Source organism: Phyllobates terribilis, unplaced genomic scaffold, assembly GCF_046119375.1.
Source record: "Phyllobates terribilis strain yellow unplaced genomic scaffold, ASM4611937v1 Scaffold_5__5_contigs__length_657084704, whole genome shotgun sequence".
In the NCBI taxonomy this organism is placed as follows: domain Eukaryota; kingdom Metazoa; phylum Chordata; class Amphibia; order Anura; family Dendrobatidae; genus Phyllobates; species Phyllobates terribilis.
Genome location: NW_027362765.1, coordinates 418,113,702 through 418,185,790, shown reverse-complemented (window position 1 = coordinate 418,185,790; position 72,089 = coordinate 418,113,702). Strand labels below are relative to the sequence as shown.

The 72,089-nt window shown below is 47.7% G+C and overlaps 1 protein-coding gene and 1 pseudogene across 1 annotated transcript in view; both read right to left on the bottom strand.

The window, feature by feature from the left end:
• The window catches only part of GSTO1 (glutathione S-transferase omega 1), a 10,336-nt gene extending 4,387 nt beyond the window's left edge, over positions 1-5,949 (bottom strand). The window contains exons 1-4 of the mRNA XM_073685199.1: positions 5,747-5,949; positions 2,935-3,043; positions 1,532-1,754; positions 1,121-1,222 (exon numbers count right to left, since the gene is read on the bottom strand). Coding sequence (XP_073541300.1) covers positions 1,121-1,222; positions 1,532-1,754; positions 2,935-3,043; positions 5,747-5,777 — 465 coding nt within the window. The 5' untranslated portion in view covers positions 5,778-5,949. The remainder of the gene's footprint in view (positions 1-1,120; positions 1,223-1,531; positions 1,755-2,934; positions 3,044-5,746) is intronic.
• Positions 5,950-40,270: 34,321 nt separating this feature from the next.
• LOC141273410 (glutathione S-transferase omega-1-like) lies at positions 40,271-50,411 on the bottom strand (annotated as a pseudogene).
• Between the last annotated feature and the right edge of the window lie 21,678 nt (positions 50,412-72,089).

The following is a 72,089-nucleotide window of genomic DNA, read 5'->3' as shown; positions in this document are numbered from 1 at the left end:
TTTTACAATTCTGTCAATTTATGAGGTAATAGCTCTTGAACACTTCAATGGATTTCACTGATTCTGAGATAGTTTTTGTGACATATTGTACTTCATGATAATGGTCAAATTTCTTCGATTGCTTTATTTATTTATTTTTTTTTTCCCCCCCTCCATAAATAAACAAAAGTTAAACTTCCACAAAAATGTTACTTCAGACCCAATGTTTGTTGTTGTTTTCGCAAGGGTAACATGGAGGGGGAGGGAACTAACTTTTTCAACAAAAATGATTTTAGCCCCAAGTTTTATTTTCACAAGGGTAAGAGGAGGAAATGAACCCCAAAAACTTGTGCAATTCCTCCCGAGTACGCCGATACCCCATATGTGGGGATAAAAATACAGTGTTTGGGCGCACGGCAGAGTTCGGAAGGGAAGGAGCACTGACTTTTTGAACCCAAAATTGCATGGAATTGAGAGCGGATGCCATGTCGTGTTTAGAGAGCCCCTGATGTGCCTAAACACTGGAAACTCCACCCACAAGTGACCCCATTTTAGAAACTAAACCCCCTCAAGGATTCTAATTAGGGGTATAGTGAACCCAGCGGTATGACACAGAAATTGATAACATTAGATCATCATATTGAATAAGTGGTCATTATTCTTGAGCGCAAGTGCTCTGTATTTGAGTTTGCATCGGGTACGCACCATGTATCGCAGATGCCCAAGTCCCTGCCCCGCATGTTTCACGGTCGAGCAAGGCAGGCAACCCCCACTAGGTTTTTTTTGGCTGTATAACAGACATGAAACATATGGGCGGAGACTCGAGCACCCACAATACTCCATGCATACACGAGCCCCCTATGCAAACTCAAGTAGCGAGCACTTATGCTCAACACTAGTTGCCATACAGGTTTTTTTTATTTTTGAAAATAGCACAACCCTAGCACTATCGTTTATTTGTTACGCTGTTCCTCGTGCGGTATAAGTGATTAGATGACTTTATTCTTCAGGTTGGTGCGATTACAGCAATACCAGATCCATATCGGGGTTTTTTTAATATATGATTGACAGCTGTCCCAAAAAAAAAAAAAAAAAACCCACACACACACATTCTAGATCTTAATTTGCACAAACTTCTTACCTCTTCAAGTTTTTTATATTTCTCAAAAAATTGAGTCTTTAATTCACTTGTGTCTTGATTGTCCTTCTTGGCAAACAAAATCTTGTACAGTGCAGTGGTAACCTAAAGTCAAGCACAAAACCACGTTACTTGTCTCGTTAACTTTTTATTTAGGAAATGCCTATCTTCACCCTCACTTAATTTTGCACAACATCCTTGACCTTTGAGTTTTCATCTGAATCCCATTTTTCAGGAAATCAGATAGGATACCCAAAGGAATTGTGGATGCAGATCCATTTTTCAGCGATTTAGAGGGAACCCTTCAGTGTAAGGCAAACAGATGAAAAAAAAAAAAAAAGGGAGGGTTCTCTTCCAAACAATGACTCAAGAGAACATTAAATTGATTTTACATTCCCAACAAAGAGTTCCTACCGCAGAGAATTGTTCCAGGAGAATCTTCTGTTGGGCTTTTTCATAGGGATCGGCTGGGGTCAGCTTATTCTCAGGAAAGGCGTCATCCAGGTAATCACAAACAATTGGAGATTCGTAGATTATTTTACCATCAGAGGTTTCAAGCGATGGCACCAGTCCTGTAGGACTTTTCTCGAAAAACCAATCCGGCTTGTTCTTTAGGTTAATGTTGACAACTTCGTGTCTGAATAGAAGAAATCCAGTCAGTTCAGGCGAAACGTGACTTGTGTCTACAAAGTGACTGTTACAACTAAACAAAATAGTATACTGAGAACCTAGACACGCAACTTAACCCCTTACAACCGGTGACATACAATTCGCACGTCTAGCCTGAATGTGGAGAGAAGTATACTTGGTCATGCCGGTCAATGGAGTAACTACAGTGAAAGGCCTGGATAACCCCTTTAAAGCTCCTGAGACCCAATTGAAAATCTGTAATCAGGTTCTCACTAATGGGGCAGATGATCCACTGTCCAATTCTGACTGCAGCCCCTATGATTATGGCCTACAAAAACATGATATATCAATATTACTGATGAGCGAGCATGCTCGCCACTCGCCCGAGCATCTCAGTACTCAAGATGCTCGGAGCTCGTCAAGTACTTGCGCGATGCTCGGGCAGGAGCTCTGGTCCCCGTCCTGCATGTTTGGCGCTATTTAGAGCACCAATCATGCAGGGATTGTCTGCCACTCCCTGTAATGCCGCAGCCATGGTGGGGTTGTGGCATTACAGTGATTGCCCAAATCAATGGGAACAGTGCTCACAGTGAAACATGAAAAGCCGGCAATTCAGCAGCGGCATATACCGGTACCCGACAATTTAGAATAGAAAGAATAGAGCCGGGGGGGGGGGGGGGGCAGAAAAATGCTCGAGTTTCCCATAGACTTACATTGGGCTCGTTGCTCGGGTTGAGCACCCGAGTATTCCAATGTGCTTGATCCGAGCATTTTAGTGCTTGCTCATCACTAATCAATATCTTAAAAGTTACATTATAGTGCTATTGCCACATAAAAGACATGTTTTGGATAGTTCTATGAATTGGATAACTTGCCAATTGCTGGGGGAGTCTAACGGTTGGGATTCCCCCCATATTGATTCCAAGGTCTGGGTTTTGATACACTTAGAATGTCGCTCTGTAGCTCTGGTCTGAATGGAGCTGAAGTATGGCATGCTTGGCCCCTGCTCACTCATTGTCTATGAAGAAGCCAAGAGCTGCAACCAATCTCAGTGGTAAAAAGAACAATCCCCTATCCATAACTTTTTTTTTTTGGGGGGGGGAAACACTAACTTACAAAAACTTTAGAAAGAAGAAAAATGTGAACAGGTCAAATCTCCAGAAATGGTATACAAATCTGGTTCCTACTTAATTCCTTTGGCGATCAAGACAAGACGTGCTCTCTGGGCAAAAGGACAGAATCTCATGCTGTAAAGTCGAATTATCCCTTCTGGTACCGGTCCTGGGGTGGCGCTGCCTGAAAAAAAAAAAAAAAAAAAAGATAATGGATATTTTCATTTAGTGTACAGATGTCTGTAAGGCAAAAAAAGGTGCAGATGAGGTTAATGAAAACTTGGCCAGCTGTGGAGAAGAGGTTAAACTAGTGACCCATAGATATAGATTTGTGCCACGTCATGGTCATAGCCTCTCCACCGCACTAATTTTTTTTAATTTTTTTTTTTTTGCAGCTACTGTTGTGATTTTACAAAAACGCCATCAGTTTTGTAAAAAAATGGCTGAAATTACTCCGACATAACCCTAACATTAGTTCGCATTTATATGATAAAAAAAAAAAAAAAAAAAAAAAAAAGGTGTAGCACAAGACGAGAGCTACAGGATGTTAGTGATACAGTTTGGGACGAGGTCATATGAAGTACATATTCCAAAATATGGTCAATATAGTAAAGTTATAATATCTGGGTGCATGCACCACATTTCACTTCCCCTGCTGGCTCACTAATGTGCACACTTGTGAGCAGGTCGGGCAAAAATTAAGGATGCACACGCTGTGGTCACACCATGGGTCATTGGTTCCATTGTCAATTTTGACTGTACCGTGCGAATATATTCTTACATATGGCAGGAAAGGAGCCCCAGACTACCCGTCACTTGTTAAGACAACAAGGGGTTAAGGCTTTCGTAGACCCTTCCTCACTATACAGTCCTTTTAACTTCTTCCCACGCATTTCGCCAAGTTGCAGGTGGGATTTTTAGGTTGCAACTGCTTACAAGCAGCAAGTGTCAAGGAAACTTACCTCTGGTCTCAAAGAAGCCGCTGACCTGACATCTCAATCCCTAGAGACTTTCCCTTGTTTATTACGCCAATTAACCTAGATCCACATCTCAGTGATAATCTAAATTCTTCACTTATGAACAAGGTTACACTTCCGAAATGTAACAGCGCCAACTTGGTCATCTAAGCTTTGCTTCTACTCCATTTGGAAGCTGTAAAAACTCACTGCAGAATATTGTTTCTTAGCACAAAGGATATAGTCACACAGAGCAAGTTTGCTATGGATTTTCCAGACAGAAAAGTCTACGGTATATCACTTTTTCAAGATTGTGACTTTTGCGTTAGTGGTTTTTAAGCAGTCAGATGTCTCTAAGCCCATTAATGGTGACCTTGTGAGTTGGAGCTTTGCACCTCTGAAATGCACAGATAGGGTGCCAGGCATCCCGCCTAATCGAATAGTAGGGGCGTGTAATAGGATGCTGGCTAGGCACCATGCCGTGAGTGTGTGAACTGCACCCTATTGCAAGTTTCATCTGTGTGCAGCTTTAGCGCTAGGCAGTCACTCCTCCAGTGAGAGAGTGAGAGCGACTGTTCATCAGCATTCTGCACCTGTGTTACCTCCTTCTAACAAAAGGGGGCTGGCTGCATCCTGGTGTGCATTTTTCTTGAAACCTTGGCTGGCGAGTACCATTGCCTTTTGCAATTTTCTAATTTGACTTTGGAATTTAAAAAAATTCTGTTTTATTGTTCTGGCTATGCTGTCTGTTTTCTGATTTTTAACATGGACAGCCCATTGGTCTGAAAAAGCCTTAAAGGAGTTGTCCAGCCTGCAGTCACTGACTACAGACTTGTGAATGCTCACATCGCACGCACTGTGAGGATTCTCTGACGCCGGCACAGTGACCATAAGTATGCAAATTCCATATATGCAGTCACATGCTGACTAGACATGCACAGCCTCACTTGATGTAAGTGTATTGAGTGTGGCCGGATAGTCTAGTCGGGATGTGGCTGGACACATGCAATTGACACTGGACAATGCGCACTCTGTTAGGATTTCTGCATTGACAAGAAACTTCCTGCTTCTAAGAACTAGGCCACATTCACACTTTCAGTATTTGTAAGTGGAAACCAGGAGTTGGAGAAAACCGCTAGCGTGGTGACGTGTTTCTATTATGCTTTTCCGTACATGCTCGGTGGGCCCCATCAGGCCAAACATCCAAACCTCCCTCCCTGCAAAATGGGGATTCGGACGCATGAGCAAACGAGGCCATAGAGTATAATGGTGCCGTCAGAGGGCGATACATGCCTAGTGGAGGTGGACACCCAGACGTAGTCCGCCTCCAGTAGGAGTACACTCCCAAAAACGATGCACGACAGAGCGAAATTCACCCGGACAGCACCATTATAGTCTATGGCCCTTTCAGCACTTACGTCTGAACCCAGTTTTGAGGGGGGTTCAGAGCTCGACCCCAACGGGGCCACTGAACAGATGCATAAATGCAATGTGAAAGCACCCTTACAAATACTGAAAGTGGCCACAGCTGGGTGGAAAAGCAAAATGAGCAGTTGTATTTACACAGTACTATATGATCTAATAATTGCAATGTTCTGTGGTGGAGTGCTTCTTTAAGTAGCAGGCATAACTTGGATGAAAGACAGCTGCAAATCCATATAACAAGGTACAATGCTAGCATACAACACCAGCTCTGCTACATCTGGTTCTTGTGCATCCGTTCTGGTACTGTCCGCTTTATGAAAGTATACGTAACATTTCAACTATTGCGAAAATCCATTTAAAAACTTTTCATCTCAGCCATTACAGTGTATATGTCCGTATTCAGAAGTAAATACAGTATGTTTTTATTAGAACGCACATATATTTGTATAACCTGTTTCTCTAATACAAGGTGAAAGCGGACGGTCTCAATGTGTTCCTTTACTTACCCTTAGCCAAACTCCTCTGTGATCCGCTCATGGCTGCAGCCTTAGTGGAGGGACCTGTATAACAAGCAGAGAGCACATATGTGTGTTATATGGGGTGCAGCTGTATATAAGGCCTGACATTCCAGAAGGAGGCTTGGATACAAGAGCTGCCCCTCCTTGCTGTCTATAGCTGCGCCTCTACCAACCCCCACCCCTTCCCTCGTAGCTAATGATCAGCCCAAACCGTACACCGCGCCTCCATCTGTATACTGGTTATTCCATAAGAGCCATGTGTGTGTAATTACACTCCTATTCAATATCACTAGGCAATGACTTTGCAAACTTCGGCTCAAATGTAAAGCAATGTGAATAGTTAATGTGCACACACAATGAGGATTGAGCCTGGGCTATACTGTGACTTTTTGTAGCACTACTGTTTGGTTTAAACTATTAGGCTATGTTCACACATTGCGTTTTTGCTGCGTTTTTTTTGGGCAGTAAAAGCCTGCTCTCTCGGTATTAAAAAAGCAACCTCAAAAAAAGCAGGTTTTGATGAGTTTTTGCTGCGTTTTTGTCTGGGTACATTTGTCTCTTGTGCATGCTGATAAAGACTAAGGTGTGTGCATGAGATTTCATGGACTTTGCTGGTAATGTAAGGCTATGTTCACACACGTGTTTTTTTCTGCAGCTAAATCTGCTGACAACTTTTCTCTGGCGGGAAAACAGCTGCGTCAAAAATGCAGGTTTTCCTGCATTTTTTCAGCGTTTTTCTCACTGTCCTTCTGTCTCTATTCATGCATGTACATAAAGTTCTGTGGGAAAAAAAAAATCTCATTCTGTTTTTGGCATAGTGGGGGAGGTGAATTGTTCAGGAACAGTTTAGACACTGGAAATGCATTGATTTTGTATGACACTATTTGCTTTCACACTATGGGGTCTGCCATTCAGTTGCTTGGGCATTGTTCAATTTCACACCTCACTGGGCCACAAGTATTGTTCAATCTCACAGGTAGGTCAGCCAGTGTGTACACATCACTAATTTATTTAAACTCTCTCAATACAAACAACCATCTCAGTGACCAAGACAAGATGGTTAATCGCAAAATAGAACCCATATTTTGCCATCAAAAACGCAGAAAAAAAATTTAGTTGCATTTTTCAGCATTTTTTTCATCACCCATTAATTCCTATGGGTGAAAAAACTCTGAAAGAAGCGACATGCTCTATTTTCCAAAAACGCAAGCAAGGCAGAAAATACACAGCAAACAAAAAGCAACATGTGTGAACAGAAAATTCTAGTTTCTCATACACTTTGCTGTTACTGCAAAATTTGCATAAAAATCTGCTGCAAAATACGCAGCAAAACCCAACGTATGTGAACATACCCCAAGGCTATGTTCACACACATTGTGTTTTTTTCTGCTGCTAACTTTTCTCTGGCAGGAAAACAGCTGCTTAAAAAACGCACGTATTTGCTGCGTATTTGTTGCGTTTTTTGCTGCGTATTTGCTGTGCATTTTTGACTACCCATTACTTCCTATGGGTGAAAAAACGCAGCAAAAACGCAGGTGCGTATGTCTGCTGCAGAAACGCTGAAAGAAGTGACATGCTCTATTTTCCAAATACGCAAGCAAGGCAGAAAATACACAGCAAACAAAAAGCAACATGTGTGAACAGAGAATTCTGGTTTCTCATAAATTTTGAACATAGCAGATTTTTATGCAAATTTTCAGCTGAAAATTTTCAGCAAAACCCAACGTGTGTGAACATAGCCTAAGGCTATGTTCACACGCGTTGTGTTTTGCAGCGTATTTTGCTGCAGATTTTCATGCAAATTTTCAGCTGCGTCTTGCAGAACCAGCAAAGTGTATGAGAAACCAGTATTCTCTGATCACACATCCTTCTTTTTTTTTTTTTTGCTGCGTATTTTGTGAAGCATGTGACTTCTTTCAGCGTTTTTGCATCAGAATACGCACCTGCGTATTTGCAGCGTTTTTTCACCCATTGGAAGTAATGGGTGGTTAAAAAAACGCAACAAAAAACTCGCCAAAACCTGCGTTTTTAACGCAGCTGTTTTCCTGCCAGAGAAAAGTGGGCAACAGAAAAAAAACACGTGTCTGAAAATGGCCTAAGAAGCAGCTGAAAATTTGCATAAAAACCGCTGCGAAAACCCAACATGTAAATGTGGCCTTAAGTGGCAGCTCCAGTCCACCCAATAGCAAGCTACTCAATGCATTGCTTTGGACTGCAGCTGTAGCTAAAAACTTTAAATCAATCATTAGCATTACAAAAAGTCGCAGTGTAGCCCAGGCCTTACTCTGAAATCATTAGAATAGTTAGCTAAATGGAGAAGCCATAGTCCTCTTAGCTTAATTTTTATCCAAGATCTGGGCATCGTGGAGATAAAACATACAATCGTTATTGCACTGTATTGTGATAATGCGTTCTCATGTGTATTATATAGTAATATTAACCCATGGAAGGTTATATGTGCTTTCATTCTCCTGCAAAAACTGATCATATACCGTGTTAGGGCTCTTTCACTCGTCAGTGTGTCCATGACCGTGTACGGCCAACCCGGGTTCCATAGTTCCGTAATACCCCCCCCCATCTTACCGACCTCAAGTAGCTTAACAAATAAAAACACTGCACCTGTAATTTCTTTGGATAAATTTGGCCACAGCGGCCATTTTATTAACAAACAACATTAACATATAAACATTATTATTCAAATAAATAAATAAGAAGGGAGGGTTCTTGGAGTTAAAAATTAGATCTGGCATAACTAAACCGAAATCGAACCACCGTATTACCCTCAGCCGTCCATCACCAGCTCGAGGGCACCAAAAGCTCCCAGGGTAAAACCCCGTCCAGAGCCCCAAAAACCAAATGCCAGATCACCCCGCTTAATCAAGCCACTGCCTGTAAATTTCCAATAACTTTCCCACCGACACTTCTGTGCCAACTCCAAGAACCCCACCCCCCGCCAAGCCACTGCGACATACCTTCTTACACAACTTTACATAACACTTTTAATATAACCCATTATAATGCATAACATCAAATGCCCCTTTAATTCTTTCACGATAAACAACCACCCTTTTACCATTAATCACAAAATATACCAAAGGAAAACAAAAAAGAGAGGGTGGGTGGGTGGGAACTTCTCTCAATGGCTTCTTCCCTGGACTGCCCGTTTTCCCGCACTTTTCCCTATTATACCTCTTCCCCCCCTTTACCCCACCCCCATCCAAATGCCAGCCCCTCCAAACCTATACCCAATCCCGACCATTGGGATTTAAAAATTGCACCCTCCTGGCCAATCCCGGTCATGTGGGGCTTCCTTCTAGGTTCCCATGCCTCCAGCCCCCTTCTTGACCGTGTACGGCCAACCCGGGTTCCATAGTTCCGTAATACCCCCCCCCATCTTACCGACCTCAAGTAGCTTAACAAATAAAAACACTGCACCTGTAATTTCTTTGGATAAATTTGGCCACAGCGGCCATTTTATTAACAAACAACATTAACATATAAACATTATTATTCAAATAAATAAATAAGAAGGGAGGGTTCTTGGAGTTAAAAATTAGATCTGGCATAACTAAACCGAAATCGAACCACCGTATTACCCTCAGCCGTCCATCACCAGCTCGAGGGCACCAAAAGCTCCCAGGGTAAAACCCCGTCCAGAGCCCCAAAAACCAAATGCCAGATCACCCCGCTTAATCAAGCCACTGCCTGTAAATTTCCAATAACTTTCCCACCGACACTTCTGTGCCAACTCCAAGAACCCCACCCCCCGCCACAAACGAACAGCCCTGACCACCTCAGGCTCGTGAGCGCCCCAACACTGCCAAAGCCCTCTCAATCCCCTCCTGTATAGATAATGCCCATAAATCAATCCCAATATCGTTCAGGTGCACCCCATCTTTTGCCCAAAAATCACCAACCCCTGCCTCGAGATCAAGATGCCGAACACTTACACCCCCATTTCTACCAACAAAAGCTGCTATGGCTCTATTCAACTTTACTCGTGCCCTATTAATGCCCTTCACTGATCTGGCCTCCCTCCAATTTTTTCTCGGCACAATGTCAGACCAAACCGTCAACACCCCAGGAAAAGATGTCCATAACCTTAAAAAAAAATCAATTCGAATATCCCTCATCAATTCCCTAACTGGCCGAACCCCCAAATCATTCCCCCCCATATGCACCACCAAAATGTCCGGCGCCCGGTCCAAACGAGCCGCCTTATGGAATTCAGGAAGCACCCTTCTCCATACCATCCCTCTAAAACCCAGCCACCGGACCACCACTTGCTCTCTGCTAAAACCCAATTGCCTACCGTTTGGCCTCACATCCGCCCGCAGCGCCCCCCAATGAACGAAAGAGTGTCCAAGAATCCAGACTAATAACGGGACGTCACCTGCAATAAGACAACCAAAGAATTGTATTCACTTCTGACCAGATAAAACATAAGCCTGCACACCTAATGCCGTACATAGGACAGATAACGATCTGAACTCCACCTCCCGATGCGTTTTATCACATCCTTTCCTAAACCCAAACCGTCCGCTTCTGACGCCGCACCGATTCTGAAAGAATGCGACCCGTACACCTCAGGACTAAGGCCCAACTCCCGGATCCCTTTTTTAAATACTGCAATAAATTGAAAACGTGACAGAAACTCTCCGTTTTTATGACACAATAATGGGCCCTTACGTCCCGACCAAACCTGCCAGTAAGCCATTAAACATCTCCTAGGACACATAAACGATCCATCAACTTCCCCCAATACCACTAGCTTGCCTCTGCCCAATTGATCCATCTTCGCCCTCCTAATCCAAAATTCGATGCCCCCTTTCCGACCACTCACATCCTCGGCAAACAAACCCCCAACCTTATTCCTACTTGGTGCCACCAACTCACCTAATCTTAGTGCGCCAAAGAACGCCAATGAAAAAGCCAACCTAAACAGAGTGGCTTCAAAAACTGAACAACAAATCTTATCCAACACTAAACCCAACCGCTCTAAAATACTAAAAGTCACCGGTCTTCGTTTATCTAACACCTTACCGCCTCTCCTAAAGCCCCTAAGTGCTTGCTTCACTAAAAACGATTTTGTAACATCTTTTAACCCCTGCAATTTAAAAGCGAATGCCAATCCTGCTACAAATTTACTAACTTTTGACACAGACCATCCAATCTCTGCTGCCCTTCCCACAAGAAACAACACCGCCATCTCTCTATCTCCTTCACCTTCCACCACACCCCACTCCAGAATCCAACTTTGCCATACTCGCCACGATGCCTCGTATGATGCCCAGGTCTGCCTCGTAATGGACTCCCTTATTAACCGTCCGGCTCCTCCATAACCAGTTGCCACAAATGCGAAGGGCATTCTTGACCCACGTCCCCTGCCTCTGGTGCTAGCGCCCGAAAACGGTCCCACTGAAAACGAGATAAGGCATCTGCTATAGAATTTTGTACACCTGGAACATGGACCGCTGTAATCCAAGCGTTCAGCTTAAGACAACAAAGTACTAGTTCCCTCAGTAACCTAATCACAGGCGGGGATGAGGCCGACAAGCTGTTGATGACAGACACCACTCCCATGTTATCGCAATGAAACCGAATTCTCCTGTTGGCAAAACACTCCCCCCAAATAGTAACCGCAACAACAATAGGGAACAATTCCAAAAACGCCAGGTTCCTCGTAAGTCCCCTCTCCGTCCACCCAATCGGCCATGCCCCAACACTCCACCGCCCTTTCCAGTAGGCCCCGTATCCAGCACCTCCCGCAGCATCTGTAAAAATCTCACAATCAAAACTGCTTACAAACTCCTGCTGGATTAATGACCTGCCATTATAGCTTTCCAAAAACAACTTCCAAACCCTCAGATCCTCCTTGTGTTCCTTATTTAGGCGGATAAAATGATGAGCCCCACGCACTCCTGCTGTGGCGCCTGACAACCTGCGACAAAATATTCTGCCCATTGGCATAATCCTGCATGCAAAATTTAAGCGCCCCAACAGCGATTGTAGCTCCCTCAGGGTCACCTTGCGCAACCTCCTGACTCTATCGACCTCCTGCTTGAGCAGACACAATTTATCTTCAGGTAACCGGCACTCCATCCTTTCTGTATCAATTACAATGCCCAAAAAACTTAGGATTGTGCAAGGGCCTTCTGTCTTTTCTTTTGCCAATGGTACACCAAAATGCTCCGCTACCCACACCATAGTACCTAACAAATTCCTACACAATAACGATTGCGGAGGGCCTATAAACAAAAAATCATCCAAATAATGAATGACTGAATTAACTGATGCCAGGTCCATCACCACCCATTCCAAAAAGGTACTAAACGTTTCAAACAAAGAACACGAAATTGCACAACCCATTGGCAAACCTCTATCCATGTAATATGCCCCATTCCAAAAACAACCTAACAACGGGATGCTATCCGCGTGAACTGGCAGCAACCGAAAAGCCGACTCGATATCCGTCTTGGCTAGCAACGATCCTGACCCATAACGCTGTACCCATCGCACCGCCGCATCAAATGATGTATATTCAACTGAACATAATTCCTGTGCAATGCCATCATTCACCGAGAGCCCCTTCGGGTACGACAAATGCTGAATCAAACGAAACTTATTCAGCTCTTTTTTTGGGCACAACCCCCAGTGGCGAGATAATCACCCTGCTGCTAGGTAATACCCGAAACGGTCCCGCCATCCTGCCCAATTCCACCTCCTTAGCCAACTTCACGCTAACCACATCCGGATGAAGGGAAGCCGACGTCAAATTTTTTAGTGAAAAGGGGACCTCGTGCTCAGGAGGAGGGATTCTAAAACCTTCCAAAAACCCATCCGAAATGACCTTAGCCTTCGACTGATCAGGATACCTACTTAGAAAGGGGGCCATCGCGTGAACCCTCACCGGAGTCACCCCTTTGACCGGTACCCACTGTCGGCTTTCCCTTACCCTTCTTAAAGCATTTTGATGCTCCGTGTGAGCTTCCATTACAATGGGAGCACACGTGTTTGAATTTACAGGAGGTCCCGTACTTGCATTGGCCGTCATTAAATTGCCAGCAAGTTCCCACTTCCTTCTTAGTGCTTTGTGCCCCTTGGTTACCTCCCCCTTGTCCTGCTGGTTGGTTACCACTACTGCTGCTCCCGTGAAAGGACTGCCCATACCTCACTGGGGCCATAACCTTCAGCCACAACCCAATGTCCTTTTGATCCCATCTGATCTCAGGGCGGACTGCCTTCCTCTGACGAAATTGCTCGTCATAACGTAACCATGTCTGACCCCCGTAAGTCCTATGAGCCTCCCCAATAGCATCAAGGTAGCAAAACAAACCCGAACAATTATCAGGAGCTTTTTCTCCAATAACGCTAGCCATTATTGCAAAAGCTTGCAACCAATTGACAAACGTCTGTGGAATCAACCTCCACCTACGCTTCTCTTCTTCCTCTTTTTTACTGTCTTCCTTTTTTCCCTTATCCAGGTTAAACTTTTCCAACGGAAGAAGGGAAAAAATTTCGACATACTCGTCCCGCCAAATTTTTTCTTTAACCTCTTTTTTTTAAATGCGCCCCCAATGGCCCCTCAAAGCACACGTATACCTCCCCTTTCGCCCTATCATCCAGTTTTATACTATCCGCATTATCCTTTTCTGTCTGCACACACACCGACACCCCAGAAGGTGTCCCAGCTGTACACCCCGCCGACCTGGCCGACTCGCTCCCCACCTGCAACAACGCCGGTTGACTAGGTAGCCAAGCCCCCGCCGGTGACAACCCCCTTTGAATGGCCCCCCCGCCGTCTATTCTCGCCAAAATGCGCGACATGCTAACCAACAAATCCCTAAACCCGCTTACATCTGACCCACTACCTCCCCTAACATTTTCCCCGCTGGGCCCAGACACCTGCCTATCGCCTACCCCATCCGCTACAGACCCCGCGGGCGACAAACCATACATAGACGCATACTCACGAAGCTGCGCAGGTGCTGTGTCCCCGCCAGCCGTACTCCCCGAGTCCTGATGAGTCCTTGGTTCGTCTTGTTCTTCTCCATAATCCAGTCCGACCGACCCCTGCTGCTCAAGGCCCGCGCCCCTGGCCTCCTCGTCACCAGGGGGGACCCGAGCCCGTGCCGACCTCCCCGCCGTTCGTCCTCCACTCCTCACTGCCGACCGTGCACATCCGCGATTTTTAGACCCGGACTCACCAGCCCGATCCGTGTTGGTCCGTGGATAACTGCCAGGCAAATCCGTGCTGCTGCCCGCCGCTCCATCCCTCTGCCTGGAGAAACTTGAGCCAGGCAGCAGGTCCTGGAATTGTTGCTGCCTGCCCGTGTAGCTCCGCTGCTGTCTGCGCCCTCTGGTCTGTCTGGCAGGCACCCCGACAGGAACGTCACCAGGTGTGCCTGCCGCGCTGGTGTTCCCTCCGTTCCCCGCTGCAGGATTGCCGCCCTTTTTTCTTTTAAATAACCGGCGTCTTGAATCGCCGCTAGATCTTGGAGCGGGGGGCGTGTCACTGCGCCCGCCGCTCATTGGCTGTGCGTCCCTCTCGTCTGTCTCCGGGGCCGGAAGTGACGTAGTCCCCATTTCCGGTGAGGCCCCGCCCCCCGGATGACGCGTCTGCGGCCCGGGCCTTGCTTCCGGCGTGGCCTGGGCTCTAGTACTGCGGCGCGCCGACGGGGGAGGCTGCACCACGACGGACCGGGGAACTTCAGTCGCGGACCGCGACCCGTTGCAGGGGGAGCCCGCAGACCGGCTGGGCGGATTCCTGCCGCGGCGGGCACGCCGGCAGGGGATTCCGCCGGCATGCTCCCCGGACACAGGGTCCCCTGAGGGGCTCCGCAGCCTGCGCCTGCTGCCCGTACCAACCATCTCCGGGGAAAGCCTCTCGGGGGGCCGCGTCCTCCTGGCACTTCTTCCCAAACCCGACGGGGATTCTTCCTCCCCGGCATTCCCCAGAAGTCCGGCCAGCTGGGCCTCAAGCCACCCTCCTTGCCTGGATCTGGCAGTCTCCCTCAGCCTGGCGATAAGGGACTCCACAGACTCCATAATAGCGAGAAGAGTGTCCCAGCAATTAAAAAGGTAAAATAATTTTTTTTTTTTTTTTTTTTTTTTATCAGTGCTCCAGAACTTCTCTCAATGGCTTCTTCCCTGGACTGCCCGTTTTCCCGCACTTTTCCCTATTATACCTCTTCCCCCCCTTTACCCCACCCCCATCCAAATGCCAGCCCCTCCAAACCTATACCCAATCCCGACCATTGGGATTTAAAAATTGCACCCTCCTGGCCAATCCCGGTCATGTGGGGCTTCCTTCTAGGTTCCCATGCCTCCAGCCCCCTTCTGTACGTGTGGTTACAGTTCCCATGGACCGTGTGGGTCTGCGCACATGTCAGTGTGTTTCCACGGACCGTGTGTCCATGTGATCCACACGTAGACATGTCTGGCTTTGGCCGGCAGCACGGATCACACAGAACCATTCACGTCAATGGGTCTCTGTAAACATGTACCACACACTGATGCCATCAGTGTGACAAGTACCGGCGCCTGGGAATCAGCAGTACAGTTAGCGCTGTTCCCAAGCGCCGGGTGCTGAACGCTGCCCTCAACATAGTCACCTGCCGGCACAGGGATCAGCACCAGCAGGGGATAATGATGAGAGTTGTAGTGTCTGCTCCCGGTTTCTCCACCTGTAAAAATAAGAATAAAATAAAAAAAATCCATATACTCACCTGTCCTAAGTGTCCTCTGCATGGAAATGTGAAAAGCACCATCGATTATAATGGGTACGTGTTTATCCGTGAAAAAAAAGACACAACATGTACGTGTGAATGAGACCTTAGCATGCAGTTAGGCAGCGGGGAGCCGGCTGTCAATCAGCATGACATCAGCAGTCAACAGAGCAGAAGAGAAGGCCGCTGCTCTGCCGACGTGACGTCAGTGGAAGCCGCTGAATTGCCGACAGGAGCGGTCTGTGACTGTTCTGTGCTGGCAGATATCAGCGTCGGGCACAACAGGCAGGTAGATGGCAACTACCTGCCTGTTAGTGGTTAGGCAGATTGTTAAAAAATATATAGTCCTGGATAACCCCTTTAAGTTTTGCACACACCCTCCAATATTCACCTTCAGGCCACGGCCCCACTATCAGTATTTGGTCAGTATTCGGTCAGTATTTTTTCTCAGGAGTGGAAGCCAAAACCAGATGAAGAATAATCAGAGAAAGGCTGTGTGCCCACGATGCGTTTTTTTAAGTGTTTCCACAGCGGCAAAAACGCTGCAGAAACGCTTAAAAAACGCTTGGTGATAGGCCTGCCATGTTCCCCAATGATAATCCGCATGTGCTGTGCACATGCTGCAGAAATTTCCGCTGCGGATTATCATTGCGGAAAAAAACGCAGCACTATCAATTATTTTGCGGAAGTGCTGCGTTTTCGCCGCCATTGACTTGCATTAGACCGCATGGATTACGCAGCACTAGATAAGCACATGTGGAATGCACGAGTTCAATGTGCAGATGGTACCCGGGTCTAGAGGTGAGAAGACTCTCCTCCGGACCTGGGTACCATTGAAACTGTTAAAAAAAAAAAAAAAAAAGAAGAAAATAAAAATTAAATATATACTTACCTTCTGGGGGCCCCCGCTCTCCTTCTCTTCACTTGCCGGCATACGCGATGTATTGAAGGACCTGTGCTGACGTCATAGTCATGTGACGGGTCACGCGACGCTGACGTCGGCAGGTCCTTCAGTGTACCTCGATCTGCTGTCAGCCAGGACGGTGAAGCAAGACTCTGGGGGCCATCAGAAGGTAAGTATATATTTATTTTTTTATTTTTTGACATTCTCTCGGGTTACACTATATAAATCCATGCCGGTTGCATGGATTTATATAGTGTGACCAAGTTGTCAAGCACTTTTCCAAGTGATGCTAAAATCGTTTGGAAAGCGCTTGTCAACCCGCATGCGGAAATGCAAGTGAAGAACGCTTCACTTCCGCATGTCCCTGGCAGGAAAAACACATGTACAATCCGCATGTACAATCCACATGCATTTTTTCTGCCAGGGAGATGCAGAAACGTTCAGGAAAAATCTGGAGCATTTCTGCATCGTGGCCACATAGCCAAAAGGTATAATAGAAACAAGTCACCAATTCTGCATTTATCACCCACTCCTGGTTTTGGCTCCCACTCCTGAGAAAAAATACTGACCAAATACTGATAGTGGAGCCGTGACCTCAGCCTTTTCCTTTTAATTGGTAACTATTAGTGTTTCAGATAAACTAAACAGGGCCTCATATATAAAAAAAAAAAAAAAAAAAAACTCTATTGCCCCTATCAACCAATCACAGCACAGCTTTCATTTTACCAGCACAGTTTAAGAAAATAAAAGCTCTATTGTGATTGGTTGCTAGGGGCAACAAAGACTGTTTTGAGGCCCACTGTTTCATGTGACTGTATAACATCCTTATAGATTGTAAACTTACAAGCAGGACCCCCACTCCTCTGTATATGTCCCCCTCAATTGTAAAGTGCTGCAGAATACGTTGGCGCAATATAAATAAAATTTAATTTAATTAATTTAATAAAAATTATTACCTAGCTATTTTATTTAGACAATTATTATTTTCTGTCCATTAATCTTAACATGTTGGCAGTTCCAGATGAAATAATCCTTATAAAGTGAAGGATATATTAACGTTTTGCACCTGATGAACTTGTTGCATCTGACGCGCCCCCTGGGACATATTCCTTTTTGAGGGGAATACCCGGCACCGGATCAGATGGGGGGGGGGGTTTGTAGTCTCCGAGCGGCTGTGACCCGGCCCGTGCCCAGGGCGTCAAGCTCAGTGTTATGTGGCAGTCCTACAGATGTTATTAAGAGTTCTTTTGTGTCGACTACGCCACCCGTTGTGATGCGGTCACTGTGGCCGCCGCTGCAGCAGGGTCCGCTGAGGCTGATGGTGGGTGCGCAGCTTGGTGGGATAACCCCCAACGGGAGGGGTATAGCCTCAGAGGGGACAGGCGCAGCGGATGGGGGTTGTGGTGGTGTAGTGCAGACGGCAGTGAAGACAGAGTCGGGTTGTGCAGTTAAGGGTGTTTACTTACTGCAGATGTTGTACTGGTCACTCCAGCTGCTAGTGACCACCCGAGCCGTGCTGCGTCCACCAGGTCCTGGATCCAGCCAACCCCCAAACAAGTCCGGAGCGTGGCCCTGAGCTCTCTTTCTGTCCCGTTCTCTGGCCGTCCCCACCAGTAATCCACCTAGGTCCAGCTCCCTCGGGCCTTCTGTTGGGACACCCTTGGCCCTGGGTTCCCTGACCCTTCATGTGGTGTGCCTTCGGGGTGGATGTGATGGGTGACCGTGGCAGACGCTGCCCACGGTCTCCGGTCTCTGGCTGGGGAATGTTTTTACCCCCACCAGCTTGGGTTCCGGTACCCTGATGCCGACTCTTCACCCGGTGCTTTGAGTTGGGATCTCAGAGTCCTTCTCTTCTGTGCTCTGGGTCTCTCTCTTTTCTCCTCTCTCACTCTGGGTCTTTGTCTTTCTTCTCTCCTCTGCTCCTGACTTGTTCTCTGCAGCTGACTGACTCTCTGCATCTGATCCTCTGCATCTGACCCTGATCTTAGTTGGTGCCCACCTTATATACACCCTCTATGTGTGAGCTCAGGTGACCAGCACCCAATGAGCTCCTATCTTTACCCAGGCTGCTCCCCCTATCTGCCCCTACACTACATGGGATGTACCACCCCCCCTCCCACTCCAGCCAGGAACAGACTCGGTCGTACCTGCACATTTCTAAGTGGGAGTACCGTCGGCCTGTTCCCTGGAAATGGGATGTGTGTAGTGCATGCAGCCTACCGAGCTCAGTTCCACACTCCATCCTTACCCGGGAGTGGAATATCACACCTCTGGGTTGAGGTGCAATACTCCTGTAGCAGCCGAATCCTCAGGGTGCTACATTCCCCCCTGGTAAATCACAGCACGTCCTCGGGCTGTAAGACATAAATAACACCAAAACATACAAAAATTTTTTTTTTTTCATATAAACATAATAAAACATATAAAACATTATATATATAAAACTTTTCATATAAACATTCTCGTCGTCTCTTGTTTCAGGTTCCTCCTCCGGACACTGTGCAACGTGTGTCCGGGAAAAGTGCGACAGTCTTTTCTTGAAAAATGGTTTTCCTATAAAACCGGTAGGGGGCGCTTTAGGACGCGCAACTATATACAAAAGGGAAGGTGGCCGCTCTCAGTCCTCGGCCAGTAGAGGGAAGGGAATGGCTGCTCACAGTCCTCAGCCTGTGGGATTAAGGGGTTAACGGGTAAGCAGTTCACTCAGCTGGTCCCAACGGTGACTATATATATATATATCAACAGTTTCTTTGGTACCCGGTCGGGTAACTATTTACATCACTTCTCTGCCGCACTCAACGGCGTCTTCCTCCTGCTCTTTGCTTACAGTTGGTTGTTACTTCAGACCCGTCCGGGTCCTCTTGCTCCTCCTCCTCGCACCGCAACTCCTCCTCCGTCAGGCGGTGTACGTGGAGGGCATAAGGTCCCTTGGCACACTTGTGCCGGGTAAAGGTGACCTCATCTCCGATGTAGAGGTCACGACCTCTGTGCCCCTCCGGCAGATGGGACTCCACGTCTCTGCGCGTGACAAAGACGTCGCCGGGGGTGTTGTTGTCTCGAATGAAGCCCCACCCATGCTGCTGGTTGAACTTGATTACAGTCCCGGTGGTACGGGGACTGTGCGCTGCACGGGGGTCCCTCCTGGTCCGGCTCTTTTGCTCGGCGCTCCTTATTTGGGCCTGTTGTTCCCGGACCCGCCTCTCTCTCCGCTCCCTCGCAAACTCCTCGAGCTGTTGGCGGCAGCACTCCGCACGCTCTGCTGCAGCTGCCCTAGTTTCCTGAGTGAACCCCATTAGATCTTCTCCGGTGGGGTCCCACTCAAACTGTGCTTCCGCTAGCGGGGGCGAGATCCTTATTACGGGCTTCGGAGCCGGAATCAGGGGTGCACACATGGCCCCAACCCTCCTCTGGTGCTCCAGTTCGTAATACTTCTGGGGCCAGATGATAGGCTGCCCGTCCGGCCACGTGTGCTGGGCAAACAAGTCCTCTCCCAGACGCGGCACCCTTGGTTTTACGGGTGCGGGCGCGGTGGTGGTGGCGCCCGGGTTGCCCAGGCCTTGCGGCCAGGCCTGGGGCACCTGGAAGGTGAAGGGCACCGTTAGGACGGCGGCGCCCTGGGCTACCTGGCCTTGCGGCCAGGCCGGAGGCTCCGCGGAGGTAGGGGGCGCTGTTGGTGATGCGACGCCCGGGGGTACTAGGCCTTGCGACCAGGCTGGTGGTACTTCCTGCTTGGTCACGCTCGGGGTCGAGGCGTGTGACGTCACAGGGGTCGCGGCGGCGGCTTCCGGTTGGGGCCTAGTCTGCGTCGGTGACATGGCGTTTTCGGGCACAGCAGGGGGACTTTCGGGCTCTGCGACGGGGAGCTGGGGCAGGTAAGCGGTGTCCTGGTTTGGGGTATAGACGTCCCCTTTACCTGCCTCCATGCGTTCGGCTCCCTCCTCGGCGCCGTCTCCGGCCTTGGGTCCTCCCGCGCCATCCTCAGAGGCGGTCTCCTTCCTCATCTCGGCTGGCGTGCTCCGGGTCTTGGTTTCAGCTTGCGTCTTGGTTTCAGCTTGCTGGGCCATCTCCCGGCTCCATTCCGCCAATATCTCGCGCTGTACCCGGGCCATCCTCCGTGCGAGGCCCTCCAGGGCAGTCTGCGCACACTCCCGGTCTCGGGGGAGCTGTGCAAGGACCTCCACTAGGCCTAGTGGGGTCGTGGTGTCCAGCAGGCTCCTGACCAACGGGTCGGTGCTGCTCTGCTCTTCTTCCAGCAGGCTCCTGGCCAGCGGGCCGGTGCTGCTCTGCTCTCTGGACATCTCCGGGTGAGCTTCTCTGCTACTCCTCTCCAGACTTCTTGTCTCCGGGTGCGCTCGCTCCAGACTCCTCCAGGCGGCACCCATCTTTGTTCTCTCCTTTCGTCTCCTCCCACTTCGAGGGCGGTCCCGGGGCAACTCGGTGACTGTCAGCTCCAGGGGTAGTTCTTTCACGCTGACAGACACCTCCAGCATCACAGTCTCCGTTGGTGGGGGCGGTTTCCACTTTTGGCGCCATTTTCTGTCCCGGCCCACGATGGGAGGCGGCCTCTCGCCCTCCTTTGGCACGCCCATAATGGCGTCCGCTGCTCTTCCAAGGCGGGAAATCTGCGGTTTTGGCGGGAAGCGTCGCCCAGTGGCGGGAAACTCTGCAGATGGCGGGAACAAGTTGGAAATGGCGGACAATCGGCGGGAAACGACTGGTGATGGAGTCCGATGGCGTGGACCCTCCGGAACCGGCGGGAGACTTCTTTCTGAGGTAAACTTGCACTTTTCTTCAGGCACGCAGTACCCGGGTGTTGCGGGCACGTAATCCTGCCGACTACGCCAAAGTTGACGCGCCCCCTGGGACATATTCCTTTTTGAGGGGAATACCCGGCACCGGATCAGATGGGGGGGGGGTTTGTAGTCTCCGAGCGGCTGTGACCCGGCCCGTGCCCAGGGCGTCAAGCTCAGTGTTATGTGGCAGTCCTACAGATGTTATTAAGAGTTCTTTTGTGTCGACTACGCCACCCGTTGTGATGCGGTCACTGTGGCCGCCGCTGCAGCAGGGTCCGCTGAGGCTGATGGTGGGTGCGCAGCTTGGTGGGATAACCCCCAACGGGAGGGGTATAGCCTCAGAGGGGACAGGCGCAGCGGATGGGGGTTGTGGTGGTGTAGTGCAGACGGCAGTGAAGACAGAGTCGGGTTGTGCAGTTAAGGGTGTTTACTTACTGCAGATGTTGTACTGGTCACTCCAGCTGCTAGTGACCACCCGAGCCGTGCTGCGTCCACCAGGTCCTGGATCCAGCCAACCCCCAAACAAGTCCGGAGCGTGGCCCTGAGCTCTCTTTCTGTCCCGTTCTCTGGCCGTCCCCACCAGTAATCCACCTAGGTCCAGCTCCCTCGGGCCTTCTGTTGGGACACCCTTGGCCCTGGGTTCCCTGACCCTTCATGTGGTGTGCCTTCGGGGTGGATGTGATGGGTGACCGTGGCAGACGCTGCCCACGGTCTCCGGTCTCTGGCTGGGGAATGTTTTTACCCCCACCAGCTTGGGTTCCGGTACCCTGATGCCGACTCTTCACCCGGTGCTTTGAGTTGGGATCTCAGAGTCCTTCTCTTCTGTGCTCTGGGTCTCTCTCTTTTCTCCTCTCTCACTCTGGGTCTTTGTCTTTCTTCTCTCCTCTGCTCCTGACTTGTTCTCTGCAGCTGACTGACTCTCTGCATCTGATCCTCTGCATCTGACCCTGATCTTAGTTGGTGCCCACCTTATATACACCCTCTATGTGTGAGCTCAGGTGACCAGCACCCAATGAGCTCCTATCTTTACCCAGGCTGCTCCCCCTATCTGCCCCTACACTACATGGGATGTACCACCCCCCCTCCCACTCCAGCCAGGAACAGACTCGGTCGTACCTGCACATTTCTAAGTGGGAGTACCGTCGGCCTGTTCCCCGGAAATGGGATGTGTGTAGTGCATGCAGCCTACCGAGCTCAGTTCCACACTCCATCCTTACCCGGGAGTGGAATATCACACCTCTGGGTTGAGGTGCAATACTCCTGTAGCAGCCGAATCCTCAGGGTGCTACATTCCCCCCTGGTAAATCACAGCACGTCCTCGGGCTGTAAGACATAAATAACACCAAAACATACAAAAATTTTTTTTTTTTTCATATAAACATAATAAAACATATAAAACATTATATATATAAAACTTTTCATATAAACATTCTCGTCGTCTCTTGTTTCAGGTTCCTCCTCCGGACACTGTGCAACGTGTGTCCGGGAAAAGTGCGACAGTCTTTTCTTGAAAAATGGTTTTCCTATAAAACCGGTAGGGGGCGCTTTAGGACGCGCAACTATATACAAAAGGGAAGGTGGCCGCTCTCAGTCCTCGGCCAGTAGAGGGAAGGGAATGGCTGCTCACAGTCCTCAGCCTGTGGGATTAAGGGGTTAACGGGTAAGCAGTTCACTCAGCTGGTCCCAACGGGGACTATATATATATATATCAACAGTTTCTTTGGTACCCGGTCGGGTAACTATTTACATCACTTCTCTGCCGCACTCAACGGCGTCTTCCTCCTGCTCTTTGCTTACAGCTGGTTGTTACTTCAGACCCGTCCGGGTCTTCTTGCTCCTCCTCCTCGCACCGCAACTCCTCCTCCGTCAGGCGGTGTACGTGGAGGGCATAAGGTCCCTTGGCACACTTGTGCCGGGTAAAGGTGACCTCATCTCCGATGTAGAGGTCACGACCTCTGTGCCCCTCCGGCAGATGGGACTCCACGTCTCTGCGCGTGACAAAGACGTCGCCGGGGGTGTTGTTGTCTCGAATGAAGCCCCACCCATGCTGCTGGTTGAACTTGATTACAGTCCCGGTGGTACGGGGACTGTGCGCTGCACGGGGGTCCCTCCTGGTCCGGCTCTTTTGCTCGGCGCTCCTTATTTGGGCCTGTTGTTCCCGGACCCGCCTCTCTCTCCGCTCCCTCGCAAACTCCTCGAGCTGTTGGCGGCAGCACTCCGCACGCTCTGCTGCAGCTGCCCTAGTTTCCTGAGTGAACCCCATTAGATCTTCTCCGGTGGGGTCCCACTCAAACTGTGCTTCCGCTAGCGGGGGCGAGATCCTTATTACGGGCTTCGGAGCCGGAATCAGGGGTGCACACATGGCCCCAACCCTCCTCTGGTGCTCCAGTTCGTAATACTTCTGGGGCCAGATGAAAGGCTGCCCGTCCGGCCACGTGTGCTGGGCAAACAAGTCCTCTCCCAGACGCGGCACCCTTGGTTTTACGGGTGCGGGCGCGGTGGTGGTGGCGCCCGGGTTGCCCAGGCCTTGCGGCCAGGCCTGGGGCACCTGGAAGGTGAAGGGCACCGTTAGGACGGCGGCGCCCTGGGCTACCTGGCCTTGCGGCCAGGCCGGAGGCTCCGCGGAGGTAGGGGGCGCTGTTGGTGATGCGACGCCCGGGGGTACTAGGCCTTGCGACCAGGCTGGTGGTACTTCCTGCTTGGTCACGCTCGGGGTCGAGGCGTGTGACGTCACAGGGGTCGCGGCGGCGGCTTCCGGTTGGGGCCTAGTCTGCGTCGGTGACATGGCGTTTTCGGGCACAGCAGGGGGACTTTCGGGCTCTGCGACGGGGAGCTGGGGCAGGTAAGCGGTGTCCTGGTTTGGGGTATAGACGTCCCCTTTACCTGCCTCCATGCGTTCGGCTCCCTCCTCGGCGCCGTCTCCGGCCTTGGGTCCTCCCGCGCCATCCTCAGAGGCGGTCTCCTTCCTCATCTCGGCTGGCGTGCTCCGGGTCTTGGTTTCAGCTTGCGTCTTGGTTTCAGCTTGCTGGGCCATCTCCCGGCTCCATTCCGCCAATATCTCGCGCTGTACCCGGGCCATCCTCCGTGCGAGGCCCTCCAGGGCAGTCTGCGCACACTCCCGGTCTCGGGGGAGCTGTGCAAGGACCTCCACTAGGCCTAGTGGGGTCGTGGTGTCCAGCAGGCTCCTGACCAACGGGTCGGTGCTGCTCTGCTCTTCTTCCAGCAGGCTCCTGGCCAGCGGGCCGGTGCTGCTCTGCTCTCTGGACATCTCCGGGTGAGCTTCTCTGCTACTCCTCTCCAGACTTCTTGTCTCCGGGTGCGCTCGCTCCAGACTCCTCCAGGCGGCACCCATCTTTGTTCTCTCCTTTCGTCTCCTCCCACTTCGAGGGCGGTCCCGGGGCAACTCGGTGACTGTCAGCTCCAGGGGTAGTTCTTTCACGCTGACAGACACCTCCAGCATCACAGTCTCCGTTGGTGGGGGCGGTTTCCACTTTTGGCGCCATTTTCTGTCCCGGCCCACGATGGGAGGCGGCCTCTCGCCCTCCTTTGGCACGCCCATAATGGCGTCCGCTGCTCTTCCAAGGCGGGAAATCTGCGGTTTTGGCGGGAAGCGTCGCCCAGTGGCGGGAAACTCTGCAGATGGCGGGAACAAGTTGGAAATGGCGGACAATCGGCGGGAAACGACTGGTGATGGAGTCCGATGGCGTGGACCCTCCGGAACCGGCGGGAGACTTCTTTCTGAGGTAAACTTGCACTTTTCTTCAGGCACGCAGTACCCGGGTGTTGCGGGCACGTAATCCTGCCGACTACGCCAAAGTTGACGCGCCCCCTGGGACATATTCCTTTTTGAGGGGAATACCCGGCACCGGATCAGATGGGGGGGGGGTTTGTAGTCTCCGAGCGGCTGTGACCCGGCCCGTGCCCAGGGCGTCAAGCTCAGTGTTATGTGGCAGTCCTACAGATGTTATTAAGAGTTCTTTTGTGTCGACTACGCCACCCGTTGTGATGCGGTCACTGTGGCCGCCGCTGCAGCAGGGTCCGCTGAGGCTGATGGTGGGTGCGCAGCTTGGTGGGATAACCCCCAACGGGAGGGGTATAGCCTCAGAGGGGACAGGCGCAGCGGATGGGGGTTGTGGTGGTGTAGTGCAGACGGCAGTGAAGACAGAGTCGGGTTGTGCAGTTAAGGGTGTTTACTTACTGCAGATGTTGTACTGGTCACTCCAGCTGCTAGTGACCACCCGAGCCGTGCTGCGTCCACCAGGTCCTGGATCCAGCCAACCCCCAAACAAGTCCGGAGCGTGGCCCTGAGCTCTCTTTCTGTCCCGTTCTCTGGCCGTCCCCACCAGTAATCCACCTAGGTCCAGCTCCCTCGGGCCTTCTGTTGGGACACCCTTGGCCCTGGGTTCCCTGACCCTTCATGTGGTGTGCCTTCGGGGTGGATGTGATGGGTGACCGTGGCAGACGCTGCCCACGGTCTCCGGTCTCTGGCTGGGGAATGTTTTTACCCCCACCAGCTTGGGTTCCGGTACCCTGATGCCGACTCTTCACCCGGTGCTTTGAGTTGGGATCTCAGAGTCCTTCTCTTCTGTGCTCTGGGTCTCTCTCTTTTCTCCTCTCTCACTCTGGGTCTTTGTCTTTCTTCTCTCCTCTGCTCCTGACTTGTTCTCTGCAGCTGACTGACTCTCTGCATCTGATCCTCTGCATCTGACCCTGATCTTAGTTGGTGCCCACCTTATATACACCCTCTATGTGTGAGCTCAGGTGACCAGCACCCAATGAGCTCCTATCTTTACCCAGGCTGCTCCCCCTATCTGCCCCTACACTACATGGGATGTACCACCCCCCCTCCCACTCCAGCCAGGAACAGACTCGGTCGTACCTGCACATTTCTAAGTGGGAGTACCGTCGGCCTGTTCCCCGGAAATGGGATGTGTGTAGTGCATGCAGCCTACCGAGCTCAGTTCCACACTCCATCCTTACCCGGGAGTGGAATATCACACCTCTGGGTTGAGGTGCAATACTCCTGTAGCAGCCGAATCCTCAGGGTGCTACACATCCATATGTCCTTTCAGTTTTCGCCTACTGTATAGTGTGACTCAGCGCATTCACTGTACATACAGATTAAGTAATGGTTTCCTGGCTCCACCTCAGGCCGTCACCGTGACTAATGATTTACAGCTAAAATATAGTTAAAGGGAACCTGACAGCAAAAAAAAAGCAAAAAGAAAGCAAAAACGCTATCCACCTACAGCCATAGTGGTCACCTTCAGCTTAGCGGCCATAGTGGTCACCTTCAGCTTAGCGGCCATAGTGGTCACCTTCAGCTTAGCGGCCATAGTGGTCACCTTCAGCTTAGCGGCCATAGTGGTCACCTTCAGCGGGTTCACACATCCATGTTTCATGGTCCGTACTCGGACCGTGAAACACAGACTGGTTTTGGGCCTCCTGACTTGAACTTGACAGCCTTACCATCAGCGTGTCATCAGCGTGTCCGTTTTTAACATCACTGTGGTCATCAGTGTTTTTCTGGTATGGATATGGATAAAGAAATAAATTACAAAGCTTCTCCAATACTTTGCAATGTTAACCCCTTTACGGACCTTGGGATTTTCCTTGTGAGGTCTTGTTTTTTGTGGGACGAGTTATACTCTTGAATGACACCATTGATTTTACCATATCATGTACTGAAAAATTTTTTTAGAAAAAATGTGGAATTGCACTTTTTTTGCAATTTCACCGCACTTGGAATTTTTTTTTCCTGTTTTTCAGTACATGATATGGTAAAATCTAAATGCTAAAACTGACCTGCCATTATGATTCTCCAGGTCATTCCGAGTTCATTGATACCAAACATGTATAGGTATTTTTTTATTTAATTAGTGAACAAAAATTCCAAAGTTTGTAAAAAAAAAAAAAAAAAATGGCGCCATTTTCAGAGACCGGTATCGACTGCCTTTTTCGGGATCTGGGGCTGGGTGAAAGCTTATTTTTTTGCTCACCAAGCCGACATTTTTTTAAACACCATTTTGGGGAAGATACAATGTTTTGATCGCCTGTTATTGCATTTTGCTGTAACGTTGTGGCGACCAAAAAACGCAATTCTGGTGTTTTGATATTTTTTCTCATTACACCGTTTACCGATCAGATTAATTTAGTTTATATTTTGATAGATCAGGCGTTTCTGAATGCAGCGATACCAAACGTGTAATTTTTTTTTTATTGTTTTATTTTGAATGAGACAAAAAGGTGGGGTGATTTTAACTTTTATATTTTTTGTAAAGAAAAAAAAAAGTAAAACTTTTTTTTACACTTTTTACTGTTTTCAATAGTCCCCTTGGTAGACTTGAAGCTGCGATCATCTGGTCGCTTGTGCACTATAAGTTATAAGGGATGTGTGCGGTATCCCTGAAAAAAACAGATTCCACATGTTCTGGAAACACAGACACGTGAAGGAGGCCTAATAAAAATTAGTTAATTTTTTTGTTTTCTGGGGTAAAAAAACTGACTTATAATTCAGATTACGGTTCCCCTTTTTTTAATGCATCAGTGGGTCAAGGACTCGTGGAATATGGCAGATATTAAGCTCTCCCCTCTCCAATCCATCCTGAATGCAGGAGCCAGGCTCACATTTCTGGTCAATCTCTTTATTGATGCAGACACATAACGAGGGTGGAAATATTATTTTGCTAAACTTGAGATGTTCTATATGATTAATCTCATAAAAATAAATAAATTTAAAACCACCATTAAAAAAAGGTTTGTTAATATACTTGATTCAGGCTCTAATCACATTTGTTGGACACCCAACACGAAATGGAGTCTCTTGGGCACCACAGATTTTCCTCATGTGCTGGTTTTGACACTGCGGATATTTTTGTTTGTCTGTTCCTATAATGTAACAGAAAAATGCAGAAATGCAAATAAAGTATAAAATAATTTTCTAATAGTAAATAGCTGGCTCTACTACTACATTAAGAATTCTGTTTTCTGCACCATCATAAGAGTAGAAAAGTGTGAATAAAGTACTGATTCACATCAGAGAATCGCAGCACAGATGTGAAGATGGAGAAATTAATTTCTCCATCTTCTCCATTGTCTCTGTGTGCGAAATGTGTGTCTTCGATGCACCCATAGACTTAAATGGGTAAGTGGCACGCGATTTCAGTGAGTGAAAAAAATCGTGTATCTACATTGCCCCATTGAGTAACATTGGTCCAAGTGCTATCCAATAAAACATTTGGTTGCATTTGTCCGATGTATACGCTCGTGTGAGCAAGCCCTGTGAAGCATCACGTTGTGGCACTGTGATCAGTTGTATAAGTATGTATGATTATCAGTTTGGGAACACTTGTGCATCCGTTAAATTCATGGCAAGGCAGCAGAATACTCTTCCTACAAACCTGAGGAAGGTAAAATGTATTTATATGACACTAAGAAGAAAAATCAAACCTGTCGCTGTTGATGCTGCTTTGATGTCGTATCCTATTACTAGACTTGCGCTTCTTACATTGTAGACCGGTTTGACGTCCTCGGCTCTGTGCAAACTAACCATACTGAGTGGTATTTGAAAGGAATTTGTGGGTAGTCATCCAAGCACATTTCATTACTTTATCATTTTATGGTACTGGTTAGACGGAAAAAAAAAATCTAAACCATGTAACTGGAGGTAGAATAAAGTTCCAGGGCTCAATAAGAAACACAATCCAGGGCGCCCCCCCAACCATCATATTTTATAATGTAACACATCTGGCCTTTGGGCTCAATCGTATACCATGGCTCAAGGTAAACTGCGACTTTTACACCCATATAGCGACACCACTGTTGATCTCAAAGAATGATCTCTAATCAATAATTATTCCTTATTAACATTGCCTAAAATTTTGTTTGTGATTTTCTTATCCTGCTCTAATATCATCGGATTGGATCCAGTTGGATAAACACGTAGGTGGGCTGCGCTGCTGAAGTGAATCAATTCTTCAGAGATGATGATGAAAAGGCTTTTTATTAACAACGCGTTTCAAAGCCGTACTGGCGTCTTTTTCAGGTAAAAAAACCAAAACATTGTGCGCTCTGTTCCCTACATTTAAATCTACATATAATATCAACAGATTGGAAGATTCAGACCTCAGTGGCTGTAGTTAAATTCAGAGCTTCCAGGACAAGAATTGTTATATTTTTTAAAATTCAGACTTTTTTTTTTAGAAATGCCAATAAATCAAATCAATAAAACATTTTTTTTTAATGGTTTAAACTTTTTTTTTTGTATTAGTCCCTCTAGGCGACTTGATTGCAAGAACAATACATGGCAATATCTTTAAAGAGGTTGTCCACAACTATTAACATTGCCATCAGTCAGGGGGGAGTGCGTCACTGAGTCACGCCTGGCTGCAGCCGCAACTTGACGTGATTAGCGGATGTCGGAGCCGGCTGCAGCCGGGGCCACATGATGCCTGATGAGCGGCCAGCGATAGCGTCGCTCACCGGCAATAAAGAACACGCAAGTTATTTACAAAAAGACTTGTTGCCACAATTTAAATCCATGGGGGCAATGTTAATAGTTGTGGACAACCTCTTTAAAGGGGTTGGCCAAAAAAAAACAAAACTTTGCTCAGGAATCGGCATATGTAAATGACGCGCCCAGGGGATGGGGACGACTCGGCGCCCGGGCCTTGTTGTTGCCTGACCTTGGGGGATGTTGCGGTGGTCGGCTCCCGGACCCGTACCCTGGGGCCACTCTTAAAAGAAAGGGGGGAAGTTATAGATGGGATAGGGGAATGTTCGTGACGCCACCCGTGGTGTCTGGTGCGGATCACCAGCGCTGCGACATTCCTCTGAGGCCGGTGTTTAGGCAGCTTAGTTAGTACGACTCCCCACAGGTGGAGTGGGGGATGCAGGACAGAGGGGACCCAGCCGGGTCAGAGGAAGGATAGGCACTCACACAACAGTTCACTTCAGTACCTTTACTGGTGGTGTTTCAGGCACGGTCCAGGGTACTTCAGGGTGAAGGGTGCATATCAGGACTCTCCCCAGTGAGCAGGTGTGGGGGCCTCCTGTTCCTTGCCTTTCCTTGATAAGTTTCTGACCTGCCTGGAGCTAGGCCTAACTTGGTCTCTGTCTTGCACCTGCTGACTTGGTGGTGGGGCCTTCTATTGGAGTTCACACTCCCTGGTCTCTGGGACCTCTGTGACTCCTGACCCTGGTACGTAATCAGCTTTTGGTGTTCCTGGTACATATAGTTCTCCAGGGGTTCTGGTTATTTCTGCTGGGTATAAGGAATCCCTGCAGACGCAGACCCGGTGTCTGGTATATGTTCTTGGGGTGAGCGGGTAAAGCTCCTCTGCCCCCTTTTGTTGCTCTCTTTACTCCACTCGCCTTCGGCCACGCTCGGGGCCCTCATTAGGTTTCACACGGGCAGTAGGCCTTGCTTCTCTTCACCGCTCTTTTGGTGTCAGCACACCTCTGGCTCACTAATGTGAGCTCTCTGAGTCTGGACTGGACTGACTCAGCTCCACTGCAGGCTAGCTTCTGCAGGAGCTCCTCTCAACAGACTGCCTAACTTCACCCTCCAGTATATATCCCGGCTCCCTCTTGTGGTCTGAGGTGGTAGGGTGGAGGTGTGTGAATGCTATGAGGGCCTCTTGTGGAGAAGTCCATCCATGCACCCCTCTGAGATCTGTGGCACCAATGCGCAGCAGGGCACCACATTCCCCCCTAACAAAGCTCAGTACTCCCGGACTGAAGTAATTTTTATAACAGGTAACAACAATAACTCTTCCCTTTATGGGAGGCACTTTGCTTGAACCTGTCCAAAGCAAACCCTCAACGTAGGCCCTGGGGTGGCTGCAGGGCATGGCGATCCTGAGTTGGAACTCCACTTCTGCCACGCCAGACAGGTTTTTGTTCTGAGGTCACCTAAAGGGGCACTCCAGGGAGTGCAATTATTTACAGCAAATAATTTTTGGGCTGCACACAGTCCTCAGCCACAAAGTTCTTTATGTACCCTCACGGGTAACTAGAGATAACAAGGGAAGTGTCCATATCACTTAAATTGTCCATTACCAAGGCAAAAACACATTAAATACATGAAAATTGCACCGAATTAACATACCCCAGGGGCAACTATTTATACTGTCAGAGTTTCCTTCTCTATTCTCTGTATCTGACAGGGGTCTGACCTCGTGTGCTATGTGTCGACCTACGTGGTACTGGGAAGCGTGTGGTACTCGTGTTTGTACTACCTCCCATTCTGTCAGTTCTAAGCGTTGGGGGACTGCAGGGTTGCCTTAACCTCTCTACAGGACTGGCAAGGCCTTCTTGCTCTGCTCCAACCGGGGATCCTTCTTCCGGGGATTCTTCTTGAGCAGGCTCTTCTGAAGCACTTACAGGTTCTACTTGCTGTGGAGGGTCTTCTGGCTGTTGATAGAAGTGGATCACAGGTATTATTACTGCTCCTCCTAGTTGAGGCCAATCTGCCAGGAAATCATCTAAGTGAGTATGGAGTACTGCTTCTTGAGGCTCCTCCGGTACGGTGAGAGGCACTCCTTCTTGGGGCTTTAGCAGGTCTGGACAAACTTCAGATGGTCTCTAGATACCGTTGCAGTCTTTATTCCTCCATCTTTGCTAATCAAACAGGTCTTCTTGTTATCAAATCTTGAATTTAACACAGTGTAGGGTTCTCTCTCCCACTGGTCATCAAGTTTGTGGTTTCTCCTTTTCCTCTTTAACACCACTTCTCCTGGTGTGAAGGGTTCTGCGGGCTCACTGTTATTGTAGTGGGCTTCCTGCTTGTCCCTTACCCGAGTGAGACTGTCTTCGACACAGGTCTGTACTCTTCTGTACTGCTCCTGTCTGGTCATGTCCCAGTCCTCAGTGGACATATCTGCTTTTGGTTCTACTACACCAAGCTCCAGGTCCATGGGCAACTTCCCAGGTCTTGCTCGCATGAGATATGCTGGAGTGCAATTGGTGGAACTCACAGGTATGTGGTTGTACAGATCTACCAGGTCAGGTAGTAGGTCTGGCCACTGATTTCTCTCCTCTAGTGGTAAGGTCTTTAGCAGGTCGATGACGATGTTATTCATCTTTTCACAGAGACCGTTGGTTTGGGGGTGGTACGGTGTAGTCCGGATCTTTTTACACCCGTACAAATGGCAGAACTCCTTGAACAATTCGGCTTCAAAGGCTGAACCTTGATCTGTCAGCACCTGCTCTGGGTGTCCATGGGGCCTGCAGAAGTACGCCTGAAACATCTTCGCCGCAGTTTCTGCCGTCAGATCCTTGACGGGGTCGACCACCAGGAACTGGGAGTAGTGATCCACCATGGTCAGGGCATAAGAATATCCTGACCTGCTGGGTGACAGCTTGACATGATCCAGGGCCATGATCTCCAAAGGTCGAGTTGTCTTGATGGGTTGCAGGGGTGCCTTCTGGCTGCTGTAGTCTTTTCTTCTGAGGCTACAGGGTCCACAATTCCAGCACCACCTCTCAATGGAACTGCGCATTCCTACCCAATAAAACTGACACTTCAGCAGGGTTTCTAGCTTCTTCCAGCCAAAGTGCCCTGCTTGATCGTGGTAGGCCTCCAACACCATCTGGATGTCCGTCCTGGGCACTACGATCTGCCATACCATCTCATGGGTTTTGGGGCTGACGTACCTCCGACACAGCTTCTCTCTATAGATGAATAGCCAGCTTCTCTCATTCCACAGTTGCTTGGCTTGTAGAGAAGCGTCATTCTCCAGGGAGGAACCTTCCTGGGTTATCAGCTCTTTGATACGGCTGACAACCGGGTCGCTATCCTGGGTCTCCTTCCAGCTGTGGTGAGGCAGGGGGTTTAACGTCTTACCGCGATGCCTCCTGGAGGCTCGTTGCTCGTGGACCATCCCATTCCGATGAAAGGCAGGTAGTTCAATCTCCTCCAGGTCATCCACTTCTTCTTCAGTGTCCGACTGGTGAGGCATCCTGGACAGGGCATCGGCGTTGGCGTTCTTGCGGCCCACCCGGTACTTAATAGTGAATTTGTAGTTTGACAGCCGAGCCATCCATCGTTGTTCCATGGCTCCTAGCTTGGCTGTTTCCAGATGAGTCAAGGGGTTATTATCAATAAAGGCAGTGAACTTACTGGAGTCTAGGTAGTGCTTGAACCGCTCGGTGATGGCCCAGACCAGGGCCAGGAACTCCAACTTGAAGCTGCTATAGTTCTCTGGGTTCCTCTCAGTCAGGCGGAGCTTCCTTCTTGCATAGGCGATCACCTTCTCTCAGCCATTCTGCTTCTGACTTAACACAGCTCCTAATCCCTCGTTGCTGGCATCAGTGTACAGCAGGAACGGTTGGCTGTAGTCAGGGTAGGCTAGGATCTCTTCGCCGGTCAGGATCTCCTTCACCACTTTAAAGGATTCAGCTTGCTCCTTACCCCACTGGAACGGGGGTTTTCTGCCTCTCCCGGACGGACTGTCCTACTAGGAGATCTTGCAAAGGCGCCGCTTTCTTGGTATAGTCCTTCACAAACCTCCGGTAATACCAGACTAGTCCCAGGAACTGACGTACCTCCTTGAGGCTCTTCGGCTCCGGCCATTTCTGGATGGCAGTGACCTTCTCCGGGTCCAGTGCTACTCCTTCTGGACTGACGATGTGCCCCAGGTACTGTACCTTTCGCTTGAGCAGGTGACACTTGGAGGGCTTCAGCTTCATCCCATACCGGGACAGCGACTCAAATACCTCTGCCAGGTGCTTCAAATGGTCCTCGTACGTTTTGGAGTACACTATCACATCATCCAGGTATAGCAGTACGGTCTCGAAGTTGCGGTGTCCCAGGCAGCACTCCATCAATCTCTGGAACATTCCGGGGGCGTTGCAGAGTCCAAAAGGCATACTGTTGAACTCGCAGAGTCCCATCGGGGTAGTAAAGGCCGTCTTCTCCCGATCCTCCTCAGCAACAGCTACTTGCCAGTACCCACAAGTGAGGTCAAGGGTGGAGAAGTAATTTGCAGACTTAAGGCAGCCAAGGATTCCTCTATACGTGGTAAAGGGTATGCATCTTTATGTGTAATGCGATTTACTTGTCTGTAATCTACACACATTCTCATGCTTCCGTCCTTTTTCCTGACTAGAACTAGGGGAGCTGCCCAGGGACTACAACTATCCCTTACTACCCCAGCCTTCTTCATGTTGTGCAACATCTCATTTGCCTTCTGGTAGTGTGCTGGTGGTATGGGCTTATAACGTTCTTTGATGGGTGGATGGCCATCTGTGGGTATATGGTGTTGTACCCCTTTAATCCTCCCAAAGTCAAGTGGGTGTTTACTGAATACCTGCTTGTATTCCTGAACCACCCAGTGTACACCCTGTTTCTGAAGGGCAGGAGTGGTGTCTGTCCCAACATGGAGCTGTTGACACCAATCCTCCACCTGGGTTCCCGGGTCATTATCCTCCATTTCGTCTGGTGAGGTTAAGAACTCCGCCGTGTATATGGAGTTGTTATCTACTGCGTACAGTTTGGCAACAGTGGCGTATCTTGGTAATCTAACCTCTTCCTCCCCATAGTTCAGGAGGCGCACGGGCACCCTCCCATTGCGTACATCCAGTACCCCTCTGGCAGTCAAGAGTGTAGGTCTATGTTCCGAGCTAAGGGTCTCTACTACCGCCTGGTAGCTCCGTCCTTTGAGACCTATTGCTGCTCTACACCAAATCAGCATTTCATTCATCGGGGGGATCACAATGGGTACCGGGTCTGTCACCCATACATTACCAATTTCACCGCCTGTTAGCTTTACCTGTTGCTGGTACATAAGGGCTCCGATCTTTCTGGAGCACCCTCCTCTGCCCTGGTCAGGCAGTGTCAGCTATCTGTTGGAGCAAGAACACCACTTCTCCCAAACAGTTACTAACAATATTTGTGCCAAGTACCATATACAAGTTTGTATCATCAGGATTAGTTTCTACTACAATTAGTCCCTGGTCTTTCAGTTCCACTCTTCCTACCTTCACTGCCACCTCCTTAACCCCGACTAGGTTAAGGGGGAGGCCGTTTGAGGTATACACGGAAAGATTTGGATCTGGCGGGTGAAGTTCGTCTATAGACCAGAACCTTTTGTAGAGGACATCAGGAATGATGGTTACCTGAGATCCTGTGTCCAGCAGAGCGGGTGTCGCGATGCCACCCAGCACGATGGACAGAAAAGGTGTTCCTCCCACGAACCTGCGTTACCAGCTTGATGGGCCTGAGGAGTCTACTCCTGGGTGTCGGCCCTCGGCCCCAGGGTTTGCTCGTTTAAAGGACAGCTCTGGACAGCGTGACCTGTCTTGTGGCAGCGGTGGCAGACAGGGTCCTTCGGCGGGCGGCGTTGGTCGCTGGTCCTCCCAGGGGGTGGCGTTATCGTCCTCCTCCTTCTCATCCAGGGGACATCCTCAGGGCTGTCTGCTAGAAGGATCCTTCTTTCTGCCTCGGGCTCCGTCCGCAGCTGCAGGGCACTCAGTACAGTGGTCAGGGTTTTGCTCAACTGACACACTTCAGAGCTGGCTGTCCAGCTTACTAGGGGACGTTGCTGGAACCTTGGTTTCAGCAGCCTCCGGGGAAAAGGTGGACGCTGCAGGCACTGGGGGGCCCCACCCTGGTAACATTGGATAGCAGTTGTTTCCAGGGGCTGCAGTCCTTTTATAGCCATGTCCTTAAGGGTGTCAAAGGTGGCATCTGGATGATCCAGGGACCACCAACGCACAGTCCTGCTCTCCTCCTGAGACCTCAGTCCCCGGATAAACTGTTCCTTCAGCATTCTATTTTCATTATTGATGCTGGTTGCAGGGCCCCTTGTAAACGCCAGGCATAGTCCCGAACACTGTCCTCCGGTTGCTGAGAGCAGTTGTAGAACCTCATCCGGAGGTCTGTCTCAGTACGATCCTCAAAGACAATCTGTAACTTTTTAAAGATTGCGGACACTACCTCCTGGTCTGCGGCCGACCAGGTTTCTACTTCTCGCTCCGCAGCACCAGTCAATTGTCCCAATACAACAGCGGTTCTTTGCTTGCCTGTCAGAGTACATGTCCAGTATATCGCATATTTTCCTTTTGAATGCAGACAGGGTATCTGGTTTGCCGCTGTACTGGGGGAGCCACTTCGCTCCAGGGATGTATGGTAGGGCCATGGGTATGACAGGGGTTACAAGCCCTGCTGGTGGAGCGGCTGCTTCGGCCTGCTCGGCGCCGGGCGCGGGTTGATCATCAGGGCCGTTAACCGGTACTCCGGCGTTGTGCTGTTCTTCGGACATTCCGGTGCCCCGCTAGCGAACTGCGGCCTACCTTCTTTTCTTTTCCTCTGGTAGGCCGCAGCTCCGCGTCAGAGCGCTCACCAGGGCTCCTTCCAGGACCTGGCGCTTCCTGGTTTGACGTCGAGGCGTGGGGCGTGTCCGGGGCTTCGCGCGTTTCAGCAGGTACGCCTCTCAGTTTCCGGCGGTTACGCCCGTCTTCCCGCTCTGCGGCACAACAATGGCGGCGATCTTCACCACAGTTAAATACACAGTTCTGATTAAAGGCGCACAGTACCCGGTGGCAACGGGCACAACACTCCGTCATTGCAGCGCGCACGGAATCCTGTTCGTGACGCCAGGAAGAGATGACGCACCCAGGGTTTGGGGACGACTCGGCGCCCGGGCCTTGTTTTTGCCTGATCTTGGGGGATGTCGCGGTGGTCGGCTCCCGGGCCCGTACCCTGGGGCCACTCTTAAAAAGAAAGGGGGGAAGTTATATGGGATAGGGAATGTTCGTGACGCCACCCATGGTGTTTGGTGAGGATCACCAGCGCTGCGATAGTCCTCTGAGGCCGGTGTTTAGGCAGCTTAGTTGGTACGACTCCCCACAGGTGGAGCGGCGCATCAGGGCAGCGTAAGAGTAGGGATGCAGGACAGAGGGGACCCAGCGGGGTCAGAGGAAGTATAGGCACACACACAACAGTTCACTTCAGTACCTTTACTGGTGGTGTTTCACGCACGGTCCAGGGTACTTCAGGGTGAAGGGTGCATATCAGGACTCTCCCCAGTGAGCGGGTGTGGGGCCTCCTGTTCCTTGCCTTTCCTTGATAAGTTTCTGACCTGCCTGGAGCTAGGCCTAACTTGGTCTCTGTCTTGCACCTGCTGACTTGGTGGTGGGGCCTTCTATTGGAGTTCACACTCCCTGGTCTCTGGGACCTCTGTGACTCCTGACCCTGGTACGTAATCAGCTTTTGGTGTTCCTGGGACATATAGTTCTCCAGGGGTTCTCGTTATTTCTGCTGGGTATAAGGAATCCCTGCAGAAGCGGACCCGGTGTCCGGTATATGTTCTTGGAGTGAGCGTGTAAAGCTCCTCTGCCCCCTTTTGTTGCTCTCTTTACTCCACTCGCCTTCGGCCACGCTCGGGGCCCTCACTAGGTTTCACACGGGCAGTAGGCCTTGCTTCTCTTCACCGCTCTTTTGGTGTCAGCACACCTCTGGCTCACTAATCTGAGCTCTCTGAGTCTGGACTGGACTGACTGAGCTCCACTGCAGGCTAGCTTCTGCAGGAGCTCCTCTCAACAGACTGACTGCCTAACTTCACCCTCCAGTATATATATCCCTATCCTGGCTCCCTCTGGTGGTCTGAGGTGGTAGGGTGGAGGTGTATGAATGCTATGAGGGCCTCTTGTGGAGAAGTCCATCCATGTACCCCTCTGAGATCTGTGGCACTAATGCGCAGCAGGGCGCCACATAAAACATAACAAACTCAGTTATACAGACCTATTGGCATGGAACTGGATCCAGCCTTGGCCGCTCCATATTGTTTGCAGAGACAGGAAGAACTACCTGTCAAACTGCTGCAGACTGTGATTACCTACAGCGGTCAGGTGACATTGAGCAGCACGTCATCATAAAGCACCCTATGAGGCACTGCAAAAGTCACCTGACCACTGCACTCAATCATATGTTTGAATTCTTACAACAGGACAAGTTGGCATATGAGACACTTACCATAAATCTGGTGTGAGACCAAGTTGACGAATCGGAAGAAAAACACAGCAGCAGATATCTAGAAAGGGATCTCCAAGCAGCTCAGGCATAGGGGGCTCCTCTTTTGTTGGCTAAACAATATTGTAATTTTATCTTTTCACTTTTAAACATGGTCATATTACTGCTCTCAGGAGCCGTATATATGAATGGCTCCATAATGGCCATCTTCTTGAGACCACTATTTCCCTGGAACATCACTTTCCTAAAAGATGACCAAAGTAATATAATTGTAGAGGAGAAAGAGAAGGCATAAATATTAAAAGAGCACTTTACATCGATCTTCACCAGCTCTGTAATTCATACACCGTTGTATCTAAACTTAGACTTTCTTCTAATAGGGTCAGTGGTACCAGAAAGGAGGAGGAATGAGGTGGTACCGATATTCAGGAAGGGTATGAAGGTGGATCTACCATCCAGTGAAGTTGCCATGAGTCGAATATAAGAAAACCAACAGTTCATCACACCTGTAATGAGTTCATCCAGGGTGCTCGGTAGTTTGAGCAGATCTTACCAATATAATCCAATAAGAGAAAAGCCAGCACTCTGTCCTTCTTGAGAAATCTCGGTGTTACGAATCGTGGCTACGTCCTCCCACCTGGTGATGGAGCAGGTCGGGTACTACGCTACTTTGGTTGCAAGTGCCACCATTGTCCTGACTCTGGAGGCAGCGTTACCACGCATGCAGGGAAAGTGTCCCAATCTTGTGGAGTGTTGAGTTCTGGTGTTGTGGGATGTATGAGGACACGGGACGCTGTTTCTCTCACTGATTTCTCTGCCCAGGGAAGATGGGATGCTGTCTTCCCCGGTTGCCATGCAAAGCAGGACGCTGCTTTGTTTGGCAATAAGCAATCGTGGGATTTTGTCCAGTCTGCTGTTGAAGCTAGCAGGGAGTGGCTGTCTGGGGATGATTGGGAGGTAATCAACACCTGATCATTAGGCAGGTTATATAATCCTGCTCTATGCTCAGTCCTTTGCTGTTAATTGCAGTTCCCTATGTGCTTGGTGGTGTGCGGTGCTAGCATGAGGTTTTGCTTTCTGAGCAGGGTTTTCTCATTTTCTCTTTTGGTTACACTTCCAGGTGTTCCTGCAGAGGTACTCACCGGGTCCTAGACTGGGCACCAGCCGCATCACCAGATGCCAGCTGTCCGGTGACAGTGAGCCTGGGAAGGGCTCTGTCAATGTCCCCCTTCCATATACTGGAAGCTGGATGAAGAGTATTCCCGGCCCTCAAGGGCTCACCTAGCTGGGCAACTTGTTCCAAGTACGTCTGTGGCTGCGCCTTTGCTGGATTAGTGCCAGTCTTGCTGGGTCCCTCTGTGAAGCGCATAACAGGTGTTTATTGTAACTTTATTCCATACGTGCTAAAACCACTGAACACAGCTCATCAAACACTGACTGAAAAACTATGAATAAGAAAGTTTACTTCCAAAACGCGTCAGATGTTTGACAACCTGTGTTCAGTGATTTTAGCACGTATAGAATAAAGTTGCAATACACACGGAGTTTTCTCAAAAATGACGGAGTGTTGGCTTTTGTCTTACTGGTTTACCGTTAGTCGTGTACAACATTTTAGATGACCTGCAAATGTAAAAGTGGAGAACAAACTAATAAATGAATAACAAGCACGGATTCATGAAAAATAAGTTGTGTCTAACCAACATGCTGGATTTCTATGGGGAGGTAAATAAATGTGGATGTTGGTCATGTGGCTGATTTAATATACTGTATCTTGAATTTACAAAAGTATTTAATACTGTGGCAATCAACCGCCTTGTACTGTGGCTTCAGAAGCAGGTACTAGGGAACTCTATATGCTCATTAGTAAAAAGCTGGTTAAGGAAAGACTATGGGCCAAAATATGAGTATGGACCTTTTTTGGTTCTTGAACTGCTGTGGAACAAACAAAGATATGAATTTTAAGCAAGGTCCCATAGTGCAAATTTGCAAGCACCTCGGCACCTTACAGTCATGGCCGAAAGTGTTGGCTCCCTTGAAATTGTTCCAGAAAATGAAGTATTTCTCCCAGAAAATTATTGCAATTACACATGTTTTGTTATATACATGTTTATTTCCTTTGCGTGTGTTGAAACCCCTAAAAAAAACTGAGAAAAAAAGGCAAATTGGACATAATTTCACAGTAAACCCCCAAAATGGGCCTGACAAAATTGTTTGCACCTTTCCAAAAATGTGGGTAAAGAACTTTGCTTCAAGCATGTGATGGTCGTTCAAACTCACCTGAGCAAAGTAACAGGTGTGGGCAAACTGAAAATCACATCTGAAACCAGATAAAAAGGGGAGAAGTTGATTCAATCTTTGCATTGTGTGTCTGTATGTGCCACACTAAGCATGGAGAACAGAAAGAGAAAAAGAGAACTGTCTAAGGATTTGAGAACCAAAATTGTTGAAAAATATCAACAATCTCAAGGTTACAAGTCCATCTCCAGCTATCTTAATGTTTGAAGATATATAGCTAGCATCTTTATGTAGAAATAATACCGTCCTGATCACCCCCATTTTGCACAAATAGTTAGAAAAATTGTCTATTTATTAGTGAAACAGAAATTAAACCTACAAGATAGTTTTTGAGAACAAAAAAGTAGGAACACACTTTTATTTATTTTTTTTTGAGAAATGTAATAATAATGGATGAATGTTAAAATCGTATTATACAACTGTAAAGAGGATTTTGAATACTCCATGAACTGTATGATTTTATTTTTTGGGCCAATTCATCAGTTTTTGGGTATACATATTTGCGCAGTATGGCGTTTGGATGGACGCCTAGTATATTATTATCATTAACATATTCTGTGTGGGCCTCTGGAATGGATTAATCTAAACTACAGGGTTTTTTTTTTCCTGCATTTTTTCGCTTCTCTTTCAAGTTTATCTGTCCCTTTTTCCATTTTTAGGATTATATTTGATTTTAAAAATGTGAGTTATAGCTAAATTTGCAGACATGACTGGCCCAGGTTCCAGTACAGTCATTTGAATCCGGCCTTAAAATGGCAAACACAAAATATGGGTTTGAAACCGAGATGACACAGCTACTGATGAGTTTAATCAAGCCCATAATCAGCGGCATCTACACTGTCATATATTTTCGAAAAACCTATGTACACTTCTGGTTCAGTAAAGGTCTTTTTAACAGCTGGGTCCTTCAGCATACGCTTGTACCAGGCATTGATATGTGGCATCTTCTCCAAAACCCTAGAGAAACAAAAAATAATGAACATATATTCAACTACTGAAAATATAAACTCCAAAATCAACTATTTTCAAATTTTCATCTCTACTCAACTTTGTTTTTCTAGTTATTGGCAAAATTGTTTATCAACTAAAATGGCTGGAATTACATCTTCCAAAAGTTGTCAGATATCCTAGACTCCAATCTACCAGGTGCGAGAGGACCGGTCAGCTCTCTTGACATACCAGACTTGCTAAAAAATCCATTTTTCTGTTGTTTTAATTGAAGCAACTTCTTCAGTTATCTCTGGCAGTCCTACAGAGAATGGAGGGGTACATGCAGTGGTATAATGGTCATGGTCACAGGGGCGGCGAGGATGATTGGGACCATGGAGGAATGGGGCCCGCTGGTGCAAGCGCTATTGTCAGCTGGATGTGAGTCCTTAGACCTTCACAAGCAACTTATCGAAGGCCAGAAGATGACATAGGTGTCCAATTGGGGGACATTAATACTGTATGGGGCCAATTTGAGGACATTGTTACTATATAGGGCCAATTGGGGGACACTATCACTGTATAGGGTCACTTAAGGGACACAATTACTCCCCTATCTTGGGTATTAATAATATTCCACATATTTATAGTGTCACAATTTGGTACATTCCAGTTGTATCGAAGTATAAAAGGTGGACGCTATAACTGGAGTGGTGCCACTGGGGGGCAATTCTTGCTGTATTTGAGCACAAAGACAGACATTACTATATGTGGGCACAAATGAGAATTTTACTATTATGGGGGCCATAAAATTGGACATGTGCATTAACACTGTATGGGGGTTAGAGAGGAAGATATTTCTACTGTGAGTGGGTCACAAAGGGGGACATCACTATAGTAATATATTTTATTTTTGGGGATACTGTTACTGAGAAGGCAACAAAAGGGCGCAGTGTGGGAATAAGTGAGACGGATGCTCTACAGCGATCAGCCATAGATGTATATTTGTTAGTTTTTGCAGAAGTGAGTTGTGGCTGGAAAAAGTCATAGCGGTCTGCGGTGGATGAAGAAGAAATTGAATATCTTCAATTGGAGATGTCACTTTTGAGTCACTGGATTTACCTGCACGGTATACACAATAAACAGTGCTCCTGCTCACTCCTGATCACTGTATTAATTACAAGTATACATACACTATACATTATATACTATCTACATAGCTCCAGCCTATAATGTCCTGATGATCACTATTACCTGTACACTTATATTATATAATATATAAAGAGCTCCTGTGTATGTCACTGGTGATCATACCATTGCGTGTACACTTACATTATAAACTCTATATTATGTACAGAGCTCCTATGTATAATGTCACCAGTGATCGCTGTATTACCTGTATACTTACACTGTATATTATTTACAGAGTTCTTGTGTATGATGTCACTAGTGATAACTATATTACCTGTACACTGACAATATATACTATCTACAGAGCTCCTGTGTATGATGTCACAACTGATCACTGTATATTACCTGTACACATTATAATCTATATTATCTGCAAAGCTCCTAAGTATAATCTCACAAGTGACCACTATATTACCTGTATACTTACACTATATACTATCTACGGAGCTCCTTTGTATAATGTCACCAATTATCAGTATTACTATATCACTGTATTACCTCTGGACAGAATGTATGGTAGGGATCTGATCGGTAGGATCCCTGTGACCCTGAAAATGAAGAGGGTCACAGCGATGTGTCATTGTTTTGCCCCAAGAACCGTTTTTTCCTGCAAAACTGACTGTGCAGAGAACTTTAGCAAATCACATTCACTGAATAAAGCTGGCCTTCAGCGTGTAGCCTGAGAATGCCTCTGTACAGAAGAAAACCGCTGAAGGATACAAAGAAGTGAAGCAGTGCTGTGGCCCCTTGCTTTTCAGGATCCGAGGGGTCCCATAGATTGAATCCAACCGATCATTAAGTGATAGTATATCCTAGCAATATTCTATCAAATCTATTCCTTCTAGATACATTTCTTTACATCTCTAAATTTTGTTAATTGCTCAGTATCAGAAGATCACTTTATATAAAAAGAAGGTAGATTTTCTCTTACTCTGTAACATCAACACCCATCATTTGGAACCGTTCAATCCAGGGCCAGATCATGTAATCAATCATAGACAAAGATTCTCCACCAATGTAAGGGCTGTTCCTCTTGACAAGTGTCTGTGAATAAAATTTAAGAGTTGAAAAGAAAACTGTATACTGTATATATAACAAAATGGTCAATAATTTTCTAATATAATAATTTTAGAAAATCTGTAAATTAAAGAGGTTGTCCACTACTTTTACACTGATGCCCTATCCTTAGGATAGGTCATCAATGTCTGATCGGCCGGGGTCCGACACCTTGCACCCCTGCTGATCAGCTGCTATCGGTGACTGCTGCCACCGGCCGGAAGTACTCACTTGTGGAGCTGGCTGTCTACTTCTAGTGGCTGCCGCAGGGTACTACACATCTGCCCACAATTCAAATCAATAGAAAGCGGATGTGCACTACCAAACCCCGGCCACTACAAGCAGACGGCCAGCTCCGCAAGTGAGTACTTCCAGCCGGCGGCCGCTGACACCGATAACAGCTGATCGGCAGCGGTGCCGGACCCTGGCCGATCAGACATTCATGACCAATCCTAAGGATAGGGCATCAATGTAAAAGTGGTGGGCAGCCTCTTTAAGGCCTTATCCACATATGTTCAGAATGAAAGCAACAGTGCTATGCTGGATCTGTTTCATTGTGGATCCCACGATTCTCAAAGGATCGCTCTTCTTGCTGTCAAATGTGATGCAACTGCAGAAAGAGGACTGCCGACACTGGACATTACTATGAGTTATCATTTACCCTGTCCCACTGGAGGTACCAGCTGATTATCCAAGTTGTGTTATTACTTTGCAATGTCATATTGATGACTGATATGCCTTGGATATGAGTGATGATGTTAATATGGTGGGTAAACCGTGGGTCAAAAAATGTCTTATGCAAGCGTCATTGGGAATGGCAGTGTAAAGTGTAGAATTCAGTGTATATGGAGTCTTGGCATAAGTGCAAGGAAGTACAAGAAACACAGGTCTTGATAAAGTAATATTCTTGTATTACGTCATACAAGCAGATGCACAGTAATATACAAGACTCTGAGCAAAAGAGAACACCTCCTGGTGTAACTGGATTAACCCCGGATTCCCCGGAGTTGCAAAAGGCACAACAACAAAAGACAGTCTTTAAGCAATAAGCAAAGTCTCTCTTATGGGTGCTGAGAAGTCCTTTGAGTAAAGCAGTAGTCCAGTGATCCAGCAGGTAAGAAGACTCAGATCCATAAAGGGGAACTTCAGACAGGCAGGTAAACAATGAGGATTCCTCAGAGAGTGAAGCTGACTTGAAGGGCTTAGTCCAGAGGCTTCAGGAAGCAATGTTACAGACTGGCTGCAGACAGGATTCAGAAGCACTGAACTAACAGCTGAGGCTGCTTAAGTGCAAATGGCAGAAAAACAGGGTGGAGACATAGAGGCTGAAGACTCCATTACAACTGAGGGCAAAATGGATGCACAAACAGAAAGCAAGATGGCTGCAGGGAAAAAACAAGATCTAAGCACAACATGAAAAAACCATGATAGAAAGTCTCAGAACCTCACAGGCAGTCTGTTTGTACCACCAGTAAGGTTAAGGGGTTTTGCATTGTCCTTAATAAGTTAATATGCAATGGCGTAGCAGGCATGATGACTCGGTCATGGACCAGTGCAGCCAGTGTCCTCGCTCTTTTTTGTGGCATTCCTGATGGAATAAGTGGTTTCTTGCCTGTGAATGTCAGGCTGGCAGAGCGGCACTGGAGGAGGAGTAACATCTGCACCATAACTAGCAAGTAGCAGTGAATATGGACTCACAATTATGAAAATGTATTCTTTGCACAATAGTTATACCTGAGATCTGCATTTATCTGGAGAACATACCTGTGTCACACATGAGAGTATCTCTCCATTTACTTGGAGTTCTCAACCTGCTTCTGGGACCCACATACACCAGACTTTTCCTGTGGATATATCATCATTTCCCAAGATGGGAATACCCCTTTAACAATGATAAAATGAGTTACCTCTTCAAATATTTTGAATTTTTCATAAAACTTTGCCTTTAACTCGGTTGTGTCTTCATTTTTCTTTTTGGTCATCATAATGTAGCACCCTGAGGATTCGGCTGCTACAGGGGTATTGCACCTCAACCCAGAGGTGTGGTATTCCACTCCCGGGTAAGGATGGAGTGTGGAACTGAGCTAGTAGGCTGCATGCACTACACACATCCCATTTCCGGGGGACAGACCGACGGTACTCCCACTTAATAAATGTGCAGGTACGACAGTGTCTGTTCCTGGCTGGAGTGGGAGGGGGGTGGAACATCCCAGTAGTGTAGGGGCAGATAGGGGGAGCAGCCTGGGTAAAGCTAGGAGCTCATTGGGTGCTGGTCACCTGAGCTCACACATAGAGGGAGTATATAAGGTGGGCACCATCTTAGATGAGGGTCAGTCAGTCAGTCAGTGGTCGGTCAGTCAGTCAGTTGTCAGTCAGACAGTCTGTCTGAGAGCCTGAGAAGCAGAGCAGAGGAGAAGGAAGAGGGACCCAGAGGCGCAGGAAGAGGGGACCCCAAGAGCCCATAAGAGAGCTAATAGGGTGAAGGGTCGGCAACAGGGTACCGGATCCCAAGCTGGTGGAGGCTACAGCACTAATCCTCAGCCAGAGACCGGAGGTCGTGGGCAGGATCTGCCACGACCACCCACTAAATCCACCCGGAAGGCAGACCAAGAATAGGGTCAGGGAACCCAGAGACAAGGGTTTACCAACAAGAGGCCCGAGGGAGCCGGACTTAGGTGGATCCCTGGTGGGAACGGCCAGAAGAAGGGAGAGTCAGAAAGGAGCTCAGGACCACACTCCGGAGTTGCCTGGGAGTTGACCGAGTCCAGGACCTGGTGGACGCAGCACGGCTCGGGTGGTCACTGCTGTACACAGTGACCGGAGCAACACCAGTAAGTAAAACCCTGGAACTGCATTTTATGCCTCTGAGTCTCTTTGCTGCACCTTCACAACCACCATCCTCCACGGCTGACCCCCTGAGGCTATACCCCTCCCATTGGGGGTTATACTACCCAAAGCTGCACACACACCACCAGCCTCAGCGGACCCTGCTGCAGCGGCGGCCGTAGTGACCGCAAATCAACGGGTGGCGTAGTCGACATAAAAGAACATCTAGTAACATCTATAAGGACTGCCACACACTGAGTTTGACACCCTGGGCACGGACCGGGTCACAGCCACTCGGAGACTACAACCCCCATCTGATCCAGCTCCGGGTATTCCTAACAGCACTGGCCCAGGGGGCGCATCAATAACATTGAACAATATAGATGTAATCTGAAGCAGAACATACACAGATATGATACTGTTATAGCACATATGGAAAGTCCAGCTGTATCAGTGTTGTTAATTGGGCACCATGTTATTCAGCCTGATCAATTGAATTATATAGGATACACCATTAGGCGGCTTTTACACATCCATCTTCCATGGTCCGAATATGGACTGCAATGTCTAGACTAGCAGCAGGTGTCCTGACCCAAACTCAATGGAGGGTGTTAAGTTCAGGTAAGGAAAACCACGGCTGATCCAGACATTGTGGTCTGTACTTGGACCATAAAAGCCCCATGAGTGAAAGCGGCCTAAAAGGTTTGGAGTAACGAAAAGCAAAAACAATTTTTTTTTCAAGGTTTGTAGGGTTAGGACAACATAATCTACCAAAGAGGGATGTTGGGTTATGATCTCACAAAGGTACCATCATAAGTTGTACGTACTAGAAAATTCTAGCACTAACCTAGATGAAACTAAGTTGCTAAAATATATACGATAGGTGACCTAGTAGCCTATGGCCATATTGTACATCCTACTTGCAGTTTGATTGGTAAAGACCTCTCATGTACTTCATACCCACTCAAAATTTGCAAAGTTTCTACCTCAGAGAAATGTTCCAGGAGAATCTTCTGTTGGGCTTTTTCATAGGCATCGGCTGGGGTCAGTTTTTTTCCAGTCTATTTTTTCCAGGAAAAATAGACTATTTTACCATCAGAGGTTTCAATAGACGGCACCAATCCCTTAGGACTTTTATCAAAAAACCAATCCGGCTTGCTCCTTAGGTTAATGTTGACAATTTCATGTCTGAACAGAGAAAAGGAGAATGTTTGTAAGGGAAAATTCCTGAGTATAATGATCGGACCACCAGAAATTAAACCGTTATCTCTTATTCATAGATGATAAATTAGATACTTGGTACAACTCCTTTAAGCGTTCAAATAATTTAGAACAATAGGAATACTAACAAAGACATGCAGTTAAGAAACTTTACAAAATATGTTGCCTACTTGATTCCTTTAGCAACCTGGACAAGCCATGCTCTTTGGACATATGGGCAGAATCTCATGCCGTAGAGTCGAACTACTCCCTCTGGCACTGGTCCTGGGGGAACACTGCCTGAAATAAATTATATTCATATATATAGATAGCAGACGTACATTTTAAATGCCAGAATGTCTAGAGGTACCTTAGTTCACAGAGTCTTTTATGAGGATTGTTTCTGGGGCTGGATTTTTAAGGGTATTGTGCGAAGTAGTAGTAAGCTTGTCCTTCCCATTCACTCCAGTACAGGATTTTTTGGTTGTAATCTTGAAAGGGTTCTTCCCAACTTGGCAGGTTATGACCTATCTGTAGGATAGGCGATAACTTGCTGAAAACTGGAAGCCCAACCACTGGGACCCAACTGATCCCAAGAGTGGGCTACTGAAATGCATGGTAAGAATGGTGTTAAGGCCACACATGCGCGCCATTTCTCCACTCATTGTTAATGGGATTGCTGGATATTAAACTTGTCTATGGCACTGTAAATAGCCAATAAATGGAGCATATGTAAGAGGAGGTAACAATACTCCTGAAGAACCCTGGAGTTGTGTGTCGTTGGGACAGGAAGGCTGCACTCTATCGTTCAGGCAGGACCATGGGGAACTAACCGGAAGAGGAAGAGCTGCAGGGGAGACGAGTTTGGATGCAACATCTAGTCACATCCTCTTGATAACGGAGTTCCTGAGGGTAAAAAGTCTGCGCGCCAAACGGAGGCGGGTTTTGACGCGAAGGAGAAGAGCGGACCAGACGTGCACAGGAGAAGACGCGGTAACCATCGTAACAGGCCAGAGACAGAGAAAGTAGTGCACACCGAAGGACTCTGGTACGGTCACGGAAGGGTCCCACACAGCACCCGTTCAGACCCAGAGCACAGACTATGCCGGTCAAGACCTGAGGACCCGACCAACTCTGGTCAAGACCTGGAGTCCCAACTACGCCAGTTAAGGCCTGAAGTCCAGACCCACGCCGGTCAAGGTCTGGACCCCAGATGACACCCGCCAGGAGCCAGAACCCAGCACTCATACTTTTGGACCTTGAAGACTCTCGATGACGATCAAGCAAGGAAAACCCGCGAGGAGGCTTCGCCTGAGGGAAGACTACTGCAGTAGTGGACAGAAGGCCAGAGTGAGCTGGGCCAGGGGTGACATATCATTGGTGCAGCCTGTGCAGCCGCACAGGGGCCCAAGAGTTAAGGGGGCCCACTTAAACCTCCAAAGCAGCAAGGAGCTGCTATCATAGCAGAGATATAGGACTGCAAAGGGCCCATATGCTGTTCTTGCACAGGGGCCATCTTCTGTCTTTGTCTGCCAGTAGCTGGGCTGTCACTTCCAGCACTGACTCACGGTACAGGGGTCTGCCGGGGTTAGTAAAGAGAACAGGGTGGGGGCCAATCTTAGTGAAGGAGGCCCAACATGTGCTGAAAGACTTTGTCAGAACGACTTGTAGCCTAGCAGGAAAAACCAGAGACCCCCATTAGGACCATTGCAGAAGAAGGTGTCACCCCTGTTAGAGGGGTATGAGTATAATACCCGAGAGTCTTCCCTAACGTTTATAGTGAACTCTAGTGCTCGTTACACATTCTGTATTGAAGGATTTACCTGTGTATATTCTGTTTCGTACAGTTTGGCTGTTTTCAATGCTGAATCAATTTCCCGCCAATCAGAGGAAATAAGTTGTTCATTGACTGTTCCCACCTCATGTTCATCTGCGTGTTGCATCCAACCACCTGCTTTACACATACACAGCCAGCGCTCCATTTAAACCGGGCCCAAACTGCATTTAGTGCTACTGGTGTAAGATAACACGCGATCGTGTCACCATTACTGTATGTGATCACATTTTGACTACCATCTTCCGCAGCATGTTGTGATAGATATATTTGGCAAAACTGAGATTATCATGATGTGCGGGCTGAGCTCACGGAAAGTATGAGATCCGGAGAGTACAGTACAAGCAAGGTTTTTTATTCACACCAACGCGTTGCAGAGCCACATCGGCGCCATTCTCAAGGTAAAAAAACAAATGTGACATCCACGTTGGCACATACAAGGTCGACTATCCATTCAGCCCCGTTTATATTGCAATATTTTGGTATCATCACTATTCGACCTGTGAGTTGTGCAATGTCAGTAAATATGAAATAACCTTGAAATTAACTATTTACTGTCACCATTAAAATGCAGGGTCACAGCAAATATATACATGGAGAAGAGATCTAAGCAACAACCGGCAATCAAATCTGGCAACACTATAAAATTCCTCTTAAATTCGGATTACTAACATTTCCTTTACAATCTCACACTTACCCTTGGCAAAACTCCTCTGTGATCCAGTCATGGCTGCAGACTGTCTGTTACTGGAGGAACCTGTGCAAGAAGCAGAAAGCACATATGTGTGTTAGTGTATGGAGCGCAGCTGCGTGTGGTGTATATGAGGCCTGACATATGAGAAGGAAGCCTGTGTACGAGAGCCGCATTCCCCACTGTCTATAGCTGTGTCTAATGATCTGTACATAATTGTTACATAATGTCCTGAAATTCACAAAAACATCATGAAGTTCCAAAGATCATTCATAGAAGTTTAATCATTTCAAGATTGAGCAAGAGAAACTGAAAAGAGAATAAGCGCAAAATAACTGTTATTGTGAACAGTTAAGCAAGTTACAGATGAAATCATCTCTAAAAGGCCTAAAGTTAAAGATGACACATTTCCTTTGCTTGTTAGGCAAAATATATATATATTAGTTTGGACGCACCTTCTCATTTAAAGATTTTTCTGTATTTTCATGACTATGAAAATTGTACATTCACACTGAAGGCATCAAAACTATGAATTAACACATGTGGAATTATATACTTAACAAAAAAGTGTGAAACAACTGAAAATATGTCTTAGGCTATGTGCCCACGTTGCATTTATGAAGCAGAAAATTTCTGCTGCATAAATGCAAGTCCTCTCCCGGAAAAACGCATGCGGAATTCCGCACGCGTTTATCGCGCATTTTTCGCGCGTTTATCACGCGTTTTCCACATGCGGAATTGCCTTGCGTTTTTTATGCATTGGACAAAGGCAATTCCGCTTGCGGAAACGCAAAATTAAATGACATGCTGCGGATTTTTGAACGCGGCATAAACGCTGCGGAAAAATCCGCAGCATGTGCATAGAACTTGCGGAATCCCATTGGGGACCATGGGGTGCGGATATACATGCGTTTTTCAAGCGTTTACGCTGCGGAAATTCCGCAGCATATACGCTTGAAAAATGCTACGTGGGCACACAGCCTTATATTCTAGGTTCTTCAAAATAGCCACCTTTTGCTTTGATGACTGCTTTGCACACTCTTGGCATTCTCTTGATGAGCTTCAAGAGGTAGTCACCGGAAATGGTCTTCCAACAATCTTGGAGGAGTTCCCAGAGATGCTTAGCACTTGTTGGCCCTTTTGCCTTCACTCTGCGGTCCAGCTCACCCCAAACCATCTCGATTGGGTTCAGGTCTGGTGACTGTGGAGGCCAGGTCATCTGGCGTAGCACCCCATCACTCTCCTACTTGGTCAAATAGCCCTTACACAGCCTGGAGGTGTGTATGGGGTCAATTTTCATAGTCATGAAAATACAGAAAAATCTTTAAATGAGAAGGTGTGTCCAAACTAATATATATATATTTTGCCTGTACTGTGTGTGTGTATATATATATATATATATATATGTGTATATATATATATATATATATATATATATATATATATATATATATATATATATATATATATATACAGTGCTGGCCAAAAGTATTGGCACCCCTGCAATTCTGTCAGATAATACTCAGTTTCTTCCTGAAAATGATTGCAATCACAAATTCTTTGGTCTTATTATCTTCATTTAATTTGTCTTCAATGAAAAAAACACAAAAAGAATTGTCCTAAAGCCAAATTGGATATAATTCCACACCAAACCTAAAAAAAGGGGGTGGACAAAAGTATTGGCACCCTTTGAAAAATCATGTGATGCTTCTCTAATTTGTGTAATTAACAGCACCTGTAACTTACCTGTGGCACCTAACAAGTGTTGGCAATAACTAAATCACACTTGCAGCCAGTTAACATGGATTAAAGTTGACTCAACCTCTGTCCTGTGTCCTTGTGTGTACCACATTGAGCATGGAGAAAAGAAAGAAGACCAAAGAACTGTCTGAGGACTTGAGAAACCAAATTGTGAGGAAGCATGAGCAATCTCAAGGCTACACGTCCATCTCCAAAGACCTGAATGTTCCTGTGTCTTCCGTGCGCACTGTCATCAAGAAGTTTAAAGCCCATGGCACTGTGGCTAACCTCCCTAGATGTGGACGGAAAAGAAAAATTGATGAGAGATTTCAACGCAAGATTGTGCGGATGGTGGATAAAGAACCTCGACTAACATCCAAACAAATTCAAGCTGCCCTGCAGTCCGAGGGTACGACAGTGTCAACCCGTACTATCCGTCGACGTCTGAATGAATAGGGACTGTATAGTAGGCTACCCAGGAAGACCCCACTTCTTACCCTGAGACATAAAAAAGCCGGGCTGGAGTTTGCCAAAACTTACCTGAGAAAGCCTAAAACGTTTTGGAAGAATGTTCTCTGGTCAGATGAGACAAAAGTAGAGCTTTTTGGGAAAAAGCATCAACATAGAGTGTACAGGAAAAAAAAAGAGGCATTCAAAGAAAAGAACACGGTCCCTACAGTCAAACATGGCGGAGGTTCCCTGATGTTTTGGGGTTGCTTTGCTGCCTCTGGCACTGGACTGCTTGACCATGTGCATGGCATTATGAAGTCTGAAGACTACCAACAAATTTTGCAGCATAATGTAGGGCCCAGTGTGAGAAAGCTGGGTCTCCCTCAGTGGTCATGGGTCTTCCAGCAGGACAATGACTCAAACACACACTTCCAAAAGCACTATAAAATGGTTTGAGAGAAAGCACTGGAGACTTCTAAGGTGGCCAGCAATGAGTCCAGACCTAAATCCCATAGAACACCTGTGGAGAGATTTCAAAATGGCAGTTTGGAGAAGACACTCTTCAAATATCAGGGACCTGGAGCAGTTTGCCAAAGAATGGTCTACAATTCCATCAGAGCATTGTAAGAAACTCATTGATGGTTGCCGGAAGCGGTTGTTCGCAGTTATTTTGGCTAAAGGTTGTGCAACCAAGTATTAGGCTGAGGGTGCCAAAACTTTTGTCTGGCCCTTTTTTGGAGTTTTGTGTGAAATGATCAATGATTTGATTTTTGCTTCATTCTCGTTTGTGTTTTTTCCTTGCAAGCAAATTAAATGAAGCGAATAAGACCAAAGAATTTGTGATTGCAATCATTTTCAGGAAGAAACTGTCACGCTGTCTCTGTATACTGGAGGTAGGGGGCCTAAGCTGGGGCCCTGGCTAATCCCTCAACCTGGAGGTACTGTTAAAGGTACAGAGGTCCAGGCCGCCAGCGTAACCCCTACCTCCTGAGGATCCCTGCACCTAAGTAATCTAGTCCTGAGAAGGACCCCGATCACAACAAAAGGGGACAAGTAATAATGTGCCCACACACAGTACTTAGACGAACGAGACAGTACAAGGGAAAAATCAAAACCACCTTGCATACAAAAACTACACAACTACAACAGAGGGAACACCAACGGGAAAGGAGATAAATGATAAAGCGAGGAAGGGAAAAAACTCTCCGAATACACTTATCTCTGAAACTCCAAATACCACGATCCGCTCTGTTAGTCTGCATGAAATGCTTTCACCGACACTTCCCTAACAGACCAGCAGGCATTTGAAGGAGTCTCACTACAGCAGCATTGATTGCAGCTGGGCGAGGCTGGACCTCGTCTAGCACAGAGAGAGAGAGAATTAACTCCCTCACTGCCGAAAAACACAAAGCACCAAAAAGTCAGCTGCGAGAAGTCAGGCTGTGTAATCGTGACGATCTTCGTGGCGACACACCCGTGACAGTACCCCCCCTTCTACGAGGGGCCTCCGGACCCTCAGGGCCAGGTTTATCCGGGTGAGTCGTGTGGAAGGCCCGAACTAATCGGTCTGCGTTAATATCCGACGCAGGAACCCACATCCTCTCCTCAGGACCATACCCTTTCCAATGAACCAGGTACTGAAGGGACCGGCGATTAAAGCGTGAATCGATGACCCTCGATACCTGGAACTCCAAGTTACCCTTGACCACCACTGGAGGGGGAGGTAAAGGTGACGGTACCACCGGCGCCACATACCTCTTAAGCAACGATCTGTGGAACACGTTGTGAATTTTAAACGTAGGGGGGAGGTCAAGACGGAATGCCACCGGATTAATAATAGAATTGATTCTGTACGGCCCGATGAACCTGGGACCCAGTTTCCAGGAGGGAACCTTAAGTTTTATATTCCTGGTAGACAACCATACCCGATCGTTCACACTTAGGTCCGGACCAGACACTCTCCTCCTATCAGCCATACGTTTGTATCGGTTCCCCATAGTATTCAGATTCTTCAGCACCCCTCTCCATACTGAAGCGAGTGATGAGGAAAAACGTTCCTCCTCAGGAACCCCCGAAGAGCCCCCCCTACTGAAAGTACAAAACTGGGGGTGAAAACCATATGCCCCAAAAAACGGGGACTTACCAGTGGACTCGCTCCGCCTATTATTAAGAGCAAACTCTGCCAGAGGTAAGAAAGAAGCCCAGTCCTCCTGGTTCTCTGACACAAAACACCGGAGATATGTCTCCAAGCTCTGGTTCATACGTTCCGTCTGACCATTGGTCTGAGGATGAAAAGCCGATGAGAACGACAAATGCATACCCCGCCGTGCACAAAACGCCTTCCAGAACTTGGATACAAACTGAGACCCCCGATCAGACACCACCTCGGAGGGTACCCCGTGAAGCCTCACAATCTCCCCAATGAACACCTGCGCAAGAGTTTTGGCATTAGGGAGAGCCGGAAGAGCGATAAAATGTGCCATCTTGCTGAACCTGTCCACTACAACGAGTATGACCGTTTTACCCGAAGACGGAGGGAGGTCCGTAATAAAGTCCATAGACAGATGAGTCCAAGGACGCTCCGGGATCTTCAAAGGTAAGAGGGCCCCAGACGGACGGGTATGTGAGGTCTTAGAGCGCGCACAAACCCCACAGGACGCGACAAAAGTTACCACCTCCTTATGTAAGTTAGGCCACCAAAACCGACGCGAGAGGAGATCCACAGTTGCTCTACTCCCCGGGTGTCCTGCAAAAACTGAGTTATGGTGTGCCTCGATCACCTTTTGTCGCAACTGATCTGGAACAAACAGTCTCCCCGGAGGTCCAACAGGGGCGTCCCCCTGAGCCTCCAATACCTCCTCCTCCAGCTCAGAGCATACTGCCGAAACCACCACCCCCTCCTGAAGGATAGGAATCGGGTCGTCCGTATTCCCGGCCCCAGGGAAACTACGAGATAAGGCATCCGCCTTTACATTTTTTGACCCAGGACGATATGTAACGACAAAATTAAACCTGGTAAAAAACAATGACCACCTAGCTTGTCTGGGATTCAGACGTTTCGCGGACTCCAGATATAGCAGGTTCTTGTGATCGGTGATGACGGTGACCGGATGGACTGCCCCCTCCAAAAAATGGCGCCACTCCTCAAAAGCTAACTTAATGGCCAAGAGTTCCCTATTGCCGACATCGTAATTCCTCTCAGCGGACGACAATTTTTTAGAGAAAAAGGCGCACGGATGCCACTTACCAGGGGACGAACCTTGTGACAATACTGCTCCCACCCCTACCTCGGAAGCGTCTACCTCTACAATGAATGGCTGTGACGCATCCGGTTGAATGAGTATGGGTGCCGAGGCAAAACATTTTTTCAAGGAGGAGAATGCTTGACAAGCCTTGTCAGACCACCTAGAAAAATCCGTCCCCTTTTTAGTCATGTCTGTGAGAGGCTTAACCATGGACGAGAAATTACGAATGAACTTCCGGTAATAATTAGCAAACCCCAGGAAACGTTGAAGTGCCTTAAGATTCTCTGGCCGATCCCACTCAAGAACTGCCCGCACTTTCCCAGGGTCCATACGAAAACCGGACGCTGAAACCAGGAAGCCTAAAAACTGGAGTTCCTGTACGGCGAACACACACTTTTCCCATTTGGCATACAGTTTATTATCCCGCAAGATCTGTAACACCTGCCTAACGTGCTCCTGATGAGACACCAGATCCGGCGAGTAAATTAAGATATCATCCAGATATATGACAACAAACTGTCCCACCAGGCGGCGAAAAATGTCATTAACAAAGTGTTGGAACACCGCCGGGGCATTAGTCAGACCGAATGGCATGACAAGGTTCTCATAATGCCCCTCCGGAGTGTTAAACGCCGTCTTCCACTCATCCCCCTCCTTCATCCTAATCAGATTGTACGCCCCCCTGAGATCCAACTTAGAGAACCATTTGGCGCCCACGATCTGATTAAAGAGATCGGGAATAAGTGGGAGCGGATACGGATCTCGGACCGTAATCCGATTAAGTTCACGGAAATCCAGGCAAGGGCGTAGGCCTCCATCTTTCTTCTTAACAAAGAAGAACCCTGCAGCCACCGGTGAAGATGAAGGTCTAATATGCCCCTTAGCCAGACTTTCTGAAATATAATCCTTCATGGCCTGCCTCTCAGGACCAGAAAGGTTATACAACCTAGCTTTAGGTAACTTGGCCTCAGGGAGCAGTTTTACAGAACAGTCATACTCGCGATGAGGAGGTAGTTCCTGACACACTTTCTCCGAGAATACATCCTCAAAGTCCGCCAGAAATAGAGGTAAGACCCAAGGAGTAACCGCACCGATGACCGTGTTCATGCAGTTTTTATTACAGAATTTACTCCATTGGCTTATATCTCTGGTTTGCCAATTAATAACCGGGTTATGCTTAGCTAACCAAGGAAGGCCCAACACTATAGGAGTGGGAAGACCCTCCAACACGTAGCAAGACAACAGTTCTTTATGTATCGCCCCCACTTGAAGTTTTACATCATGCACAGCTTGCAAAAAACTTCCCTGACCAAGAGGCCTGGCATCGATCGAGAATATGGGGATGGGTTTAGCCAACTCACTCAATCGCATACTCTGAACCCGGGCAAACCGAGCATCAACCAGATTAGCCCCGGCCCCACTATCCAGAAGAACAGATATCCTCTCAGTTCTCGTACCCACCACCACCTCCGCCGGTACGAGAAACTGAGACGAACCTAGGGACGAAATACCTACTCCCAGATTGCCGTCCACCACACAACCTGGGATCAACAGTTTTCCGACGACTCTTCACCCTGCAAGGGACGGGATGGACACCCCCCAATAAAATGTCCTTTTCTCCCGCAGAAGAAACACCTTCCTGTCTTATGGTGCACCACCGGTCCCCTCCCCCGAAATGATGTCCCTCCTAATTGCATAGGCTCCTCTGGACTGACCAGGGGAACCACCATATGAGGGGACCTTGTAGGAGGTGGAGTCATCACAGGGGGTAGAGTTATCCCGCACCTCTCCCGAAGCCGTCTGTCAACGTGAATAGCAAGGGCCATAGCGGCTTCCAGTGACGCGGGAGAGTCATACTGTGCCAACACATCCTGTAATTTGTCGGATAAACCTTGACAAAACTGGCTCCTAAGAGCCGGGTCATTCCACTGGGTGTCCGTGGCCCACCTACGGAACTCCGAACAGAATTCCTCCGCCGGACGATCTCCCTGCTGGATCCTACGTAACTTAGACTCAGCAAGGGAGATCCGATCTGGGTCATCATATACGAGTCCCAGAGCAGCGAAAAACCTATCCACTGACTGGAGAGCCGGGGAGCCCGGGGGAAGAGAGAACGCCCAAGATTGTGGGTCCCCTTGTAGGAGCGAGATGACAATTCCCACCCTTTGTTCTTCACTCCCCGATGACCGAGGCCGCAGCCGAAAGTACAACTTGCATGCCTCCCGGAAAACAAAAAACTTGTCCCGCCCCCCAGTGAACCTGTCAGGGAGAGCTACTTTAGGTTCTGGTCCGGCTTGCTCCTGAGGATACAAAACCTTGGACCTAACGTCCGCCAGCTCCATGGACAAACTCTGCAACTGCCGAGCTAGATCGGCTACTGGATCCATGGTAGCTGGAGAAAAACTAAGTGGTCGGTGAAAATGTCACGCTGTCTCTGTATACTGGAGGTAGGGGGCCTAAGCTGACCCTAAGCTGGGGCCCTGGCTAATCCCTCAACCTGGAGGTACTGTTAAAGGTACAGAGGTCCAGGCCGCCAGCGTAACCCCTACCTCCTGAGGATCCCTGCACCTAAGTAATCTAGTCCTGAGAAGGACCCCGATCACAACAAAAGGGGACAAGTAATAATGTGCCCACACACAGTACTTAGACGAACGAGACAGTACAAGGGAAAAACCAAAACCACCTTGCATACAAAAACTACACAACTACAACAGAGGGAACACCAATGGGAAAGGAGATAAATGATAAAGCGAGGAAGGGAAAAAACTCTCCGAATACACTTATCTCTGAAACTCCAAATACCACGATCCGCTCTGTTAGTCTGCATGAAATGCTTTCACCGACACTTCCCTAACAGACCAGCAGGCATTTGAAGGAGTCTCACTACAGCAGCATTGATTGCAGCTGGGCGAGGCTGGACCTCGTCTAGCACAGAGAGAGAGAGAATTAACTCCCTCACTGCCGAAAAACACAAAGCACCAAAAAGTCAGCTGCGAGAAGTCAGGCTGTGTAATCGTGACGATCTTCGTGGCGACACACCCGTGACAGAAACTGAGTATTATCTGACAGAATTGCAGGGGTGCCAATACTTTTGGCCAGCACTGATATATATTTATATATATATATATAATATATAATATATATATATTGGGACAAGGTCACTGGCAGAATACTGGAAGGGAGACGCGTGTCTCTGAGACTTTTTGCTTTGGTCATGTAAAACATGGAGGTTCTCCTGCATGTTAAGTGCAGAGAGGGTTAATTGCCAAAGTCACAAGGGCATGCTTTACAGGTGGATAGCTAAGTGCTGGGAGGGAAGCTATCCACCCTATCGCCTCTCCAGGGCGTGGTTTAGGGGCTATAAAAAAAACAGCCTTTGGACTCCGGAGTTATTCAGTACCTGGAGATCAGCTCCAGAGTGAGGAGCTCATGTTTGGTTGTGCTTAGCTGAACCGTGTGTTTTGCTAAACCCGAGTGGCCGGACGTCGGCCAGTGCAAGGACCTTTTGCAGGACATTTTCCCTTGTTTGCCTTTATGCCAGATTGGCTATGTTTATTTTCATGAACTTTGCATTGGTTTATGCCGCATAATAAACCAAATGAAAATTTAAAGAGACAGTGTTCCTCTTTTACCTCCATGTGCAGCCAAGTGAACAGATATACCACAGTTGGTGTTAGAAGTGCGGGCAGCATTCCCAGCAAACACGTGTGACTGTTGGAAGGGGCGCTGCATGTCCTGGGTGAAGGCGGCCGTAAGCCAGCAAGTGACGCCGGAGAAAATGGAGGACCTGCATTTGTTGCAGGCGCAGGCAACGCAGCACCAGCAAAGCATGCAGAGCATGCGGCAGCACCTGCTGAGCCAGCAAAACATACAGGAGCAGCAGCAGGAGACAAACTACTTATACAGCAGATCCAACAACAGCAGCAGCAACAAGACCAGCTCCGTCAACAGCAGCAGCAGCAACAAGACCAGCTCCGTCAACAGCAGCAGTATCAGCAAGACCAGTACTGCAGCAGCAGCAGATTGAGCTACTTGCAACGGCGATTCGTGGGAGGTCCCGGCAGCCCCTCCCCCAACTCCAGTTGATGGTTCGTACGTCCGGAAAACGGTAAGATGAGCCATGCAAAAGATGACCCCAGGGGATGATGTGGAACGGGTTTTTGAATGGGTAGCAGAACGGGAGAGACTTCCACCAGAAGAGTGGTCAGAGGTTCTGGCTCCATATTTGTCGGGTGAAAAGGCATATTATGACTTAGCACTACATGATGCGAAAGAATATGCCAAATTAAAGATGGAAATCTTGGCACGCCTGGGCGTGAATATGGCAATGAGAGCACAGTGAGTCCACCACTAGGCATATGCTGGTGACAAACCCCCTCGGTCGCAGATGTTTGACCTGCTGTATCTTGTTCAGAAGTGGTTGCAGCCAGAGTCCTCCACTCTGGCCCAGATGGTCGAGTGGGTGGTGATTGATAGGTTCATACACTCCCTTCTTAAATCGGTACAGACTTGGGTTGCCCAGGGCGATCCCCAGAATGCAGATGACCTCTTCAGCCTAGTAGAGAGGTACCAGGTCGTTGGGAAAACAGGTATAGTGACTTCCCCGTATTGGGTTACCCAAAAGGGAACGGGTTCACCATGGAAGGGGTTCAGAGCCACAACTGGGGGGCGTCCCACTTCCTCTGAAGGTGATTCAAAGACTGCTTTGAGGGATGTCGTTTGTTGACGGTGTCACAACCCGGGACACGTAGCAGCCCGGTGTCATATGTCCTCTGATCCAATGGACTGCAGCCTAGGCAGACGGTGTTCATATTATGCTTATCCAGCCTGCAGTGTGGATGGTCAACCTGGCGAGGGGCGGCAGGCATGTGCCATATCCATTAATGGAGTAAGGGTTCTTGGACTATTGGACTCTGGGAGTCTGGTGACCCTAATCAGTGCCACCCTTCCCCAACAGCTGATCCCTACCAAGATTGTGGGTGTCCGCTGCATGCATGGGTATGCCAAGAATTACCCAGTGGCCAGAGTGACAGTCAGAACAGACTGTGGCGCCCAATCCCATGAGGTTGGGGTGGTCAAGGACCTGATACATCCCGTCATCTTGGGGCGCGACTTTTCCTTGTTCTGGGATTTGTGGGGGAAGGGTTCCAGACTGAGTCACATGGACAAATCCCACGACCCAAGAGAAATACCCCGGTCTTCATCGGAAGTGAAGGAATTTCCACTATGTGTCCTTGCTGGCGATGTGGACCAGACTGTGACCGAGGTGGCGGACCTCTCTGAATTAGAGGTGCCCGGAGAGAACTTTGGGTCAGCTCAAGTTCAGGACTTAACCATAAAAGGGTCATGGGGTAATGTCACTGTTTGTAATGGTACTGCTCAAGAGCCGGGGGCGAACACCAGGTATCCACACTTCAGGGGCAGCTATTATATCGGGTAACTAAATTGAAAGGTGAAGAGGTATTGGAACAGCTATTGGTTCCAGGGCCATACCGTCGGAGGGTGTTAGACATGGCCCACTCACATATTCTGGGGGGACACCTAGGGGTTGAGAAAACCCAGGAGAGAATAATGAGGAGGTTCTATTGGCCAGGATGTTACAGGGAAATCTTAGATTATTGCAGGTCCTGCCCCACCTGCCAGATAACTGCACCCACCTCCCATTTCCGTAGTCCCTTAGTTCCACTACCGATGATAGAGGTCCCCTTTGAGAAAATTGCTATGGACCTAGTGGGGCCATTAGTCAAATCAGCCCGGGGCCACCAATACATTCTGGTAGTCATGGACTATGCGACCCGGTATCCAGAAGCGGTACCGCTAAGGAACACATCAAGTAAGTTCATAGCCAGGGAACTTGTCCATATATTTGCCAGGACCGGTCTGCCGAAGGAGATACTAACTGATCAAGGAACCCCAGTCATGAGCAAGGTAATGAAGGAGCTGTGTAGGGTCCTCCATATTACCCAGCTGCGAACCTCCGTTTACCATCCGCAGACGGACGGTCTTGTAGAGCACTTTAATAAAACACTAAAAGCGATGCTCAAGAAGGTTGTAGAGAAGGATGGACGGGACTGGGACAACCTGCTGCCATTCCTGCTCTTTTCGGTAAGGGAGGTTCCGCAAGCCTCCACCGGTTTTTGCCCGTTAGAATTACTGTATGTACGACATCCGCGAGGGCTCCTCGATATTGCTAAGGAAACCTGGGAAGCCGAGCTTTCGCCCCACCGAAGCATCATTGAACATGTCTCCCAGATGCAGGAAAGAATGGCGAAAGTGATGCCTATTGTGAAGGCGCATCTCCACAAGGCGCAGGAGGCCCAGGCAAGGGTCTATAACCGATCGGCGAGGCCGAGGCAGTTTCAGCCTGGGGACCGTGTTTTGGTCCTAATCCCTACCATCGAGAGCAAATTCCTGGCCAAATGGCAAGGCCCGTACGAGGTGGTGGAGAAAATCAGCAAAGTTAATTATAAAGTCCACCAACCTGGCCGAAGAAAGCCACGTCAAGTGTACCATGTGAACCTGCTCAAGTCGTGGCGAGACCGGGAACCTGTGTAAGCTCTTTGCCTGGGAGCCGCTTCCGAAGGCAAGGTGAAGGTGTCACAATAACAGAGACTATCGCCAGGCCAGAAGCAACAATGTTGAGAACTGCTACAGCGGAATCGTGACCTGTTCTAAGAGTTGCCGGTGCGTACTAATGTGGTAGAGCATGACGTGCTAACAGAGCCGCATATACGAGTGAACCTGAAACCCTATAGGATTCATGAAGCAAGCCGAGAGGTGATGTCAACTGAGGTGAAAAGGATGCTAGACCTCGAGGTGATAGAGTACTCGAAGAGTGGATGGTCGAGTCCCATCGTCTTCGTGCCAAAACCCAATGGGGACTGGAGGTTTTGTAACAACTACCGCCGGCTGAATGAGGTGTCCAAGTGTGACGCATACCCGATATCCCGCGTCGACGAACTCATCGACAGGCTTGGACCGACGAGGTATATCACCACCCTCGACCTGACGAAGGGCTACTGGCAGATCCCCATGTCTCAGACGGCCAAGGAGAAGACATCTTTCTCAACACCTGATGGGTGTTTCCAATACATTTGGATGCCGTTCGGACTACATGGGGCCCCAGCCACCTTCCAGAGGGCTATGGATCAAATCCTAGCCCACATAAGAAGTATGCCACAGCCTACCTTGACGACATTGTGATCTTTAGCTCAGACTGGGCTAATCATCTACCTTATGCTCGATAAGTTTTATTCACAAGGCCCGCTGTAAACCAGCGGTTGGCCTTTGGTATTTTATTGTTGGTTAAAAAAGCAGAAAATGAGCATGGACGATGAAGGTTTTTTGGCAATGTACAGTACGGACCAAAAGTTTGGACACACCTTCTCATTTAAAGATTTTTCTGTATTTTCATGACTATGAAAATTGTACATTCACACTGAAGGCATCAAAACTATGAATTAACACATGTGGAATTATATACTTAACAAAAAAGTGTGAAACAACTGAAAATATGTCTTATATTCTAGGTTCTTCAAAGTAGCCACCTTTTGCTTTGATGACTGCTTTGCACACTCTTGGCATTCTCTTGATGAGCTTCAAGAGGTAGTCACCGGAAATGGTCTTCCAACAATCTTGAAGGAGTTCCCAGAGATGCTTAGCACTTGTTGGCCCTTTTGCCTTCACTCTGCGGTCGAGCTCACCCCAAACCATCTCGATTGGGTTCAGGTCTGGTGACTGTGGAGGCCAGGTCATCTGGCGTAGCACCCCATCACTCTCCTTCTTGGTCAAATAGCCCATACACAGCCTGGAGGTGTGTTTGGGGTTATTGTCCTGTTGAAAAATAAATGATGGTCCAACTAAATGCAAACAGGATGGAATAGCATGCCGCTGCAGGATGCTGTGGTAGCCATGCTGGTTCAGTGTGCCTTCAATTTTGAATAAATCCCCAACAGTGTCACCAGCAAAGCACCCCGACACCATCACCCCTCCTCCTCCATGGGTCACGGTGGGAACCAGGTATGTAGAGTGCATCCGTTCACCTTTTTTTTGCGTCGCACAAAGACACGGTGGTTGGAACCAAAGATCTCAAATTTGGACTCATCAGACCAAAGCACAGATTTCCACTGGTCTAATGTCCATTCCTTGTGTTCTTTAGCCCAAACATGTCTCTTCTGCTTCTTGCCTGTCCTTAGCAGTGGTTTCCTAGCAGCTATTTTACCATGAAGTCCTGCTGCACAAAGTCTCCTCTTAACAGTTGTTGTAGAGATGTGTCTGCTGCAAGAACTCTGTGTGGTATTGACCTGGTCTCCAATCTGAGCTGCTGTTAACCTGCGATTTCTGAAGCTGGTGACTCGGATAAACTTATCCTCAGAAGCAGAGGTGACTTTTGGTGTTCCTTTCCTGGGGTGGTCCTCATGTGAGCCAGTTTCTTTGTAGCGCTTGATGGTTTTTGCAACTGCACTTGGGGACACTTTCAAAGTTTTCCCAATTTTTCAGACTGACTGACCTTCATTTCTTAAAGTAATGATGGCCACTCATTTTTTTTTACTTAGCTGCTTTTTTTCTTGCCATAATACAAATTCTAACAGTCTATTCAGTAGCACTATCAGCTGTGTATCCACCTGACTTCTGCACAACACAACTGATGGTCCCAACCCCATTTATAAGGCAAGAAATCCCACTTATTATACCTGACAGGGCACACCTGTGAAGTGAAAACCATTTCCGGTGACTAACTCTAGAAGCTCATCAAGAGAATGCCAAAAGTGTGCAAAGCAGTCATCAAAGCAAAAGGTGGCTACTTTGAAGAACCTAGAATATAAGACATATTTTCAGTTGTTTCACACTTTTTTGTTAAGTATATAATTCCACATGTGTTAATTCATAGTTTTGATGCCTTCAGTGCGTTGGCATATGCAACAGATTAGGACTTACTATAAGTGAAAGGAGGACTTTATGCTAACCAGACAGAAGATGGCGATAGTGTGTAAAGTTATACGCTTGCTGTGATGGTGGGGAGGAAAGCTCTCAATTGTTGGTTGTTTTTACTTCCTGTGTTTTCTTTCTTTCCTGAATGTGTTATGTCAGCAGCACACGGACTGTGTGACACTGAATTGTATCTCATGTTTAACCAGTATGATGTAAATACTGTTTACTCAAGATATCTTGCTGATTGAAGCTCTCGTAAGTACAGCAGTGACTGTAAGAAGATGCACTCTGCGACAGGTTATGGGCCCAGACACTAAAGCCCAGACACTACAGGCCCGCACTACAAGAGGATCCTGGTTTATAACCCCAGATAACGGAGCACACAGATAAGCTCTGTAAACAGAAGGAAATAAATCCAGATACAGAGTGACAGAGGAATTCATGATCCCAGGAGCTGGATATAATTACAGAGAATTCAACACTGGCAGGACATACAGGAACTATCAGCAAGAAAAAACAGGAGAATATCTTCAGTACAACTCTCTAAACAAGTAAGACTATATAAAGATAATGAGTAACACAGAACTGAAATTCACAGTAGCTAAACTGAATAGTGAAAATTATCAGTTATGGAAATTCAAAGTAGAGATGTTGTTATCTAAGGATGATTTATGGGAAGTAATTGTTACAGAAAGACCAGATCAAGATAATCAGACGTGGGATAAGAAGAATAGAGAAGCGAGAGCCACCATTAGCTTATTAGTGGATGATGCTCAATTAATACATATAAGAAATGAAGAAACAGCTTAAGTAATGTGGGAAGAATTAAGAAAACTGTATGAAAGACCTAGCTTGAATCACAAGATATTTTTATTAAGAAAGCTTTACAGTATGAGATTGAGTGCAAATGACTACATGCAGAAGCACATATTCTCAATAATGGAAGTGATATCACAGCTAAGATCTATTGGTGAAGACATTAAAGATAGTCATGTAGCAGTTATATTATTGTGCAGTTTACCAGATTCGTATACAGCCTTGATAAATGCCCTTGAGACGAGACCACAAACTGACATTACATTGAAAACAAGACTAATAGATGAATATCAGAGAAGAAAAGAACAAAGAAATGATTCTTCTACTGAAAAGGACAGTGAAAGCGCTCTTAAAGCTACAGAATTTAAAAAACCCTATAATAAAGAGACAAGAGAATGCTTCAGATGTAAGAAAAAGGTCATTTAAAGAAAGACTGTACCATATGGAAAGCAGAACAACAAACATTACAACATAAAAAGCATACACAGAAAGTAAAAAACACAATTTCCGATTCATGTGAGAATAATTGGAGTGGCACATTTAAAGTAACAGACAAGAAATCATCACTTGGTTGGTTTATTGATTCAGGAGCAACGAGTCATATGACAAGTGACAAGAATTTCTTTACTGATCTTGATTTAGATAAGAAAGAAGCCATTTATCTTGCAGATGGAAGCAAAATAACCGCGGAAGGTATCGGACAAGGTATGCTAAATTGTTCAAACAAGTTCGGACAAGATTCAAAGATACTTGTACAGGATGTGTTGTATGTTCCAAAATTGGAAGGCGGATTATTATCTGTGAAACGTTTAACAGCAAAAGGACTTACAGTAAAATTCAAAGACAATGAGTGTGCAACTATTGCAGAAAACAAGGTGATAACCAAAGTCAAGGCAGATGAACAATTATATCATTTTGACACACCAAAGGAACAGATGAAGGTATGTACACATGATCACAAACTGTATTCACATGTGGCATAGACGTCTAGGACATAGACACCCTGACAGTATAAGGGAACTACAGAGAAAAGAATTGACAAAAGATTTAAAGATATCAGATTGCTCAATTAGCGTAAGATGTGAATGTTGCATAAAATCCAAAGCCACAAGGATATCTATTCCAAAAGAAAGTGAGATGAAAAGCGAAAGACCACTTGATTTGGTGCATACTGACGTATGTGGACCCATGAAAGTGACTACATCAGGAGGCAATAGATACATGTTGACTTTTATAGACGACTACTCAAGATACACAGTCACATACTTAATTAAGAACAAAAGTGAAGTTTTTGATAAACTTGTAGACTATGTAACAAGATCAAGTAACAAATTTCAAAGGAAGCCAATTGTCATCAGAAGTGATAATGGAGGTGAATTTACAGGTCACAGAATAGAAGACTACTTAAGACAAAATGGAATAGAACACCAGAAAACTGTTCCATACACACCTGAACAAAATGGAGTAGCAGAAAGGAAAAACAGAACTCTAACAGAAATGATAAGATGTATGCTGACGGATAGTGTTGAGCCACCCCCGTAGTGTTCGAGTTCGGTTCGGTTCGTCGAACACCCGTGTGTTCGCCGAACTGTTCGTCGAACACCTTCGAACACCGTTAAAACCAATGGCAGGCAAACAAAAACACATAGAAACACATAGAAAACACCTTCAAAGGTGTCCAAAAGCTGACAAACTGCTCAGAAGACACAACTAACACATGGAAAATTGACAAGTACATATAGTCATGCGAAAAGAAAAGAGGTGGAGGAGTAAAAGGAGGGGGAGACACAGATATAGGCATGTCATGCCCTTCTAAAATCCAAAAAGTGAGAAGCCGACACGTTCAGTCCGCTCCTGCCCGTGCCACCTCCGTGTCGCCGGGTTTGTGCCAGAGCCGCGGTGAACCCTGATGGCCAGCCCCCCTCTCCCAATACTGGTGCCTGTCCGCTGGTGGGTCGAGCGAGCCCCCCTGTGGTGGAGGCAGCTCTAAGCTTTTTAATTTAAATTGTCTCTCTAATTTGAATGAATACACTTTAAATCCATTTACAAGGATCTATTGGAGGGCAAGTCTCATGCCAGCAGCCGCGTAATTCCAGCTCCAGTAGCGTCCACTATAGCTGCTGCAGTTAAAAAGCTTTTATAAGGATCGAGCTCGGCTGTCCACCGCAAGGCATCCTACTGCCAGTCCCAGCCCCTATGCCTTGGGGTGCCTCCTGATGCTCTTCACTGAGTATCCCGTGGTCCCGAAGCATTTCCTTTGAAAAAATTAAGTGTCCAAACTACAGATGGTGTAGCTTGCTTAACAGCCGGGATAATCCGCTGACTAGCAGACACTGCTACTAGGCACAAAGTATTTCCTGGGCTAGATGCAGTTAAAAATTTGTAATTAGATACTCTCGTTGGATGCTGAGAAAGCATTCCATAGAGTCTCCTGGCACGCCATATATGATTCTCTTAAAAAGCTTGGGGTAGGAGTCTAGGGGACCCTTTTATAGCCAAAATCACGGCCCTGTATCACAATACATCACCTAGGCTGAAGATAAATGGAACTGTAGCACCCTGAGGGCTTGGTTGCTACAGAGGTATTGCACCTCACCCAGAGGTGTGATATCTCACTCTCAGGTAAGGATGGAGTGTGGATCAGGACCCGACACCTGCATGCATTACACCACATTGCCGTGGGGCAGGGCGACCAATATGCCTCTGAGATGGACACGACAGTCCCTGTCCCTGGCTGGAGTGGGGGGAGGGAACACTGAGGAAGGGGAACCCTGTAGTGCAGGAGCAGGGAGGAAGCAGTTCCTGGGTGCATTGAGAAGGGAGTATAAAAGGTGGGCACCATCTTAGTTCAGTGCAGAGAAGTCTGAGCAGAAGTGGCAGGGAGCAGGGGCTCTGCATGAGCTCTGCTCCGGAGGCGGGCCTAGTAACAGAGGCCCAGGCCTGGAAGAGGGAGAAGGAAGGAAGAGGAGCGGAGAAGGCTCCAGGAACGAGGAATGAAGGGATCCCAGGGGTGCAGACGGGCGAGTCGCCACCGCACGCCCGAATCCACCTGCGTGGAGGGGTCAGGCCAAAGGGGGAGACCGGTCCCCGAAACTAGTGGAGGCAGGAAACGACCCTCAGCTAGAAACCGGAGGCTGTGACATTTTATGTGGCGCAGCCCCTCGCTACACCCGCTAGGAAGGCACCACATAGGGTCAGGGAAACTGGCGCCAAGTTTACCAAGAGGAGGCCCGAGGCAGCCGGACAGAAGGGTTGGTAAGAAAGGCCAGACAAAGGACACACAAAGGGGGTCCTGTGAAGCGCTCCAAAGTTATCTGGGAGTTGTATGAGCCCCTCACCTGGTGAGCACAGTACGACGTGGGCAGCCGTTACCTGCAGATGTGGTCTGGATAATAAGAACTGTGAGTAAAGGCCCTGGACTGCATCACTGACTCCGTGTCGTTACTGCTGCTGCCCTGCACCATCACCCCCATCCTCCGCATACACTGCCCTGAGGCTATACTCCTCCCGTGGGGAGTTATGCTACGCTCTGCTGCACCCACAACACCAGCCTCAGCGGTCTGCCCTGCAGCGGCGGTTCACTCTGACCGCAATCCACGGGTGGCGTAGTCGGACATTTAAACATCAAAACCACATAAATAGTTCCGCCACTGGTTTGACCACCCTGAGCCACGGAACCGGGTCGCCGCCACGAAGACTACAACCACCAGCATCCACCAAAAAGGGTCTGGCTCCGGGTGTCCCAAGGCCCAGGGGGTGCATCAGAACATTTTCATCACCTTTCACAATCACCAATGGGACAAGGCAGGGATGTCCTCTGTCCCCTCTCTTATACATCCTAGTGACGGAGCACCTGCTCTCATCAATTCGCCATAACCCCAATATTAGGTGGATTGAGGTGGGAGGCACCGAGTACAAGTGCTCTCTATTTGCTGATGATGTCCTAGTATATATCACTCAATCACATATATCCATCCATGCTGTTATGGCTGAAATAGATCACTTTGTTACATGGTCAAATTTTAAAATCAATGCAGCGAAGTCTGAGGCCCTCGATGTCTCCCTCCCCAAATCCATATAGGATTCCATCCAGTCCAACTTTCCCTTTGCCTGGCCCTCACAGGGTATCAAATACTTAGGAATTCCTATTCATAGAGACCTCTCCCATCTATGTTATCTTAATTTTGGGCCCTTTATTGAACAACTCCATACAGACCACGGTTGGCAAGTTAGAACTGTAAGATTCACTATGTGAACCACTGGTGTTTTGTGGAAAAGCACATGTACACTGTGTTCCAAATTATTATGCAAAAAGTGTTTAGGAGTGATAAGGGAAGAATTTGTTTGTCAGTTAAACTCATTGATGGTGATGTGTGTCAGGGCTCTTTATATCACTGTAAGCAATTGCAGACACCTGTGCTAATTAGTTTGGCAGGTGTGTCCAATGAAAGGCAAGACTACTTAAGAAGGCTCTCTCACATTATTAAGCAGCCTACATTTTCTGCCAAAATGGGAAAGAAAAAGGATGTGTCGGCTGCTGAGAAGCAACAAATTGTGGAGTGTTTAGGTCAAGGCATGACTACAATCAACATTGTGCGATGATCAGGATGAAGTGTCTTGGCAATCAAGAAGTATGTAGCTGATTCACAGTACACACGTGTGCGTGCTGATAAGGGCAAATTGAGGACTCTTTCCTACAGGCAATTACGTCAGGTTAAAAGAGCAGCGGCAAAAAAGCCTTGTCATAGCAGCAGACAAGTTTTTGAAGCTGCTGGTGCCTCCAACGTCCCCCGAACAACAAGATGCAGGGTCCTTCAGAGGTTTGCAGCTGTGCATACGCCATCCTGTCGACCTCCTCTATCCACTTCACACAAGCAGAAACGGCTCCAGTGGGCCAAACATTACATGAAGACTGATTTCAAAACTGTTTTGTTCACGGATGAGTGCCGTGCAGCGCTCGATGGTCCAGATGGATGGAGTGGAGGATGGCTGGTTGATGGACACCCCACGCAAACACGGCTACAGCGCCAACAAGGAGGAGGTGGAGTAATGTTTTGGGCTGGAATCATGGGGAGAGAGATTGTCGGGCCCATTAGGATCCGTGAAGGCGCTAAAGATGAACTCCATAATGTATGTGGATTTTCTCAAACAGCACTTCCTGCCATGGTTCAAGAAGAAGAACCGTGTATTTCACAGCAAGATCATTTTTTTGCATGATAATGCACCATCTCATGCTGCACATAAAACATCTGCATCTCTGGCTGATATGGGCATAAAAGGGGACAAACTTATGGTGTGACCCCCATGCTCCCCTGACCTCTACCCCATTCAGAACCTCTGGAGCATCATCAAAAGGAGTGTCTATGATGGCGGGAGGCAGTTCACATCTAAGCAACAGCTCTGGGAGAGTATTCTGTCCTCATGCAAATCAATTGAAGCAGAAACCATCCAAAACCTGACAAATTCAATGGACGAGAGAGTTCAGAAGCTCCTTTCGAACAAGGGGTCCTATGTGAAAATGTACCATCACCTAGAATAAAGTTTTGAGTTGAAAACTGTTTGATTTCAGTTTCTAATAACCTGCTAATGCTTATAATTTCAAAAATGACCATTTTTTTGGTCTTTATTAAAATGAAAAGGTTGATCGAAAAGTTTGGGGATCTAAGAGTGTGGCAACCCAGTAGTCATGATTACTTCGAATTCTGACAATATGAGGGTCATGTTGCAGGTAGTGCAGCAAGAAGGCACTTATGTGTCTTGCGCATCTCGGAGCCCTAAAATTATTTTCCGGGCTAGATGCAGCTAAAAATTATTATTAATTTTAAATCTAGTGGAGCTTAGTATAGATGGCCTAATAGGATCAGTGCTGCACACTGCTACAAAGCCCAAATTATTTTCCAGTCAAGATACAGATAAACATGATTAGTAATTTTAAATCTGGTGGAGCTTATTATAGATGGCCTAATAGAATCAGTACTGCACACTGCTACAAAGCCCAAATTATTTTCCAGCCAAGATACAGATAAACATGATTAGTAATTTGAAAGCTTAAAACGGTTGGTAGGGTGATTTTAACCAATCATCAAGCTTTTACTCTCCCCAGGATGACACAGGGGTAGAAAAGTCGTTTCGGATCCATGATTTGTTCATCTTTATGAACGTGAGTCTGTCTACATTATCAGTGGAGAGCCGCGTGCGCTTATCTGTCAGCACACCACCATCAGCGCTGAACACACGTTCAGACAGAACGCTGGCTGCGGGGCATGACAAGATCTCCAAGGCGTAAGTGGCTAGCTCCGGCCATTTATCCAGATTGGAAGCCCAAAAAGAGCAAGGGTCCAGTGACACAGTCATGGCTTCAATGTTTACTTGGAGATACTCCTGTACCATCGTCTCTAGGCGTTGACTATGTGTCAGACTTCTTGTCTCCTGTGGCCTTGCAAAGGATGGGCTAAAAAAGTGGTGAAATGATTCCGCAAAATTGATGTTACCAGCAGATACTGTGGTTCTGTTACGGTTTGAGTGCTGAACACTTGACGGTCCCACGGTTGGCAAGTTGGAACTGTGAGATTCACTACGTGCACCACTGGTGTTTTGTGGAAAAGCACATGTAAGATTCTGCAACAGTCTCTGCTGATACTCCTGCATGCGTGCATCCCTTTCTATGGCAGGAATAATTTCTGCAAATTTAATTTTGTACCGGGGATCTAACAGTGTGGCAACCCAGTAGTC